Source organism: Lynx canadensis, chromosome A2 (genome assembly GCF_007474595.2).
Source record: "Lynx canadensis isolate LIC74 chromosome A2, mLynCan4.pri.v2, whole genome shotgun sequence".
Taxonomy (NCBI): domain Eukaryota; kingdom Metazoa; phylum Chordata; class Mammalia; order Carnivora; family Felidae; genus Lynx; species Lynx canadensis.
The window spans coordinates 54759-122177 of record NC_044304.2 but is presented as its reverse complement, the minus strand read 5'-3'; the positions used below and the strand labels follow the sequence as shown (position 1 = coordinate 122177).

The following is a 67419-nucleotide window of genomic DNA, read 5'->3' as shown; positions in this document are numbered from 1 at the left end:
CAGGCCCATGTTCTCGAAGTAGTGCGCCAGGAAGGCGATCGGCTCCTCGGGCCGCGCCTCCAGCACCTTCAGCAGAGCCGCGCGCAGCATCTCCGTCACGCCGACCTGCCGCAGGAAGTCCTCCTCACTCTCGGTCGCTGCCGCTGCCCGGGACACCGCCGGCCGGCCGCTGTCGGGGAAACTGGCCGCGGGAGCCACGGCCGGCCGCCGCTTCTCCACTGCCGCCATCTTCGCTGGGGGCAGCGGGACCGGAAGCGCCGCCGTATTCCACAGTGCGCTGGCGCCTCGGGACGGCCATCTTGGTTAAGGGCAGAGCCCGCCCGGATCCCGCTGGAAGACTCTGGCAAATAACTGGAGCAGTCCACTTCCCGCCCCCTTGGGTTTTAATTGGCACTTTCCCTCCGGGTTCCTCTTCACGTGGGTTGGACAGCTTTCCAGGCTTCGGTCCGGAACCTGAATTTTACCAGACTCCAAAATGGCTCTCTAGGAAAGGACATGGTTTCTGGCCTGAAGCCGGATTGTTTACCATCTTGGTAGTGGGCGAGTCCTTCATTAGCATGGTCCCCTAGCAACCGGTTTCCTTGGTTATCAGCGATGCCGGGCGGAGCGTGCGGGCGATTGTTCCAACTCCAGGACGGAGCGCCGCCCCTGCCCTGTTCTCTGATTTTCCGCTGAGTCTGTGCTCAGCCTGGCCTTCAGCCTAGTCCAATCTCCGTCTGAGTTTCAGGCTCACCCGGTGGGGCGAGGTCTCCTCTCCCCCGCCAACCACCCACCAGGATGAATTGGGGGATCTGCTCTGAGCTCCCACAGCTCCCTGAATGAGTGGACCAACCAAGGCCCCCATTTCCCCGTCCCATGCTGTTACCTTGCCTCACCACCAGAGGGCTCTCTCACACCACAGCCTCTGAAGCTCTGAACTCTCCGGTAGCTCCCCAGTGCCCGCAGGCGGAATCCTCAGCATCTACAGCCTTTCACCTGCTCATCTGATTTCCAGCTCTCCCCAACCCCACCCGACTGACTTAGCCCCCAAGCCACCCCAAGAGAGATAAAATTTCCTTTAACGAGCCACTTCTATGTCTTTGCTCACACTCCTCCCCATCCCCCCCCCCCCCCCCCCCCCCCCCCCCCCCCGCCCAATGCCTGTCCCCACTTGTTTTGAGGAATCCCAGTTATTCTCAAGTTTCAGTGTCCCACATCCAGGAGAAGCCACAAACAGTTGTGTTCTCCCACCCGGGCAGAATCCACGCCACGCTCCCTGTTGCGCCCTTTCCCCCAGCCCTGGCCAAGTGGGGGCGGCGTGCCTGTCCATCCCCACCTCTCAGGGGAGCCCCCCAGTGCAGAGGGTCGCTGGGGCTGGGTAGGAGATTCTGGCATCCCCGAAACACCACAGACACCACTGAGGTCAGACCACACGCCCTTTATTCCCTAGCTCTGGCCCATTGGGAGGTGGGGCCCCAGGGGTCCCACTGAGGGGAAACTCAGATGCTGGCCATCAAGTTAGCAGGTCATGGTCGGCTCTCAACCGTGTAGATCCAGAACCCTGCAGATGTCCTCTGTTTGCAACTGAGTGGAAGGCAAGGAAGGCCATTTCAGGCCAGTCCTCCTCAATCCAGTCTGCGTGGGGCAGGGGCCCAGAGGGTCTGCTGGGGGTTGGTGGTCAGCCAGCAGGCCTGCAGCGTCTCCACAGGCGATGGGTGAGGAACGCCAGGAAGAGCAGCCCCAGCACCAAGCTGCCCGGCCACAGGGCTGCGGATGTCGTTGGGGGACCTAGAGAAGGAAGTGTCGGGAGGTCTGAACACCTCTTGGCGGGTTTGGGGGAGAAGCTTAGTAGAATCTGCTAGGGGCCTCCACATTTACTGGGTTCCCTGAAACTTGGCAAAGGACTTCACGGTTTAGAATGTCTTTTGAAATGTCCAAAAGCTGCTAGACTATCCAAACGTTTTGGAGTGAATCTTTTGAAAGGCGCATAGGACCTTGTAGTTAGAAACGGGCTGTCCAGTGAGGTGACCGCCCCCCACGCCTGTGTTTGAAATACGGCATGTCTGAATGGGAAGTGAGGTCAGCGTAAAATCCACACCACGTCTTGAGGACTTAGTTTGAAACAAGGAGAAAAGAATGTAAGATGTCTCATTTATAGTTCTGAATGTGGCTACTAGAAAATTTGAAATGACCTAAGTGGCTGTATTCTATTCTATAGGCTGTTGTAGGCTATAAAGTTTAGAGTTTACAAAGTGCTGTGAAATCTACACAGTCCCTTAGATTTACAGTCCTCGCCCTGCCAGGCAAGTGTGATCTTACATTTGGGAAGCCCACTGGACAGTTTGGGCAATTGAAGCCGGGCGGGACCATTCCTTGTCTAAGGTCTTGATGCAAGGCTTTCCTCCCTCTGAGGCTCCCCCAGCCCCCTCCCTAGCCCCCAGAACTCACAGATTTCAGGGACCAGGTAGAGGCTGGCCATCTGTCCCCCTGGGTCCAGGCGACACTGAAACCAGCCTTCAGGGTTGCACCTGGCCCACAGCACGCTCAGCCGAGCCAGGGCCCCAGCCTCCTGCCTCTCGTAGGCTTCAAGACCCCCGGGGGCCTGGGTCCAGCTCGCTGACATACCGGGGCCACAGGCTGCCTCACACAGTAGCTCCAGACCCCCTGGTGCTGGTGACTGGTGGATCTCAGGGCGACAGGGCCTGGTGGAACTGTTCCCAGGCGGGGGCCCAGGACTCCCGGGGCTCTGGGTGGAGCTCAGCTCTGGGGTGGCCTTGGGGGAGGTCGTTACAGGGGGCTCCTGGGAGGTCAGCCTGTGCAGGACTGGAAAACAGGGGGGTTGTTTTTTCTCCTGCCCCAGGCCCCTTCTCCTGCCTGCCTCTCCATTTAGACCACAGGGTTCGACCCTGTGGCCCCATCCTGGGCCACTTGGGCAAATCGAAGGGTATCCCAGTGGGTAGGGGTGGGGCCAGGGCCTGTCTCGGTCCTCTCCCCACTCTGAGTAAGCATCTGAACCTCTGCACCTCAATTTCCTCAGTGGTAAAGGGGGTGAGAGCCACCCATCCTAGGGGTGCCATGGAGAGCAATCAGGGTGTGGGCTTGGTGAGTACTGGCTTTTATAAATTACAGGGCTAGTAGGTGGACAGAGGGGAGGTGCTCCCTGACAAAGTGAAGGGTGCCGGGGCTCTCTGCTCATCCCTTGTGCTGGAGATGGGAGGCTGAGCCCCAGGAGGGGTTTGTACATCTTACCAGAAAGCACCTTTCAGATCCAGTGGCCTCTCTGTGTGCTCTCCCACCACCCCTTCCCTGCACCCCGCCCCTTCCAATCGCCCCCCCCCCCCCCCGGGGAGCTCCCTTGATCTACCCCCACCCCGATGACCCCAAGTGCAGTAACATGAGTTTCAGGGTGCCCTGCTGGAGAAGGGATTTGTGCTTTTTTAATGAGAGCCTGCCAGGGGCTTCATGATGTGGGCAGGGCCCCTCCCACATTAGACACGTTGTTAAATTAATAATGTCTGATACGAACTGAGCACCTGCTGTGTTCTTAGCCCCAAGTTAAATGTTTTCATTTGTTCGTTCACTCAGCAAGTATTTACTGCGTACCTACCACGTGCCAGGCACCGTGATTTCATCTGTCCTTCCGTCTACCCATCCGCTCATTCGGAATGTATCTGTTGAATACTTACTATGTGTTGGGCACTGTTTTAGCCACTGGGGACGTAGCCGTGAATAAAACATATTCCTATCTGAGCGAAGCCAACAGTAGGGGAGACAGACAATGGGAAAAAAATGAAGAGAAAATCCGGGATGCCAGATATTGATAAAAAGTGTCAAAGAATACACAATAAGAGAAGTCACATGGCTCGTGTGTGTACACATACATGTGTAAGGGACAGTAACGGTGCTTTGACCCTTCAGACAGGTCAGGAAAAGCCTCACTGGGAAGGCAACCTGAGGAAAGTGAGTGATGGAGCAATGGACACAGCTGGGGGAAGAGCATTCCCAGTGGAGGCTGGAGCATGTGTAAAGGTCCTGAGGCAGGACTGCATCTGGCCTGTTGGAGGAGCAGCTGGGAGGCTCATGTGGCTGGAGCAGGGTGATGGAGGAAGAGGGGGGAGGTGACAGCAGGTCATTCAAGGCCCCGTGGATGAAGGAGCATTGGTTTTTTTTTTTTTTTTTTTTTTTTTACCCTGAGGGAGGTAGGAGCCCTGGAGGACTGTGGGCAAAGTAGGACAGGATCTCAGGGGGTCCGACACAGGGTAGGTGCTCAATAAATCTGTTGAATGACTGAATAGATGAGTAGGGAATGTCACTCTGGTGGCATTTGATAGCCCCACCTGCTGTGGGAATTGTGACTGGTCCACACCGGGACACAGCAGGTGAGGGGTGGAGCCAGGATTCCAGAAGAGCCCCTGGGCAGCACTCATCAAGGCACATAGGAGCTGGGTGACTTCACCTACTTCCTGGGGACACCGAGTGCAGGCTGTCCAGAACCCCGAAGACTCACCTGGGATGGGCTGGTGGTGGCTCAGCTCCAAGCCAGGCAGCTTCATGGTTGCCTGGCAGTGGAGGGTGGGTGGGGTGGGGGTCCCCAGGGGGGGCAACAGCCAGCGCTCTGTCACTCGGAACAGCAGGTCCTCACCTTGCTGGGGCTCCTCCTCCACATCCCGGCCCAGGGCCTGCACCCCCTCCAGTTCTCGGTCCCCCAGGAGCAGGGACAAGGAGAGGGCCTCGGGACTGACGGGCGTGACATTGTGGGCTGTGCAGGCTACCTCTCGGTCCTGCTTGGCCACCAGGGCTACTGGGGAGACAGTCAGCTGGGCTGGGAACGCTGCAGAATGGACAGAGGGTTGGGGCCAGGTGGGCTTAGCCCGCAGGTCAGCACTGGGCCCTGAGGAGGAGACTTGAGGGCAGGGCCAAGGGGTGAGTGGGGGCTGCTGGTGCATAGGGTGAGGGGAAGGCCCAGCGGCCACAGCTCGTGTGTCCAGAGTGCAAGATGCTGAAGAGGAGAGCAGAGCAGAAGGGGCGGGAGTCAGGAGGGGCGGGGTGGGGGGGTGAGGAGAGCAGAGCAGAAGGGGCGGGAGTCAGGAGGGGCGGGGTGGGGGGGTGAGGAGAGCAGAGCAGAAGGGGCGGGAGTCAGGAGGGGGGGGGGGGGGGGGGTGAGGAGAGCAGAGCAGAAGGGGCGGGAGTCAGGAGGGGCGGGGTGGGGGGGTGAGGAGAGCAGAGCAGAAGGGGCGGGAGTCAGGTGGGGGGGGAGAACAGAGCAGAGCAGAAGGGGCAGGAGTCAGGAGGGGCGGGGTGGGGGGGTGAGGAGAGCAGAGCAGAAGGGGCGGGAGTCAGGAGGGGCGGGGGGGGGGGGTGAGGAGAGCAGAGCAGAAGGGGCGGGAGTCAGGAGGGGCGGGGTGGGGGGTGAGGAGAGCAGAGCAGAAGGGGCGGGAGTCAGGAGGGGCGGGGTGGGGGGGTGAGGAGAGCAGAGCAGAAGGGGCGGGAGTCAGGAGGGGCGGGGTGGGGGGGTGAGGAGAGCAGAGCAGAAGGGGCGGGAGTCAGGTGGGGGGGGGAGAACAGAGCAGAGCAGAAGGGGCGGGAGTCAGGAGGGGCGGGGGGGGGGGGTGAGGAGAGCAGAGCAGAAGGGGCGGGAGTCAGGAGGGGCGGGGTGGGGGGGTGAGGAGAGCAGAGCAGAAGGGGCGGGAGTCAGGAGGGGCGGGGTGGGGGGGTGAGGAGAGCAGAGCAGAAGGGGCGGGAGTCAGGAGGGGCGGGGTGGGGGGGTGAGGAGAGCAGAGCAGAAGGGGCAGGAGTCAGGAGGGGCACTGGGCGGGGGTGAGGAGGGCGGGGAATGGGTTGCTGAGTGACGCAGGCTGAGCTGGGGCCGTCTTTGATCGGGGTGGGGGGCGGGCTGGGCAATCTGGGTGGGCGCCCAGGAAAACGCGGTATCGGACCGAGGCAGGGCAGGGCTGCTCTGCCGCGGAAAGTGCGAGGGCGGCAGGGGGGGTTGGGAGCTCACCGAACACCAGGAGCTGCACGGTCCGCTGGAAGGTCAGGTCCCCGCAGGAGCCCACGCACACGCGCGGGCCCGCCGCCGACAGGGAGGCGTTGTGCACGGTGAGGACGCTGCGGCCTGCGTCCGACCGCACGGCGCCCAGGCTGGTGTCCAGGCCGCGCCACTGCACCGAGGGCGCCCGGTGGCCGGCGCAGGCCAGCCGGCAGGTGAGCTGCCGCGACCCGCCCAAGGACACCGCCACCACCGGGTCTGGGGGCTCCACCTCCAGGGGCCCACCTGCGGGCAGACGGCGCTCTCAGCCCTGTCCCCCACCCCCACCCCAGCGGCGGACCCCCTTGTCCCCGCCTTAGGGTCCTCAGCGGCCTCCCCGCCGCCCTGCTCGAGTCCTCCCTGTGCCAGCCACCCCCCCCCCCGCCCCGGGCCCCAAACTCGCTCCCCTAACGGGGCCCCTTCCCTTGCTGACCGAGGCCTCGATGGAGGAGCCCCAGGAAGAAGGGGAGCAGGAGGCAGAGGCTCTGGTCCATGCCGGTCCGGCTCTCTCCCCCGCCCGACAGGACTGGCTTAAATAGTGGTGACCCGGCTGCTTCCCGCCGCCCCCTCCTCCAGCGAGTCCCTGGGGGTTTCCCGAGGGGGTTTCCCGTCCTGACCCCCGACCCTGGAGGCGACGCGGCGCTGCGAGGCAGAGGCCCGGGGCCAGAGATGGGGGGCGGGGGGACCTCGCGGCCGAAGTCAGAACAGACGGAGCGGGAGCGGGAAGGTATGAGCGCACTCCAGTTTGAGAGACCGGAAGATTGGAGGCTGGAGGCCAGAGAGGGGTGGCAGTTGAGGCCAACCGAATGGAAATCAGAACCCGGCCGGGGGGAGGCTGAGCGGGGGCGGGGGTGGAGCGTAGCCTCCTTACCTCCGGGAAGCGCAGAGATGGGTGGGTGGGAGGTGGCCTCCTGGCGCCAGAGTCTCTGGGGTGGGCTCCTGGGGGGGGGGGCGGTTTCTGGGGTGGGGCCTCCTGAAAGAGGGGTCCTTCAGGGTGAGGATTTTGGGGGTGGTGGGGGTCTCCTAGGGGTTATGTTCTCTGAGACGGGAGGGTCTCCTGGGGGTGATGGAGCTGAGACAGGTACCGCCGCCGCCGCCTCTGAGCTTGTCTGCCCTCAGGTAAGACAGCTCTGGCCCTTGGGAGTCTGGGACCTCCCTGCTGTGTTCCACACAGGTACTGAGATCCACGGGGAGGCCTGGGAAGGGACTCTGGCCAGGCTCCCCACTCACAGCTGTCATCAGTGAGTCCTGAGAAATCCGTCCACGGTTTCCTCTTGCCTCTCAGCCCGGCCTGGCTTCTTTGTCCTGTGTGGCCACGCATCACCAGCACCCAGAGCGACACCTCTCTGCGCACGGCGACTCACACCGCAAGGCTGCCTGTGGCATAAAGGGAAGAATCCTCACTTGCCGGGAGCCTTGCATGGTCGGGCAGCCTCAGGGCCTTGGCGTGGCTGTGCCCTCACCCTGTGCCATCTCTGCCCAAAGGTTGCCTCCTCAGAGTCTTTCCCAAGCGGCTTCAGTTTCCCCGGCAATGAGGTGTCCTGGGCCACTAGCCCTGCGCCTGTGTCCTCTCGGTGTCTCAATTGCCAGAGGCAGCAACCGAGGCACAAGAGCGGGGGCTGGTAGCACAGGGGGGAAACTGAGGCGTCTGTGTGGGCTGAGTCCTGTCTTCCTTGGTCCCATCCCCCTCGAGCCTTGTGCCGGGAAAGCGGCACAGGAAGATGGACTCCAAGGTGCGGCCCTCCCCAGGCCGGAGGTGCGGGCCTTTCTCGGGAAGCTGGGCTCTTAACCCGGGCAGGGGGCAGTGGGCCCGGTGAATGGGCCTCTTCCCAGCCCCTGACCCTGCTTCCTGCTTCCGCCCCTGCTGAGGCCTCTTGTAGGGTGTGACCCAGCTCTCTGGGTTGTGCCTCCCCACCCATCACCAGTGCTCCATGGTGCTCATTCCCAGCCCCAAACGCTCTACCTGTGTGGATGACAGACCCTCACGCTCAAGGACACTCACAGCTCTAATCACCGCTGGTGTGGGCTGATCAGATTAAGAGGGTTCTGGGCAGAGGTGAGGAGGAGCTGGAACCTGGGGTGGGAGGAGAGGAGAGAGGGGAGGAAGAGGGGGGAAGAGGGACGGGACAGGGCCTGGAGAGAGGGTCGAGGTGGACCCTGGGGAGGGGGGGGGAACTCTGGGAGCCCAGGACCAGCACTGGAGGGGACTGAACGGCATTTCGCGCCTGCATCTGGGATATCTGGTCGCATTGTTAGGAGACTGAGCCCATGGAGCCGCCTGGGTGGGGACTGAGGTCCTCCCCTACATCCCCCGCCCCCCCAACCTGAGCTTCCTGCAGATCCCCCCCTCCTTCCCGGCATTGTCCCCGCCCAGGATGAAGTCCTCAGTGGCCTTGGCAGGAAACCTCCTTCCCATGGAGGGTCCCAGCCTCCCCCCACCCAAGACTTGTCATCCTGGACTCTACCTTCCTATGACAGCAGTAGTTCTCTGGGGGGGGGGGGTGCTGGCTTCCTCAGAGGGTGTCCAGGGGAGACCACTTGCCCAGCCCCCCAGAGATGCCCATTCTCTTCAGGGACACCCTTCCCACCGGGGCTGGGCCAGCTCCACTCATTGGTGCTACTGGTCAGTTGGAGGCTCACAGCTCTTTCTTTGACGCGGGCTGGAGCCATGAGGGCAGGGTCTTCTGGGGTCCTTCATCTAGCTCTGGTGCTGGAGGACCCCAGACCTAGGACATGCCCCCCCTCCTGTGGTCACTCTCTGCTTCTGTGGGTCTCAGCGATGGTGGAGAAGGCTATGGAGGCTGTGAATGGTTCTTCAATACAGACCCGCACAGAAGGCTCTGGAGGGCTGGCAAAATTGCCCTGAAGTTGCCTGGCTGAGCTAACCAAGGGAGCATGGCAGGAGGGATGATCCCCAGGGCACCAAGGTTGGGCGCCAGAGCCCCAAGTAAATAATGAACACTGAATGCTCATGAAGGACAACACTGCATGAGTCTCTTTCTGTGAAGCTCAGTCCCAAACTGGTGGTGGCCAGGTAGCTGTCACAGGCAGGGCTGTTAGACCCGGGGGTCTACACCCTCCCTGACCCCTTGGGGCCTGTCTGAGGACCTGAGATTTAAGTTGTCATGAGCATCAAGGGGGCAGAGGCTTTGGGCTGTGATATCTGATTCAGACTGAACGGAGGCACCCAGTGCGGGGTGGGGTTGGGGTGGTCTGCAAAGGCCCCGCAGCTGGGCCCGGTGTCCCTGGGGACTGTGGCGGGTCCCCCCCACCAGGGGGACCTCAGGCTGGGGTAGCACTGAGGGAGTTGAATAGGCAAGGTTGGGGGTGCCCTGAGGATCCTTAGGCCCCGAGGAGCCAGAAGGCACATCTTGGTGACAGCTGATTTTGGGGTGCTGGCTCCATCACCCCGAGGCTGGGGGACCTGAGCAGGAGTTGGTGGGGCCAGGGCTCCCAGAACTGTAACCCCTGACCTCAGGCCCTGTTGCTAAGTCAGGCTATGCTGTCCTCTAGCAGCGGCTTCTTGCTGATGGGGGCCCCACCCGAAGGGCTGTGGGACACCTTGGGGACCCACCACCAAGCTTGTTGTGGGCACTGGGCTGCAGGGCAGGTGATTGTGCTGGGGGCAGGGGGAGGTCAAAAGGGTGACCAGGAGCTCGAGGAGAACAGAGGAGGTGCTGAAGGGGAAGGGTGGCCCAGGGTGATGCGCCAGTGAGAAGACAGCGAGCATCAGAGGTCAATGTGGGTGTCCCTGGAGGCAGGCAGGTAGACATGTGGGACGCAGGAGGGTCAAGGGTTTGTCCAGAGGGTTTGCCATGCTGGTCCTGACTTCGTCTGGGGCCCCGGGCCGCCATTTTGCTCAGCTCCATGCGGGACAGATGGGAGACAAAGCTGTAGTGGTGGTGGGGGGGGGCCCAGCCTCTTGCACAGGCCACCGATGCCGACAGTCATGTTCTGCACGACGCCTGGGGTCAGAACTGCAGGTGAGCCAGCGCCCCTCCCAGATGCCCCCCAGGGCAGGGGGCACAACAGGCCCAAAGTGACCCTAGGAGGTACGGGCAGACCAGGGTGGAGTTCTGGGGCCAGTCCTGTCAGTCTAACCAGAGATCTGCCCATCTGTCCGTGTGTCATCCACCACTGTCCATCCATCTATCTCTCCACTCCTTGACCGTCTGTCCATCGATCTGCCCACCGTCTGTGCATCTACCTGTGCACATGTCCGTCATGTGGACACCCGCTCATTTGTCCTGCCCCGACTGAGTGCCCTCACCATTCTCCCCTCGGGCTGACCGTGCCGACTACAGCAGTCACGGACTGGGGACCAGCTGTACCTGACGAGGCAGTCACTGCTGTGCCCCAGAAAGATGCAGTGCTGGTGACTCTTTGGCTTTTCTGTGAGGCGGTGGGCCATCCTTTCCCCATCCCCATCCGTGCCCATATCCATCCACGCAGATGTGGTGGTAAATTCACATCGTTCAGAAGGATTTGCCCGTGGGTCACCGGGTCCGTGGCTGGGTGATTCCAGCCACGTGCTACATCAGCCTGGCCCAGCAACCACCGGAGGGCGGGGCTGGCAAAGTGACAGCTTTGGGCCACACCGTGAACGGAGGCCAGGGCAGCACCGCCAGTGACTTGTCCCTACTGACCACCTGAAATATAATTCTGAATTAAAGTTTCAGCTTACAAGCAGATACTTGACTCAATTACTAGAAAACTTTTAAGTATGTTTGGAACAACTTGGCTTTGTGAATCTGCTTTTTCACCTGCAATTTTGTTAAATCTTATAGATGAAAAACATCCAATGAAAATTAAATGTAAAATGCACGTAAGTGGAAAATACAGAGTAAACTTTGAGGATTTAGTATGAAAAATGTCACACATCCTAATATTTATTATATGTCGAGGGACGCCTGGCTGGCTCAGTTGGTTAAGCGTCTGACTTCAGCTCAGATCACGATCTCACGGTCCGTGGGTTCGAGCCCCGCATCGGGCTCTGTGCGGACGGCTCAGAGCCTGGAGCCTGTTTCGGATTCTGTGTCTCCCTCTCTCTCTGACCCTCCCCTGTTCATGCTCTGTCTCTCTCTGCCTCAAAAATAAATGTTAAAATTTTTTTAAAATATTGATTACATATTGGAACAACTGTACTTTGAATATACTATATATAAAATACATTTTATCTTACATTCTATAAAACTCATTTTATTTTTGCTACCTTTTAATTTTTTATTTATCAAAATGTTTATTTTTGAGAGAGAGAGAGGGAGAGGGAGAATGCGAGTGGAGAAGGTGCAGAGAGAGAGGGAGACAGAGGATCCGAAGCAGGCTCCACGCTGACAGCAGAGGGCCTGATTCGAGGCTTGAACTCATGAACCGTGAGATCATAACCTGACCCGAAAGCTGACACTTAACTGACTGAACCACCCAGGTGCCCCTTAAAGTTTAAAAAAAAATGTATTTATTTTGGGGGCACCGGGCGGCTCAGTCAGTTAAGTGTCTGACTCTTGCTTTCGGCTCGGGTCATGATCTCCTGGTTCGTGGGCTGGAGCCCTGCACTGACATCGAGGAGGCTGCTTGGGATTCTCTCTTGCCCTCTCTCTGCCTTTCCCCTGCTCGAGTGTGCTCTCCCTCTTTCTCAAGAGAAATAAACTTAAATAAAAAAAGGCTTATTCATTTTTGAAAGAGAGAGAGTGAGCAGAGGAGGGGCAGAAAGAGAGGGACAGAGCATCAGAGGCAGGCTCCATGCTGACAGCAGAGAGCCTGATGCGGGGCTCAAAGTCATGAACTGTGAGATCATGACCTGAGCTTAAGGAAGTCGGATGCTTAACCAACTGAGCCACCCAGGTGCCCCTATGCTACTTTTTAGAAAGTTATGTATTGATTTATTGATTTATAGAGCATGAGCTGGGGAGGGGCAGAGGCAGAGGGAGAGAGAGACTCTTAAGCAGGATCTATGCCCAGCGGAGCCCGCCACACTTGGCCTCAAGAGATCATGACCTGATCTGAAATCAGAGTTGGAGGCTTAACCAACTAAGTTGCCCAGGCGCCCTAAGACTTTTTTTTTTAAGTAATCTTTCCACCAATGTGGGGCTCAAGCTCACAACCCTAGAACAAGAAGAGTCGCATGCTCCCCTGACTGAGCCAGCCAGATGCTATTTATGTCCCCTTTTCACTGTGTTTTTTTCAACATGGTTGCTGGAGCATTTAAGTGAGCTGTGTGTTCTAGTGGGCAGGGGGCTCTGTCCTCAGGCTGGGTTTGTGGCCTGTCTTGGGCACAGAATGGAAATGTCCTTTGGTTAGGTGGGTAGCTCCCCTCTCCTCCACCTAACTGCAGGCTAAGACCTGGGAACCCCTGGTGTTTTATCACACTAGGACAGTGGTTCTTACCCTGGTGATCCTGGGTGATATGTAGCAGAGGCAGGTGGTTGTCGGGGGTGGGGGTGGGGGTGCTCCTGGCATGGCGACGGGGGCTGCTACTGCTCAACCCCCCCCACGGGGCCCAGAGAACAATCGAGCCCCAATGCCAGCAGTGCTGGGAACTTCAGAGGTTGGGAAATGCTGGATGGGTGACGATGGTGGAGGGGTAGGGATTGAGGCCGGGATTAGGGTTAGGCTGAGGCCGGGGGTCACGGTCGGCGCTCACACCAGAGCCCTTCAGAGAAGGTCTCTTGCCCAGGAAGCTTCTTTCAGGCGTCTGCACCTGCGACATGAGTTAGGCCACGGACGGCACGGACGGGAGTCTAGCAGTTCTGTCTGAGTGATGAGGCGGGGCCAAGTTCAGAGCATGGAGGTGGTTCTGCGAGGAAGGTGGGAACTGAGGTTGCAGGACTGTGCCCGGGTGTCTGCGACAGGGGCCTGGGTGGACCGAGCTGGCTTTGGGGCTTCTGAGAAGGGAGGGGGTTCAGCGTCCAAGGCTAAGACTGGAGTCCCGGCCCGTCCATACGGGCTATGGGTGCCCAGTATGGTTAGGGTTGGCGTAGGGTTCCGGATCGGGCCGGCGCCGAGGGTCAGGGGTGGGCAGGGGCTCGGGCACTTTCGGCGCCGCCGTCCTCGGTGACGATCTTCTTAGCCAGCGGGACATCGCGAATCTTGTCGTCGGCAGCGGCGCCCCGGCCCCGCAGCACGTTCGCATCCAGCCTTCCGGCCCCGGTCCCGCCCACAAGTCCCGGCGGGCCCTGCGCTCGCCCCGCGGGGCCGAACTACAACTCCCGGCATGCCGCGGACCCCGGTCGGTGTTTCCCACAAAGCACCGCGCACAGCGCCTGCAGGGCTCCGAACCGCGGACCCGCGGGGGCAGGGGCGCGTGCTGTGGGCACCTGGCTGCTTGCGAGGTCGCGCGAGCAACTGCGGTGCTCGCCCCCCGCCCCCAGCCCTCTGGGGTGGGCACCGGCCCGACGTCTCGGTCGCGCGTCCGCGGGGCCAGTGTCGGGGAGGCAGCGAGAGGTCCTGAACCCGGGATCTGCGTGCGGAACCCGGGAGGCAGCAGGCGCTCGATAGATACGCGCGGCATGAGTGCACAGAGGGGCGTCTCTGGGACCGGAGTCCGAGGCCGCGGGGTTCCTGCTCTCTTCCCCGCGGGGCCGGGATCGCGGCTAGGGGCGCTGGGATCCCTCTGCGAGAAGGAGCCCTGTTGCTGGAGGCCGGGGGCTTATTGACCGCCCTGGGGCCAAGGTGCTGGGGAACTCGAGCGTGTCATCTAAAGGTTGGAGGATGTTTCCGGAGTCTGGCGAAATGGTGCCAGAGACCAGAGTCAGGCCGAAGGGTGGTTTGTCACGGGGGGCCTGATGTCAAAGTCTGAGAGCAGTTGCTAGGGATGAGGGTCACTCGATTCAACCAGTATTTATTGAATGCTTCCTAGATGCCAAGCATTGTTCTAGGTGCCAGGGTGACAACAGAAATCAAGGTGGCCAGACCCCTGCCCCAAGGAGCGTTCATTCTAATGGAAGGGGGAGGGGGCAGGAGAAACAGGGTAAAAAGCCTAACTCTGTGGCGCATGCTCATTCCTGTGGTGTCGCTATCCCGTCGTGGCTGATCAAACCACCATCATGACTACCCACATGGCATCAGCCAGCTCACGAAACTCCTGCACGCTGCACAGTCGTCTCTCGCAACTCCAGCCCAACACTGTGCAATGGGAAGAATGGTATACTGTGTTAGCTAGTGATAAATTCTGTGAGAAAAAACGAGTAAGGTGGAAGAGGGATCGGTAGAGTGGTAAGCTGGGTGGTCAGAGGAAGATGTTTGCAAGGAGAGGTCTGAGCAGAGACTTAGCAAGCATGTATGGGGGAAAGGGTGTACCGGGTGGAAGGTACAGTGAGTGCAAAGGCTCTGAGGCTGGAGCTGCCCGGTGTGTTCTAGAAAAGCAAAGAAGGCAGAGGGCTGCAGCAGAGGGATGGATGGAGCCAGAGAGGAGAGAAAGCACTTGGCCGGGCAGGAGTTTGTAGGCTCCAGGAGAGCCTGCCGGGACCCCTATCCAGCCCTCCAGTCCTCCCAATACAGCCCTTCCTTCCTCTGAACCTCAGTGTTTGCACCTGTAAAATGGAGACTTGGCAGACATGCAGCCGGGCACCCAGCAGAACACGAGAGCTCTGTCCCACGTGGAGAGCTGCCACTTTCCTGGAGGGAGAGCGGAGGGGAGCCTGGCTCCCCTGGTTCACTGTGTTCTTGTCTTGGGAGAACAAGTCTTCTTTGTTAGAGTCCGCTCGGAACAAAGGGGCAGGCAGCCACAGAGGCACGTGAGTCTGAGTCAGGGGGCTGACCTCAGGACAGAGGACAATTGCGAGTGCCCTGGGGGAGTGACAGATCAGGGCAACTGGGGAGCCAGAGCTGCAGCTAACGCTGGATGGGGCGGCCCATGAACACCTGGCCTGCCGCCACCCGTGTGCCAGGGACAGAGAACAGCAGGCCAGTCACTGACCCAGCCTCCTGGCGGTGCAGCCCCACTTTCAGCCTCCAGATGATTCCAGAAGGGAATGGTGGGGACTGAGACCCACAGCAGTGGTGATGTCACTGATAGCCCCCTTCACCCACAAGTCAAAGGTGTTTGCTCTGCACCTGCTCTGGACTCCTACCGCCTCTTCCTGTGCGGGCGCCTATGTGTGCGTGTGCTAGCATGTTGCGTAGAGGAGTGTGGGGGAGACTGGCGATAAACAACTAAAGAAATAAGACCCCCTCGTCTGGGTTAAGGTCAGATCCGTTCTTGAGGAGATTCAGGTCCAAAGAAGCCTTGGCTTCTTTTCTCTTACACCTGACCTCACCCCTCCTCTGCCCAGGGCCCTTCAGGGCTCCCACCTCCCTCAGGGTAAAAGCCCATGTCCACCACCTGCCCCCTCACCCCGTCCTCCTCTCTTCCCTCCCTCTCCTCCTCTCCTCCTTGCTATGCTGGTCCAGCCACAAGAGCTTCCTCGCTCTTCAACACAAAGGCCCAGCGATTCCCCAGGGCCTTGGCACAGGCTGTGCCCTCCGCCTGGAATGTTGGGAACGGCATTATCTGCAGTAGCCTCAAGGGGAAACCTCCTAGAAGCTCATCAGATAAAGTGTGCCGTCTTCGTGCAACGGGATATTACACCCAGCAATGAGAGTGAATGGTCTACAGTCGAACCCAGCAAGACGATGAATCGTACACACTAGGTCCGGGGAAAGAGGGCTCACGGGAACGCAGTGCACTACCATTTATGTAAAGCAAAAAAAGGGGGGGACAATATAGCCCTGCTTTTGAAGTCACCATGGTGGTTACAGGGTAGAGGGGAGGAGAGGAGTGCAAGGGGGCATGGTGGGGCTTCTGGAGGGCAGGAAGCATCCTGTCCAGGGATGTCAGTGCTGGCTATGTGGGCGGGCCTGATCTGTGGGGACAGATGCTGGTTGCAGCCCTCTGCCTCAGTCTCCCCTGCAGCATCCCTGGCTCCCACACCCTCAAGTGTCAGGAGCACCCTTCCCGCCCAGTCTTTGCAACAGAAGGTGCCCCTAGACATTCTGCAGTGTCCCCCGGGGGACCGACTGCCACAGGACTAAGGGTTTGGTCCTAAAGCACTCTAAATCTGTGCTGACCACACAGTGGCCATGTGTGGTCACCGAGCATCTGGACCGTGGCTGAGCATCTGAACCCCAAGCTGAGATGTGCTGTGGGCACAAGACACACTAGGTTCTGAAGCCTTAGCAGGAAAGAAGAATGTAAAATGTCTCAAGCACAACTTTTGTGTGCTGGAATGACATTTTGGTTATGCTGAGTTAAATAAAATGTATCATTTAAATGATCTTGTTTCTTTTTCTGACATGGCTGCTAGAAAATTCAAAATTGCACATGTGGTTTGCATTCTGTTTCTTGTGGGCTGTGTTGTTGCACCTGCACAGAGGCTGGTATGTAGTAGGTGCCCAATAAATGCAGCCTGTGCCCTCACGGCCAAACAAAGGCAAGGTTAGAAGTTTGGATTTGTTGATGGCACAGTGGGAGCCTGGGGAATGTTTTGTGAGCAGGACACAGGTACGGGGTGACTTTTTGACTTCAAAAGATCATTTCGTTCTTGTGCAGAAGACGGGTTGCAGGGGAAGAAGGGACGCGAGGGGACTTGGGGGCAGTGATACGTGATTGAAGAAGGATCTAATGGATTCAGGAAGAGATGGGCTGAGAGAGGGAAGAAGAGCCAGGGCCCTGGGTGGGACACCTGCTCCCGTTACTGTTATAAACAACATAAGCTCCATCCTGCATGTTGCGCAGACTTTTTCCTTTGGGGCTTCGAGAAACTAAGCCATGCTTGGAGGCCACCTGGCCAGAAGCCAGCTGGAGGTGGGCCCCCCAGTCCCACAGCCACAGATCCTGCAGCAACCCCGGGGAGCTGGGACGTGGGCCCCTCCCCGGGGGAGCCTCCGGATGAGCCCTCAGCCCTGGCCAACAGCAGCACTGCAGCCTGAGCAGAGGACCCAACTCTGTCTATGGACCGTCTTCAGAAGCTGTGAGGTAAGAAATGTGGGTGTTTTTGAGCCACTGTGTTGGGGGGGGGGATTTGTTATGTGGCCCAGAGAGCCAACAGCCTGGACCCGCGTAGCTGGCTGTCCACCGGAGAGTCCACACCTCACAGTTCCCAAACTGAGCTCTAGACCTTCTCCTAACCTGCCCCTCCCCTGCGTGTTCCCTCCTAGTAACAGGGAGCGTCCCCAACACCTCCGGTCCCCTCACCCCTACCTCAAATGTGCCACAAACCCTGTTGCTTGTAGTTTTAAAATAGATCCAGGACCCACCTGCTTCTTACCTCCTCCTCCACCACCGCCCACCAAGCCCCCCACCTCCCCACACCCGTCCGGGACCAGCCCCCTCCCCTGAGCCCCGCTCACGGTCTGTTTCCCCGCGGCCGCCAGAGGGCGCCGGTGAGCACCGGCTCGAGCAGGTGCCAGCTCTGCCCGCGGCCGTCGGGGGCTCTGCGGTGCCTCCCCCGGGACCCTGCAGGCCCGCTCCCTCTCTCCCCATCGCTCGTTCGGTTCCACTCCACACGGGCCTCCTCGCTGCTCCTGCCGGACGCCCGGTGCACTCGAGGCTCAGGCCCTTTGTACCCGCGGTGCCTCTGCCTGCTGTGTCTTCTCCCCAGACCGCCCCCTCCACCCCCAACCTCCTTCAAGTCTCTGCGTGAATGTCACCTTCTCAGCGACCACTTCATGTCAGACTGGAAACTCTCCACACCTCCAACCTCTCCTTACCCTTGGTTTTCTTTTTCGTTCTTTCTTTCTTTCTTTCTTTCTTTCTTTCTTTCTTTCTTTCTTTCATGTTTGTTTATTTTGGAGAGAGACAAAGACAGAGCTTGAGTGGGGGAGGGGCAGAGAGAGAGGGAGACACAGGATCCGAAGCAGCTCCAGGCTCTGAGCTGTCAGCACAGAGCCGGATGCGGGGCTCGAACTCACGCACCGTGAGATCACGACCTGAGCCCAAGTGGGCCGCCTAACCGGCGGAGCGCCCCCCGGGGCGCCCCAGCCTTGGTTTTGCTCCACGGCACTGCTTTGCCTTCTAAAGCAGTGTAACTCACTTGTTTGCCTCTTTCAACAAAAGGGTGAGGAAGGGAGTTTGTGTGTTTTGTGCACACGTCTTTTCCCAGCACCTGAACAGCGCCTGCGCGCGGTGGGCACACAGATGGGTAAAGGTCGGGTTAACCCTTATGCGCTCAGACCCTGCAGCCTCCTCCGAGGCACTGAGGCCCGCGGCCTCAGCCGCGGCCCCCACGCGGCACCGTGTTGCCAGGGCAGAGCCCTGTGCCCCATCCCGGTCCGGGCTTCCTTGTTTCAGTTTGCTGATCTGCTCTTTTCTGCCAGTGAATACATTGGACTAAAAACATGGCTCATGTGCATGGGCTTAGAATTAATTAGCTTCTCATTCACATGCTGTTACCTGGCAGTTGTGCGGGTTCTGAGCTGAAAGTGAGAGCTGGAGGAGCCGGGTGGTCACGGGTCGAGGCCGGGTGGGGTGCCTAAGCTCAGTCTGGTGATGTTGCTGGACCTTGAGGCCCCCAAAACCTCCCTTTCAGGCTCAGGCAATCGTTCCAGTCTGTTCCCACCCCACACTCGCTCTTGGCTCCTTCCTATGTCACAGTGGGGAAACTAAGGCAGCTGGGGCTGAGTCCCAGCTAGCACCTGGATGAAGGACTGTCCTCCGGCCGGCACGCCGGTTCTTTCTCTGCCTGGCCTAGGGTCCTTGAGGCTGACCCCAGCGGCCGTATCCTGCACTTCTGGCCAGCTTGGGTCAATCAGAGACTCTGCCAGGAGGGAGAGGAGGAGGTGGGGGTGTCTATCTCCCATCTCCATCCTCAGTGCCCAGTTCTGGTCACAGCTCTGGAGTTTGTGCTGCTTCTGGAAGGAAGCAATGGCTTGTGTGCTTTGGGGGCCCACAGGTTACTGAGGATGGGGCTGGCTATGGGCTGATTTGTTGGCCGAGTCTCCCCAGGTGAAGGGAGCCCAGGTAAGCACCCTGAGGTGGGAACTGGCTTGAGTGGCTTTAAGGACTGGGAGGTTGCTACTGTGGCCAGAGGAGAGGGGGCGAGGGCAGAACGGGCAAGACTGGGCCCCGTGGGGCCTCGAGTGCCAGGGAGGGCTGGCAGTGGACCCCCAGCACTCCCAGAAGGCTGAGCTGGGGTTGCAGTCTGGGAGAAGACCTGGACCCTTGAGCTAAAATCTGAGTCAGAGAGCCCTGGATTCAACTCCTGGCTCTGCTGATGTTACTCAGGGACCGGAGCTCTGAGCCTCAGTTTCCCTACCTGTAACCACAGGTGAGGTTTTAGCAGCTGCATTTCCGTCAGTGAGATGCTGAGATAAACAACACGAGGCACATGAAGTGCCTGAGCACATGGGAATTTTCTGGTGGCTTCACACAGACCATGCTATCCCTTTAATGTGTGGGGTCTGTAGTAATGTCTCTCTTCCATTTTTAAAAATAGTTTATTTATTTTGAGAGAGAGCACGTGTGCGTGCACACATATGCGGGGGTGGGGGAGGGGCAGAGAGCGAGGGAGACACAGAGTCTGAGGCAGGCTCCAGGCTCTGAGCTGTCAGCGCAGATCCCGACTCGGGGCTCGAATCCACAAACCGCGAGATCATGACCTGAGTCGAAGTCTGACACTCAACCGACTGAGCGCCCAGGCGCCCCTGTTTTCTAGCACATTTGACGCTTTCTTATATACTATGTGCTTATTTATTAGGTTATTGTCTGTTTCCTTTGTCCTCTCCTGAGAACACTACCTTCTTGTCTGGGTATTCCTGTTGTATCCCCACCAACCCAAACAGAACCTGTATGCAGTAGGTGCTCAATAGGTGCTTATTGGATGAAGGCGAGAAGGAAGGAAGAATGCAGGCAGGCTTCTTGGCCTAAAGTTGCAACCCCCAGGGTGGTAAACTCACTGTACGACTTTGGGCTGTGTCTCGGTTTCCCCAGCTGTAGAAATGGGGCCACACCGCCCATGACCTCACCAGTCCCTTCTGCTGCATGGCTGTAGGTGTTGTGTTTGTGGCTCTGGCTCCCTGGAGCCTTCTCTGGCCCCGGCTGCCCAGCTTGGCGGCTCCCCGGGGACATGCTCTGCTGACGCCGGATTCTTCCCTGGACCATCCAGCCACCGGGCCGACACTTGATCCTCTGGCCTCACTTCCAGGCCAACGTCCGCCGACCAGCCTGCTAGGGCCGGGGCCCCAAGACTCTGTGCTGCGGGACAAGGGACTGCCTGTGCCGTCCCCAGGGGGGTGTGGTGAGGCTGGGGCTCTGCCGACACCAGCACAGGCTGCAAGGACTGAGGACGGCACCTGACCTGCGGCCCGGAGCCGCTGCAGCTGAGGAGAAAACAGCAGGCGCGGGACCTGCCCGGCCCCTGTGCCTCGTGCAGCCACCTCCCCTGCTCACCATGGGGACCCTTGGCTGCAACCCTGCTCCACGGCTGACCACTGAGTGCCAGAGTGTTCAGACCGGCTCGAGGAAGTCCTGTGGGACGGCCGCCTCGGAGAACGGTACGCACCAACCGTGGGGGAGGGAGGCCATGGTGGTGGGATCTCGTCCTCTATTCTCCCCAGCTGTGCTGGGGCTTCTAGAATATTCTGGGAGCCACCTGGAGGGGGGAGGCTCTGATGACTCCCTGCTCCTCCCCAAACCTCAGTTTTCCTCCCAGCGGAATGGGTGTGAACATAGCATTTCTGTTGGCTCTTGTGCAGTCCTCCACCCAGCAAGGACTGAGCATTTTATGGGCCAGGCATCCTTGCAGGTGCTGATGCTACAGCAGTGACAGAGCAGCAAAGGTCTGTGGGGGAGACACACACAAGGCAAAACCAATAAGCAGAATTTATAGCATATTAGTGATAAGTGCCTTCGACAACGTAGAGCGGCAAGGAGAGAACGGGCGGGTGTGGAGGCTTGAGACCTGGACACTCTGCCCGGGCCACGGGCATCCTGGTTCTGACGCTGTGCATTCTCAGTGAGGGTCGAGGCCCCTGCCTCATTTATCTGTGTGTAGCAAGACAGCAGGAGTTAAGCTCCGTGGCCCTGACATTCTTGCTGAGGACACCAAGCACTGCAGTTGTGGTGGGGTGTCTCTGTCGGGGCCTCAGTTTCCCCAACGTGACAGTGTATCTCCGTGTCTGGGCCTCAGTTTCCCCAATGTGACAGTGTATCTCCGTGTCTGGGCCTCAGTTTCCCCAACATGACAGTGTATCTCTGTGTCTGGGCCTCAGTTTCCCCAACGTGACAGTGTATCTCCATGTCTGGGCCTCAGTTTCCCCAACGTGAGAGTGTATCTCCGTGTCTGGGCCTCAGTTCCCCAACGTGAGAGCGTATCCCTGTGTCTGGACCTCAGTTTCCCCAACGTGACAGTGTATCTCCGTGTCTGGGCCTCAGTTTCCCCAACGTGACAGTGTATCTCTGTCTGGGCCTCAGTTTCCCCTACGTGAGAGTGTATCCCCGTGTCTGGGCCTCAGTTTCCCCACGTGACAGTGTATCCCCGTGTCTGGGCCTCAGTTTCCCCAACATGACAGTGTATCCCTGTGTCTGGGCCTCAGTTTCCCCAACGTGAGAGTGTATCCTCGTGTCTGGGCCTCAGTTTCCCCTACGTGAGAGTGTATCTCCGTGTCTGGGCCTCAGTTTCCCCTACGTGAGAGTGTATCCCCGTGTCTGGGCCTCAGTTTCCCCACGTGACAGTGTATCCCCGTGTCTGGGCCTCAGTTTCCCCACGTGACAGTGTATCTCCATGTCTGGGCCTCAGTTTCCCCGATGTGAGAGTGTATCTCCGTGTCTGGGCCTCAGTTTCCCCACGTGACAGTGTATCTCTGTCTGGGCCTCAGTTTCCCCACGTGACAGTGTATCTCCGTGTCTGGGCCTCAGTTTCCCCGATGTGAGAGTGTATCCCCGTGTCTGGGCCTCAGTTTCCCCACGTGACAGTGTATCTCCGTGTCTGGGCCTCAGTTTCCCCACGTGACAGTGTATCTCCATGTCTGGGCCTCAGTTTCCCCGATGTGAGAGTGTATCTCCGTGTCTGGGCCTCAGTTTCCCCACGTGACAGTGTATCTCTGTCTGGGCCTCAGTTTCCCCAAGATGACAGTGTATCTCTGATTCTGGGCCTCAGTTTCCGCACGTGACAGTGTATCCCCGTGTCTGGGCCTCAGTTTCCCCACGTGACAGCGTATCTCTGTCTGGGCCTGCAGCCCCTCCTACCTTTGACTCAGATGTGACTCACAATGCCCCTCCCTCACTTTTCCCCCTCCAGTGGGGGCAGCCCCCCCACCTCCACGTGCCACGGAGGGTGGTTGGGAGCCCAGGCGGGGGCTCAGGGGCTGGGCCCCGGGTTCTCCCCCAAGTCTCAGGGTGTCCGGCCCCAGGCCCTCACCCGAGGGCTTCGGTCGCAGGCTCCGGACCGGGCCTGTACGTCCTGCCGTCCACCGTGGGCTACGTCAACCACGACTGCACCAGGGTGGTCAGCCCCGCCTACTCACTCTTCCGGAGGCCCCGCCCAGGTAAGGCCAGCAGGGGGTGCGGGGGGGGGCCTCCCAAGCCCCCTGTGTCCCCTCAGGCCCCCCGAGGGAGGCAGGCAGCTTGCTGGGGGAGCCTGGAGAAGCTGCGTCCTCGTAGGCAGAAGACGGCAGGGCGTGGTGCTTAGGGCCCGAGTGTGTCTTTGGGCCGCGGCAGACCCCTGGACTTTGGACCGGCGTCCTAACCGCTCTGTGCCCTCGTCTCCTTCTCTGTGAGGAGTGGTGCCACGCTCCTCACAGAGCTGTCCTCGGGGTTAAACATCCGTTACGAGTAGCTCCCACAGTCTGCGGATCTGGACAGTGCTCAGAAGTGGGTGCGGAGGGGTTTCTCTGTCGGCAAGACGAGGCCCCTCACAGGCAGCTGGGGAGAGGACAGGGTGACAATTCCTGCTGTTGGGCAGGCAGCGGGCCGCGGGGCTGGCCCCGTCAGCGGGGTCCTCGCCTCCACGTGGTGCACCCTTCTCCCGGCTGGACTGACGGCGTCAGGATGTGAGTGAACGTCACGGGCATCGGTGCTGTTAATGTGGGTGGCCCTGGCCCCAGCACGCCGTCCACGCCTATTAGCAGTGTCACCGTCACGTTCTAGCAAGACTGTGCCCTTCATATGAATGCCCACAAATTCCATCACCCCGTTTTCTAGAGCTGCTCCGAGGTCCCAAGTGCACCTGGGTGGGGAGGGCCCTGAATGAGGACTTTGATTCACCTGGACGAAGGCACGTGGGGAGGGGGCGGCTGACATCTTCAGAATCAGCAAAAACCCCAAACCAAACTGAAACCCAACTCAGGCAACTCCAGGGGGTCCCCAGGAAGGCAAAGGAGGGAATGAGCATCACATCTATCACCAGGAGGGGTTAAGAACTTCGCCTGTGGCCCAGGGCGACCTGGGTTCCCAGGTTCTGTCCTTGTCACAGGACACACTCTGGGGCAGAGGGACAGAGTGGGGAGTTGAGGGTGAGCGGTGGCCAGTGTAGACTTTGCTAATGCCCAGGGAAGACTTCTTGGAGGAGGAGGCCTATGGTCTGGGCTTGCAGGAGGAGGAGTTCCATGGAGCCCCAGGAGACAAGAGGCCCAGGAAGGACAGCCCAGGCAGAGGCCTTGATGAGGGGAGGGACGCCCTTCCTTTGTCAGCAAAGGTGCTCCCTGCGTGTGTGTGCCCCATGCACACAGAGCCGCTAGCCAGTGAGTGTGTGTCCCACACGCCACACACCGATGCGCGTGCATTTATGCCCGAATGGCTTGGAAGCGGCAGTGACAGCACTGGCCCCAGTGACTGGCCCCAGCAGGGAAGTGCCCTGTGCCAGGCTGCCCTCCATGGACCCTCTCAGCTTTCAATCTCCTCACTCACCCCGCCAGTGGGGAAACAGAGGCAGAGACAGGGAGATGGCCTGCCCACAGACAAAGCTCACGGAGGCCCTGCTGAGACCCCCGAGGTCCGACTCAAGGCCCCCTTAGGCATGCCGCATGACAAGCCCAAGCATGCAAAGGGCCCTCCTCAGAGCCTAGTTACTCCTACTGTGGCACAGTCCTGACCCACCCACCAGCTGGTTTCCTAGTCTGCGGCAGAAGAGAGGTCGAGGGGGGCACAGCTGTGATCACAAGGGCACTGATGTGCTCGTCAGACAAAGTCAAAGCAGGTACCCGGGGCCCCCAGGTCAGTGGTCTAAGGTCCCTGCTCTCCAAGATGGGGCTGGGGGTGGGGCCGACCAGGGGCACTGAGCGGGGTCGGTGGGGCCATCAGAGGTGCCATTAGGACCGGGGGCTCCTCTCCCCAGCGTCTCCACAGGACGTCAGCCCTGGGCCAGTCTACTTCTTGGACCCAAAAGTCACCCGGTTTGGCCGAAGCTGCACCCCTGCTTACTCCATGCAGGGCCGGGGCAAGTCTCGGGGTGAGTATCTGATCAATGCTTCCCCACAAGGACCCCACCCGTTCAGGCTCCCACCTCTGTCCTCTCCTTCTCCTCCCATCATCAGGTTCTTAGAACTTCAGTGTCTTTGGAATGACAAATCAAGGGACTCCGAGGAGGGGCTGGGGGCCCTGAGAGAACCTGAATGAGGAAGTGGGCCAGGGTGACAGTGACCCTGTGTACATATGGTGCCAAGAGGGCATCTGGGGCTCATCCGTGACATCAGGGGATGACAGGGCACAGTGGGGACTGTGGCAAATGTGGCAATTCCCTCCACAGACTCCAAAAAACTCACTTCCACCTTAAGTGCCGAATTTAATAACCTGATTCCAGTCTCCCATCCACCCTTTCCTCTTTTGACCTACCACCCATTTGCTCATCTACTCACTGATCAATCAGTTCATCTATCCATCCATTCACTCATCTATCTACTCACCAACCTATCCATGAACCCACTGCTCATCATCCAGTCCATCTGTTGATCCACTGATCCATCCATCCATCCAACTGTCCGTCCATCCTCCCACCGACCCACCCACCCACCCATCCATCCATCCATCCACCCACCCAGCCACCTGTCCATCCATCCATCCATCCATCCATCCATCCATCCATCCATCCAATTATCCTTCCGTCTGTCCATCCATCCATTCACCCACCAGCCACCCACCCTTCCTTCCATCCATCCGTCCAACCATCCTTCCATCCATCCATCCATCCATCCACCCATCCATTCATCCAACCATCCATCCATCCATCCACCCACCCACCTACCCTTCCTTCCATACATCCATCCACCCACCCTTCCTTCCATCCATCCGTCCAACCATCCTTCCATCCATCCATCCATCCATCCATCCATCCATCCACCCATCCATTCATCCAACCATCCATCCATCCATCCACCCACCCACCTACCCTTCCTTCCATACATCCATCCACCCACCCTTCCTTCCATCCATCCAACCATCCTTCCATCCATCCATTCACCCACCAGACAGCCACCCTTCCTTCCATCCATCTGTCCATCTGCCCGTCTGTCCATCCATCCATCCAACCATCCTTCCATCTGTCCATCCATCCACCCACCCTTCCTTCCATCCTTCCATCCATCCACCCACCCTTCCTTCCATCCGTCCATCCACCCATCCATCCAACCATCCTTCCATCCATCCATCCACCCACCCACCAGACAGCCACCTTTCCTTCCATCCATTCATCCATCCATCCATCCTTCTGTCCGTCTGTCCATCCATCCATCCAACCATGAGTCCGTCCATCCATCCATCCATCCATCCATCCATCCATTCACCCACCAGCCACTCACCCTTCCTTCCATCCAACCATCCATCCACCCATCTGTCCATCCTTCCATCCACCCATCTACTGATCCATCCACCATGATCTTTCCATTCACAATCCATCAACCCATTTATCATCCACCCAATCATCCATCCATCTACCCACCCACAAGTCAGCTCTTAATCCCTTTATCTATATATCCATGGATCCAATCATCTACTCATTCACTCCCCATTCAATCACTCACCTCCCATCCTTCTACTCACTCATCCAAACATGTATTAAGCTGAGGAGTTGAAGTAGATTTGACATGCCCTTGCTTTTTATGAGACCCCAGTCTGGTGATGGAGTTAGGCCTACATGGAGACCATCCCACCTCACTGTGCCCATGTCTGGAGGGGAAGACCCTGGAGGGCCCTTGGAAGGGCTGTGAGGGCCTGCCTAGGAGGAGGGAGTGGGGAAGGCTGCAGGAAGGAGGGGACTGTGGGGCTGTCTGGAAGGGTGAGGAGCAGCCCCTGGGGGGTGGGAATGGGAAAACGGAAGGTATGCGGGGCAGAGGGTTGAGCATGGGCAAAGGCCTGGAGGCTTGAAAGACAACAGGTAGTGTGTGTGTGTGTGGGGGGGGGAGGTCTGGGAAGCAGCAGAGACACCTTGGGGCTGCCTGACAAGTGCTGTGAGCTCCAGGATGCGTAGGGGCAGTGGGAGGCCATGCAAGGTCTTTGAGCAGGTGAGGACTCCTATCAACCCTCCTGCCCCATTCTCACAGGTCTGGAGGTGACACCAGGCCCAGGGGCCTACAGCCCAGAGAAGGTGGCCCCTGTGCACCAGCGGACACCCCCAGCTTTCACCCTGGGCTCCCGCCTGCGCCCACAGCTCCAGGACACCTCCACCCCTGCTCCTAACACCTATACCCTGCCCTCCCTCTGGGGTTCCCAGATATTCATTAAGCCCAGCAGCCCCAGCTACACAGTGGTGGGCCGCACGCCCCCCGCCCGTCCCCCTCAGGACCCTGCTGAGATCCCAGGCCCGGGCCAGTACGAGAGCCCCGACCCCAACACCTACCGTCAGCGCCAGCCCGCCTTCACCATGCTGGGCCGGCCCCGTGCCCCCCGGCCCCCAGAGGAGACTCCTGGCCCTGGCACCCACAGCCCTGAGCAGGTCACCATGACCAAAGCCCGGGCGCCAGCGTTCACCATGGGCATCCGCCACTCCAAACGCACTCCCACCATGGTTGTGGACACCATGCCCTGACACCTTTGGGATTAGGATTCCCAGCTGCCCCGGGACCAACCCAGTTTACCTGTGTTGTCACACGGGGTGTGGGCAGGCCCCTCCTGGGCCTGGCTGTGGAGAAGACACAACTTGCCTTCCTTTTTTTGAACTCTGAGGTCCTTCTAGGTCCCCTGCTTTCTTTGGTCCCTGGGGGCTATGACCCCGTGGCTCCGTGCAGGGCGAGCTTCCTTCCAGTGCCCCAGTTTCTTCCTCCCGGTCACAGCAGGTTAAGTCAGGCCACGCAGAGAAAGGGACAACTGCAGCCCTGCCCAGCGGCCGGCGGAGCTTTCTGTGTCCTGGAGCTCAGTGTCCACCCTGCTAGGGCCTGGGTCCCTGGCACAGTTCACGTTTCTGCTAAACTTGGGCTCTTCTCTGCTTCTCGTGGATGCACAGCCAGCTGCCTGCCCCTGGTCCCAGCCCCCAAATCAGGCCGGAAGCAGCCTGATCCCTCTCTCTAGCTGCTTGCCAATAAATCTCTGTGGCACCAGAGCTGTCAGAATCACACATGTGAGCTCATTTAACCCACTGTCCATGTCAAAGCAAAGAGACTTAACTGTGCCCTTGAGATCCAGACCCCCAATTCTAAAGCCCCCGGGGCCTGGATGGAACCACAGGAGGGACCCAGGGCTGGGTAAGGCCAGAGGCAGACCCGGGCTTTGAATGGGGGAAGTTAGGGAGGCTTCTTGGAAAAGAGGACATTGAAGCTGGGTTTTGAAAGATGTATAGGAGTTTAATATATTCTAATATCCATCATCAGTAGGTGCCTACCGTGTTTCAGATACTGATGAAGATCATCTAAGCTTCACAGCAATCGGGCGGCAGTTGATGTTCACTGAGAGAAAATGGGGCTTTGGAGAGATTGGACACTTGCCTGAGGACACACTATGAGCCCTCGTGTCCCCCTAATGCCAGGATCCGAATCCTGGCCATTGGGCTCTGTTCCTGCCATTCTTTGCTAGTGACAGGAAGGACACACAGGGGTGGTGTCATGTGACTGAGCCTCCTGTGTGAAAGCCCAGGCCTTATAAATCCTTGACCCAGAAAGACCCTAACCCAGGAGGCTGGGAGGGACAGACTGCCACCATGTCTCCCCAAGGAGGGGGCCCCGGGGCTGCACCTCAGGCTTGACACAGAGGGTCCTGACATGCGTGACCTCTGCTCTGTCCCTTTCTCCCAGTCCAGGGATGCCAATCTTGAACACACACCCCTTTAACTGACTAGGTGGACACACACCAGGACCCCTAACACACACACACACACACACCCCTCAGGGGAACCCAGGTGCCTTCCTCACACGCATGTTCAAACTTGCACTCAATATACACTCCCACACAGTCCCACATGTATGCAGACAATAGACACAAACACGTCCAGACGGGGGCTCCAGACCCAGACAAACGTCCCCCCCCCCCCCCCCCCCCCCCCCGGGTCCACCAGCAGACCCAGAGGCCACGCCCGCTCTATCGGGGCTCATCCCGACCCTGCACAAGAGCGTCCCCGTGTGAGACACACAGGCTTGGGGCAGCATCCCCGACCCCCACCCCAACGCCGGCCAATCGGCTGCGCGTCCCTCCTCCGCTTCGCCTCCTCCTCCACGAGCTCCGCGGCGACCGCCAGTCTGTGATCTCATTTCTCTGATTTATCGATCGGGCTCCAGACAGCCTCACCCCTCCTCCACCTGCGCGCGCGCCCCGGCCCCCTCCCATTGTTTCCCGGCAGTCAGCCCCACCCCAGCCGGGGGAGGGGAAGGAAGGTCTGTCAAGAGAGGCCAGGAGGCCTGGGGTGACCGTGGCATCCCTGATCCCCAGTACAGAAAGAATCACCCTTTCAGGCCTGGGTGGGGACAGAGAGGTTGGGGACCGAAGGGCGGGCCCGCCTGCGAGGCTGAGGCCCACGAGTTCAGCTGGGTCGCTGCGGGACAGAGCTCCCCAGAAATGGAGGAGGAGCCCGTGACCCTCCAGCCCCGCGTCCCCGGCTTACAGCCTTGGAAAGTGAAGCCCACGGGGAAGCGGCAGAAGGGGGGGCCTCGGCTTCGTCCCGAGTCCCCCCTCCCAGACCCAGCCGGCCCAATTCACACTTCCGAGTACGAGCGGCCGCTGCGTGCCCCTCTCTGGGTCTCAGCTTCCCCATCAGGACACAGGGCAGGGCGTGATTTTCAAGTACTTTGCAGCTGGAACAGAGGTTGGGGTCAGGGTTTGGGGCTTTCTCCTCTGACCGCGTCCCCACCCCTCCGCAGGCCTCAGTTTCCCCATCGGCCAAAACCGGGAGAAGACAGGTGATTTCCAAGTCTCTCCCACCTCGGTCCTTCTAGGAATTTGGACAACCACGCTGGGGTCGCTGTCCGGGTCTTGGGTTGGAAACATCGCTCCCTCGCTGGCTGGCGGATCCCAGGCAGGGTCCGTGCCCTCTGTGGGCCTCAGTTTCCCCAGCCTCCCCGCAGGCGCCGGGACGCCCAGGGCCCGGGTCCCAGGGGCGCAGCCCCCCGCGGCTGCGCGCTGGGCCGGGCGGATGACATCACCGGGCCGGGGGCGGGGAGGGAGCGGGAGGGAGCGGGAGGGAGCGGGACGGAGGGGAGGGCCTCCTCCGCGCCAGGCGCAGCGCCCGGTCGGGCTCGGTCGGGCGACCGCGGCCATGACGCAGGGTCCGGGCGGGCGCACGCCCCCCGCGCCCCCCGCGCCCCCGGAGCCCGAGGCGCCCACCACCTTCTGCGCGCTGCTGCCGCGCATGCCGCAGTGGAAGTTCGCTGCCCCCGCGGGCTTCCTGGGCCGGGGCCCCGCGGCAGCTCGGGCGGCCGGGGGCGCGGGGGCCGCCGACTCCCAGCCCGAGGCGGCCGGCCCGGCCAGCGTCCCTGCGCTGGCGGCCGCGGTCCTGGGCGCCTGCGAGCCGCGCTGCGCCGCGCCCTGTCCGCTGCCGGCGCTCAGCCGCTGCCGGGCCGCCGGGGGCAGGGGCCCGCGGGGCGCGCGGGGGGCGGCCGGGCTCGCGGACGCCAGCGCCGACGAGTGGATCCGCAAAGGGAGCTTCATCCACAAGCCGGCGCACGGCTGGCTGCACCCAGACGCCAGGGTCCTGGGGCCCGGGGTCTCCTACATCGTGCGGGTGAGTGCGCCGGCCGGGATCCCGCGGACCACACCTCCCCCGGACCCCAGCTGGGGGCGCCCCTCCCCCACTTCCCACTCTTGGACCCTCGGACCCCTCTGCCCCCTCGTCCCTCCTCTCCCTGCCACCCCGGACCCCCACCTCCAGCCGGCTCTGCGCCGGCCGCCCCCAACCGGGAGGCTCCGGGCTCGGTGTTCCCACGGCGTCACGTGGGGAGGGGCGGGGCGAGGGAGGCAGGTGGGTGGGGGACACGCATGCGCAGGGTGAACGCGCTCCCGCTCCGTTGGCGCCCGCTTGCGTAGGGTGAACGCGCTCCCTTTGGCGCCGGGAGGGGGGGGGGGGGTCTGCGGAGCGCGGTCGCGGGTGGTCGCGTCCTACCGCCGGAGCCCGTTCAAAGCTCTTTCTCGGACGGCGGAATCGGAACCTGCAGAGACCTTGGCCCGGGTGGGGGGCCCGGGGAAGGGGTATCCGGACCCGGCCGCGCCCAGCCAGACCGCAGTGGGACTAGGGGACTCGCGCTGCGGTGTAAAGAGAGGGGCCCTCTTTTATCCCGGTGCTTTACTGGGAACCTTGCAAACGCACGGAACAGCCCCTGTGTACCTGCACCTACGACGGTCAACATTTTCGCCTCTCCACTCAAAATACCTATCCTGGCGTGTAGTTTTCCACGAAGCAGAAGAAAGGAAGCGGCCGAGTGTGACGCTTGCTGTGAGATGTCCCGCACGCGTCTCCCTAGATAGCCGTCCTCCTGCACACGCACAGCTCATTGTTACGTCTGGGAAATTACCAGAGATCCCGAAGTGCCATCAAACTGGTAGTCATTCACACCCCGTCAGTTGGCCTTTGTCTGTCCATTCCCTTTACAACCGTGTCCAGCACCTCTCCCAGGACCGGGCTGAGTAGTGTCTCCCGCTAAATTCATGTCCGTGGGGACCCGCGAATGCAGCCTTGTTTAGGAATAGGGTCTTTGTAGAAGCAATCACGTTAAGATGAGGTCATCCTGGAGGGTGGCCCTAATGTAACGGTTGGTGTGTTTATGAGAAGAGGGCATAAGGACACAGACGCACAGGGAGAAGCCACGGAGGACGGAGGCAGAGGCTGGGGTGACGCAGCCACAGTCCTGGGGGCACCAAGGGTTGCGGCTCGCCACCGCCGGGAGCTGGAGGAGGCAGGAAGGACCCTCCCCTGGAGCCTGCAGACGGAGTGCGGCCCTGCCTCCACCTTGTTTTCAGACTTCTGGGCCTCCAGAACTGGGAGCATGTATGTTTCTGTTGTTGTAAGCGGCCCGGTTTGTGGTACTTTGATAGGGCCGGCCCCAGCAGAGGACTGTGCCCCTGATAGGGTGGACTTTCTGGATGTCCCAGACACTCCCTCCACGTGGGGTCCAGGTGTGCGACATCACATCCCAGGGGGGCCTGTTAGATGTGTAGAGCCTCGGGCCCAACGTGGAGTTGTTGAGACTGTGGACCGCCCCACATTCTGGATCTGTCTCTTTTCTCACGGCGTCTTTTAACTGGGTTCTTTGCCCTTTCCCTTCCTGAGTCCTGGCAGTGGGTCCACAGGCTTGACTGGATTCAGAAGTGGCTTTGTTAGCAAGAGTGTCTCGTGGGTAGTGCTGCGGACTTGACAGGGGAGCTGTGTCTGCCCACTGGCTGTGAGGGCAGGCGTGTAGGATGTTCAGAGTTCAGATGCTTGCGTTGTGGGGTGCGGGGTGTTGGGTTCTTCCAATGATCATGACATTTTTGTCAATGCAGCAGGTATTTAATGCATGCCCACCCTGCCAGGCACTGACAATCTGGTCGGAAATGGGGAAGATCTGGTGCCTGCCCTTACAAGGCTTAGATTCTAGAGGGAGACACTGACAGTAACTAACCAAGAGAACACATAAATGGAAGGTGCAGGCAGGTGCTAAATTACGATGCAGGAATGAAACTACCAGAGTGAGAGACTGGGTGGTCACCTCAGCAGGGGCATTAAGGAGAAGGCATCTCTCGGCAGATGACATTTAAACTGAGACCTGAAGCTGTGAGGCCCCAGACACGAAATGACTTGGGAAAGAGAGTTCCAGGCAGGGGCGAAGCAAGTGCAAAGGCCCAGTGGCAGGGAATGAGTTTGGCGTGTTTGGGTAACAGCAGGAGACCTACATGGAGCTTAGAGAAGGAGAGATAAGAGATTTGCTGGCAAGTTTGGCTGTAGATGGTTTTAAGCAGGGGTCGCAGGGTGGAGTTGGGGGTTTGAAAGGGTCTTTCTGGTGGCGCTATGGAAACGGGGTGGGAGTGGGGGCTGGAAGGGCAGCAGAGAGACCCAGGAGGGGGTGAGGGGAGAAGACCTGGACCCGGGCAACGTGAAGGTGGAGAGAGGTGGGGACAGGGTCTGTGTTGGAGATGCAGCCCAGAGGGGTCTCCGACTGACAGATGAAGGGCCCTGACCCCGGCCGGTCGGAGGGCCCCGTGGGGTCCGAAACAGCCTCGGCCCCCCGCCGTGTTTGCCTGGGAGCCTCTCTCCGCGCGCCTACGTCACAGAGCCAAGTAGCGCCTTTTGGTTTACAGAGCGGCACGAGGTTAAGGCAGGGGGCAGGCATCCCTCAGGTCACACCGGGATTGGCTGGTCTGAGCAGGACCCTTTCACACTAGGACCCTGGGACTGCAGAAGAGGATGTATGGTTCCCATTTTGTAAGTTGGGAAACTGAGGCGCAGCGCGGCAGAGCGTGTCCACAGATGCGGAGTGAAAATCCAGTACCAGACCTGGAACTAAGGTCCCTCCCACAGAGCCTGAACTCACCCGTCTGTCAGATACTAGGGCAGTTGACAGATTGACAACCCCAGAGACATCCCGTCCTGGGACCTACAGATGTGTCCCCTCACACAGCAGAGGGGACCTTGTCCGGGCCCCTGAGGCGGGGGTGACCCTGGGTGCCCTGGGGGCCCGGCGTCCTCACGAGAGGGAGGCAGAGAGCCGGGCGGACCCCGCGCTGCTGGCCGTGAGGATGAGGAGGGGCCGCGGGCCCAGGATGCGGCGCCTCTGGCAGATGGAGAAGGGGGACACGGGGCTCCCTGGGGCCCCGGGGGAACCGGCCCTGCCCACGCCCGGGTGTTAGCCAGGAGGCCCGGGTCCGACTCCTGACTCCAGAACTATAAGGGGATAAGTTTATGTTAAATTTGTAGTCTTTTATTGTAGCGGCAAGAAGAAGCTAGCATTTCAGCCGGCTCACCTCCCTGACGTCACAGAACCGTCACAAAAGCCTAGAAGGATCCCTGTTTGAGATGAGAAGGCCCAGCCCCGGAGAGCAGAGATGGGAACGTGGCATCTGAGTTCCAGGTGCACCGTGTTCAGTGCCGTGTGTAGATCGGGGGGATTACCCTCACAACTCTGAGGGTTCCCACCCATTTTATGCATCAGGAAGCCGAGGCACGGCGACGTCCAGGAACCTGCCAGGAGCGCCGTCCTGGTGAGGGTCCTGGCAGCTGCGATGCCTTCAGCTGTGTCCCCACACCCTGACTCAGGGCTTGGAGGTAAAAGATGTCGATTGTCGTATGTGAGAAGAGACCCCGGGTGGACGGCGCTGCGCTTACCTCAGCGGCTTGGTGACCTCATCATGGATTCGGGCTCTTCTCTTGCGTTGGGGTGAATGGTGTCCCCGTGTTCAGGTCAACCTGGAACCTCAGAACACGGTCTTGTTTGGAAGTAGGGTCTTTGCAGGTGTATGACCCGAGGATGAGGCCATGCTGGAGGAGGGTGGGCCCTGAATCGGTGACCGGTGTCCTTGCGAGCCGCGTGAGGGCCGGAGGAGGAGGCCACGCGAGGGAGGCGGAGATTGGGGTGACCTGGCTACACCAGGGGCTGGATAGCGGCAAGGACCCTCCCCGGAGCCCCCGGAGGGAAGCACTCTGCACCACTTGGATGTCAGGCCTCTGGTCTCCAGACTCTGAGGGCACGTGCTTCTGTTGTTTCAGGCCGCCCAGTCTGTGGTGCCCTGATACGGCCTCCCCAGGAGGCGAATACACCACCCTTGACGTGACTTCCCTCTCGGATTAGTTCCTTTCCTGGCTGCAGAGTAGTGGCTGTGGCTCCACCTGTCCCGTCAGCCTGCAGAAAAGACCCTCTTCCCGCGGGGCCTTTTTTGAATAAGGGGACCATTCCCAGAAATCCCTAGCCAGCTTCCCCTCATGTCTCTTTGGCCAGACTTGTGTCCTGTGACTTTCCCTAAACCGAGGTCATCGCTGCCCAAAGAACTTTCTGAGATGATGGAATGTTCTAGATCTGTGCTGTCCAGTATGGTAGCTCCACGTGACCCCGAGCCATTGAAATGTGGCCGGTGTGACTCACAAACTAAATTTTAATTTTACTTAACTTTAAATTCAACTGGTCCCACGAGGCACGTGCTCACTGTGCTGGGTGGCTCGTCTAGTTTCCTTTGGTCTTTGGACCTTGTCTGAAGAGGTAGGTATCTGAGCAGAAGTGAACCTGTGATGTGGACAAGCCAGAATTTGCACCAAGCTGCGGGGACTGCTAACCTTGTTTTCCTCCCACTCCTACAATTTTGACACTGCCGACCTCTCCATTCACTAGAATTTCCCCGATGAGACCTTTCTGCTTTTCGAGGTGCCCTCGCTCGTGTCCTTTCAGGAGCTCTTCCTGAATGCAGGTTTTTACAGCGTGTGCCCAACTCTGCCCGAGGTGCTGTGGGGCACAGAAAGACAGTGACCCTGCCCAGGCAGACTGACTCTGGGAGCGGAAGGGAGCTCGAGCCCGGACACATGTCAGTGAAGCGACTAGGACTCCGTGTCGCCCAGTCTTTCCTGAAGTGTGGTTCTCGTATCCCGGCAATACGCAAGGAACCATGGGAGGCTGACTGAGTAGAGCTGTCCTTTAGCCGCAAATGTAGCTTATTCCTTGAAGGAAAGGGGCAGAGTGTCTCCAGGGTGGACTAGCTCAGTGGCTCGACGACATCCCTAAAGACCTAGGTCTTTCCATCTGTTTGCACTGCCATCTTCAGCATGCTGGCTTAGCCGCCCTCGTGGTCACAAAACGGTAGCCACAGCACCAGGCATCACATGTGGATGCAGTCACATGTACTGGAAGAAAAGACCATTTCTTCCCTAGTTCTCTTTTTCAGAAACTCTCCACCATTCTTCCCCACCCCCTCCCTCATTTCCCCCAAATGGCAAAATCCATTCACAGTAAGGGAAATGGGATTACCTAAGTGGCTTAAACCAATTATGAGCAGTGTGAGGTGCCCAGACATCTGGGAACTTCTTGGGCTCCACCCTGAGCTGGAAACTCTGCGAGTGGGCCCAGCAATCGACGTTTCCAGGTGATTCCAACACCCGTTAATGTTTGGGAACAACCAGTTTAAGACAATTGCTTGCAATCCTGTTGGATTAACCACGACTTACTAATGCCTGGTATTTTGAAACCCTCCACCCTGAAATGAACTTGAGATACATATAACACCTACCCGCACATTCATTTCCCCTTAAAATTCACGTGATGTAATAAAGCAACAGTGAAAAGAGAAGCTCAAGGACAACGCTTGATGGTAACCTAGGGGGTGTTTCAGGATGCAAACACGTACGCTTCGTCCTGTAGGAGGAGCACCGTGATGGCAACAGGGTCCAGTGCCTTTTGAGACCCACCGTGCACGTGGCAGCCACAGACACCGTTGGAGGTGCTGTATGCAACTCGGCGTTCCAAAGTAGGGGGCACCTCTTGGTAAAGTCTGAGCTACACAGCATAAATAACGTGTCAATACGTGTGATGGTTTTGTTAATTCCGTGGGTATTAAAACCATACTGAAAAGTGAAACATGGAATCCCCACGCGACCCGGCAATCCCGCTTCTGGGAGTGCACCTCAAACAATTCAAACCAGGGACTCAAACGGGGATTTGCACCCCCGTGTTCGCAGCAGCACACTCCCCAACAGCCAAAGACCAAAAAAAAGTGGACACACCCCAAGTGTCCATCGGTGGATGAAGGATGAACACGACGTGGTCCGTCCACACCCCGGAGGATGACCCAGCCCCAGGAAGGGAGGACGTCCTGCCACCTGCCACCACGTGGACGGACCTGGAGGTCACTGTGTGCAGTGACAGGAGCCAGACACAGAAGGACACGTCCTGCGTGACCCCACTCACAGGGGGTCCCTAGAGGAGAGACCGAGAGTCGACGCTGGGAGCCAGGGGTGCGGCAGGGGGCTGGGAGTCAGTGCTTCACGGGACAGGGTCTCAGTCTGGGGAGACGGAAAGTTCTGGAGACGGGTGGCGGGGGCGGCTGCGCGACAGTGTGAGTGCGCTGGATGCCGTTGAGCTGTGCGCTTAGAGACGGTTACGATGAGGGGCGCCGGGCTGGCTTGGTGGAGCATGCGACTCTTGACCTTGGGGCTGTGAGATCGAGCCCCACATTGGGTGCGGAGATTACTTAAAAGTAAAATCTTTAAAGAAAAAGAAATGGTGAAGGTGGCAAATCTTATGTGTTTTCTACCACAGGAAGTGAACAGAAGTTGCCTCCCATGGCTTGGGTTATGATTGAGACGAGTTGAGATTGGAGGCACGGTGGTCGCGCAGGGTTTCCCACATACACGAGAGCCTGCAGCCCATTCTGAGGTCCCTGGGGACCTAGGGCGGTTGGCATCAAGGGGAGACTTCCCGTGTTAGGAGCAGGGCGCCCCCGCTTTCTGAAGAGCTCACACTGGTCGTCTTGCAGGCCGTCCCTGGGTCTGTGTCTGACTGGTGTTTGCTCACGATTGGGCTCAGGTTGTGCGTTCTGGGCGAGCAGCACAGACCTGTGTCTTCCCCACTGAGCAAAGCAGGAGGCAGGGACGGGTGCCAGTCCCGATACCGGTTCTGGAAACTTGGATCGCTTGGTGTACTGGTACGAATGGCGTTCCCCCAAATTCGTGTCTGCCAGAGCCTTAGAATGTGACTTTCTTTGGAAATAGGGTCTTTGCAGACGTAATCTAGTTTAGATGACAGGATGCCGTAAATCTACACGACCGGTGTCCTAAAAGGAGAGAAGTTGGACACAGACACACATGTGACGACAGGGGCAGAGACTGGAGTGTGCCTGGCAGCCGAGGACATCCGGCCACCCCCGTCAGAAGCTGGAGGACGCAAAGCGTCAGCTCCCCTGGAGCCCTCGGCTGCAGTGTGGCCCTGCCCACGCTTTGGGTTTCGATGTTTGGCCTCCAGAACTGAGAGAAAATAAATTCCTGTCGTCCTAAGCTGTCCGGATTGTGGTGCTTTGTTACAGTGGCCCCAGGACACGGACACACCGTCACACTGGTGAATTTATTTCCTTTGTAATTAGTGTCTGCGGGGATGTAGTGTGTGTATTTCTTTTTTTCAACGTTTATTTATTTTTTTTTTGGGACAGAGAGAGACAGAGCATGAACGGAGTAGGGGCAGAGAGAGGGAGACACAGAATCGGAAACAGGCTCCAGGCTCCGAGCCATCAGCCCAGAGCCCGACGCGGGGCTCGAACTCACGGACCGCGAGATCGTGACCTGGCTGAAGTCGGACGCTTAACCGACTGCGCCACCCAGGCGCCCCTGTGTATTTTTTTTTTTTAATCCGACCTTTAAAACTTAAGGGTGACAAGCATAAAGCGTGTGAGGGCGTGTCAAGCTCATCGTGTCTGCTTGGGCACCTGTAGTGCAGCAACACCAAAGCAGATGTGCCCGCGCGTCCCCCCAGGGGCCTGCAGCCTCCCCACCCCCACCAGCATAGTTTGGTTTTGTCTGTTCTAGAACCTTTCTGGGGAGGGGGGTTGAGAGGCTGTGCAAACAGCCTGGTTCCCAACACGCTCCCACTGATTTGTCGTAGCAGAAATCGACAGCTCTTGCCTGGATGGATGCGTCCCGTTCCGGTAATGATGTTTACTTCAGTGGCCGTTAGGAAAACACTGTTGCGCATCAAACCCGAGTCTGATGGTGCAAAAGGCGGTCTCCTCTCTTCCTCATATAAGCTAAAAAAAAAAAAAAAAAAAAAAAAAAAAAAAAAAAAAAAGAAAGATATAATTCAGTACCATAAAATGTGCCCGCTTAAATTGTACAGTTCAGATTTTTAGTACATTTATACAGTTGTGAAACCCTCACCATGATCTAATCCCAGGACATTCCTCACCCTGAAAGGAAGCCCTGTCCCCATTAGCATTCACCCTCACTCCCCTTCCCCTCCCCCGGCCCCCACAAGCCCCCCTCCCGTCCGTGGATGAGCCCGTTCTGGACGTTTCACACACGCGGACTCACACCTCGCGTGGCCTCTCGTGTCGGGTTCCCTCCCTGAGCGTCGTGTGTTCGGGGTCCGTCCGCGGGGCGGCGGGGGCGGGCGCCTCGCTCTTGCTCGCGGCCGAGGGACGTGCGCGTGCTCGGGGGACGCGTCGTGTCGATTTGTTCGTTGACGAAAATTTGAGTCATTTCCTGCCATTTCCTTGAAAAATAAACCCGGTTATGTTTATAATTGGAATTTATTTAAAATGAAATGTTAAGTGAACAATAGTATGTGCCGTGTGGCACGACTTGAGGAGGTAGACGAGGGTGGTGGGAGCTTGGCCCCGTCCCCTTCTGGGCCTCAGTTCCCCGACTGGTAAATCACCCCTTCCCTGTGGCGTCCTGGGGTGGGCTCTGGGCTGCCCTGACGCAGGGCCATTCAGGGGTGTCCTGACCTTCCGCATTAGTGTCCTGGGGCGGCTGCAACACATTAGCACAAACGAGGCAGCTTAAAACACAAGAGTGTTCTCTCCTGGTCCCGGGGCTCGGGGTCTGAGACCCAGCCGGGCAGGCTGGTTGCTTCTGAGGCCCGGAGGGAAGCACCTGTCCCGGCTCTCCCGGATTCTGGAGGTGCTGGCCTCTCGAATTCTCCACATTCCACCTCCAGCCTCACACACCTCCCTCTGCCTGTGTCTTACTGGGACACTTGTCTTGGATTTGGGGCCCATCCCATCCACAGGCTCCAGCGGTGAGCACGTGTGTCCACCTTCAGGGGGCCAGCCTCCAACACACCACGGCTGACGTTCGGTGAGTTTGTGCTTCTAGGACAGAGGTCACACTCGCTGGCAGACCCAAGGCTGAATTTGACCTCGGATCTTCTCCCACGGCCTTGTCTTTATGTTTGTTTTAATGTGTATTTATTTTTTGAGAGAAGGGGACACAGGACGAGTGGGGCAGGGGCAGAGAGAGAGGGAGACACAGAATCTGAAGCAGGCTCCAGGCTCTGAGCTGTGAGCACGGGCCTGACCCTGACCTCGAACTCACGACCTGTAAGATCATGACCTGGGCCGAAGTCAGAGGCTTAGCCCCCCAGGCACCCCTGAATTTTTACTTTTAAAGAGAAGGCAGTGGGAAGGGGCACCTGGGGGTTCAGTCGGTTAAGTGTCCGACTTCAGCTCAGCTCACGATCTCCCGGTCCGTGAGTTTGAGCCCCGCGTCGGGCTCTGTGCTCACAGCTCAGAGCCTGGCGCCTGCTCTGGCTCCAAAGTCTTGGATTTCTTGTCTCTTTAAAGAAGAGTCAGGTGTCTGGCAGCACTGGGCCCTCTGGCTATGGAATATGCAGTTTAGCCCAGTCCCCATTCCTTCCTGTTGTGCAGTGGGGAGACTCCAGAGCCTAAGGGCACGGGTTCAAACCCCGCATCTGCACCTACCAGCTTATGACTTTTACTGAGCCTCATTGGGCCTCTGTTTCCTGAGAGTGGCCATTCCACCTAACAGTGGTCATTCCAGCACGGGGACGTGAGTGCTGTCATTAAGAGAAGTAATGTGTGCAGCATGCTTGTGTGATAAGTGGGTTGTGATCCATCAGTGTGGGGGGGCTCACCTCTCTGCTGGCCTCGCCCGCCTGGCCCTGTAGGGATCTGTCCCAGGGCGGCCCCTTTGTATCCCCTCTTGTGTGAGTTCCCCCTTCCCTTCATCTAAGGAAGGGCCGGGGGCACACTGGAGGACTTCAGCCTCACGGCTAGGGAGGGCTGGCATGAATTAGGTGAGTCTAGGGAATTAGGTGGTATGGGAATCAGAACCTGGGCCTAGAACACCGAAACCCACCAAAGCTGTCCTCCCAGTGTGCAGATCTACTCCTCGGAGCAGGGACCATGGCAAATTCCCTTTGAGGTCCCCTGTGTGTAACACATGCCTGGCATATAGGCCGTGCCCATCCATCTGTCCATCTGTCCATCTGTCCATCGGTCTACCTGTTCATCCATCCATCCATCATCCATCATCCATCCAGCCAGCCAGCCAGCCAGCCGGCCATCTTCCCTTCCACCCATCCATTATCCATTTGTTCACTCATCCATCCATCTGTCCATCCGTCACCCTTACATGCATCCATCCACCATCCATCCATCACCCACCCATCCATCCATCCACCCATCCATCCATCCATCCATCCATCCACCCAAGAGAAGGTGAAACAGATCTGTTCACTTCCCTACTTAAAACTCTCCCATGCCTCCCCAGCTTGCCCAGCATGAAACCCAGACCTTCAGCATAGCCCCAGGGCTCTGCAGCCTTCTTGCCTAGATCCTGCTATCCTTCTTAGCTCTTTGTGCTCTGCTCTAGCTACACTGGAGTGAGCCTGCAGCCTCTTCAAACTTGTTCTCACGCGTGGGCCTTGTAGTTGCCATTCCCTCTGCCTGGGTCTTTGTTTGCCTTGCCCCTTGTCTTCTGGTCACTACCTCAGGTAGCAGTCGCTGTGTAGCAAATCATCCCACAGTCTAGTGTGGGACAACAAACGTTATTTTTTTGTGGTTTTGTGGGTCAGCTTGAGCCGATCTCTTCATTCCCATGGCAGTTGGCCAGTGTCAGCTGGGATGATAGGGATGGGGACGTGTCTGTTCTCACAGAGCAGGCTGGCCTAGCAGGATCTCAGGGACCTGGGACTAGTGAGGGGACAAGCTCCAGGGCACAAGGGCCTTTTAGGCCTTGGCTGCGTCACCTTTCCTGACGTGCCATTCGTGACATGTGTCATCTTTCCTGACATACAAGGGCCTGGATAGGGGGAGGGATAGAGGGAGGGATGGGGGTGGGTAGGGACGGGGAGGGGAGGAGGCAATGGGGTGAGGGACGGCTTGTGAGCATAGTTTCAGTCTGCCAACAGCATGCGGTTTCTCCCCTGGAAACAACCACTTTACCATGCTAGAATCTGCTAGAATTACTCATCTACTCGCACTGTGTATACTCGCATGTGTGCACATCTTCCCCCTTGACCCCTTGTCCGAGGGAATCGTGACTCACCATGACCTCTATTCTGCACCTTGTTCTTGCTGTTTAATAATATACCTTGGAGATAATTTCTTGTAAGTAAACAATTCTTGTCTCTTTTTACAAATGCATACTCTTGCATTTCAAGAACGATTTGTTTGGATTTAGCAAGCATACAGGGCCCCCAGTTAAATTTAAAGTTCCAACGAATACCAATAATTTTTGGCGTAAGTATGTCCCCTGCACTATTTGGGGCATACTTACACTAAGAAATATTCATCGTTTAGTGGGAATTCCAGTTGGCCTGCAGTCATGTATTGGATCGCACAAGCCCAAATGTGTTGTTTTAGGGTGTCTCTAATTTCTTGCTGATTTGTTCAGTTCTACAGGTCCCAGCAGCAAGGGGGTGCGTGTGCAAAAGCTCTCCCTGAGGGGAGACTGAGGCAGGAGACACGGAAGAGGGCCAGGTGTAGGGAGCCAGCCCCTGGTGCCCGCACCAGGGGGGGGGCCCAAGGGCAAAGGGAGTGGGTAAGCGCAGATCCATCGGGGCACCAAGCACCTGTCCACCTGTCTCCCTGTAGTCCTGTGCTCGGAGCCCCGTGGAGCGGGCAGAGCATGGGCCACCCCACACAGTGACTTGTGAACACACGGGCAGTCCCTGGGCTGATGTATCTGGGGGCTAAAGTCCTAAAAATGGAGTTTCAAGGTCAAAATGTATGGGCATCTATGATTTTTAAAACATTGAGGTAAAATTGACAAAATTAACATTTTATTTTATTTAAACAATTTTTAATGTTTATTTCTGAGAGGGAGAGTACAAGTGGGGGAGGGGCAGAGAGAGAGGAAGACACAGAATCTGAAGCAGGCTCCGGACTCTGAGCCTTCAGCACAGAGGCCGTCATGGGGCTCGGACTCACAAACCGCGAGATCATGGCCTGAGCTGAAGTCGGACGCTTAACTGTCTGAGCCACCCAGGCACCCCGACCATTAACCATGTTAAAGTGTACAAAGTTTAATAGTATTTAGTACATTCGCAAGGTTGTGCAACCATCACCATTATCTGGTTCCAGGACATTCCGTCACCCTAGAAGAAACCTGTCCTCATTAGCCATCATCCCCTCCCCTCCCCTAACTGCTGGCACCTGCCAACCCTCTCTGTGTCTGTGGATTTACTTGTCTGGACGTTGCACAGACAGGGAATCACAGGACAGGTGCTGCTGCCACGTGGCCCTCAAGATGCTGTGCCAGATGCCCCCCAGCACACAGGCACTAGCTGGAAAGAGGCTTGTGGCCCTAGTCTGGTCCCCGCTCCCCCTCCCTTGGCTGTGGTCGAAGCAGTCTGGGAGCTCTGCTGACTGTTTCTACCTCCTCTGTCCCTCTGCATTGTCTCTTGGAGGGTCTGAACTACCTTTCCGTGGACATGGTGGCCTAGGCAGGAGTTAGCAAACTTTCCCTGTAAAGGGCCAGACAGTCAATGCGCTGGGTTTCACAGGCCAGATGGTTTCCTCCCAGTCTGCTTGCAGGCCCTGTGCTGGGTTCTGGGGCTACAGTAGTGACAGGAGCATCACCATCCTGGTCTTCCTGGGCTCACACTCTAATGGAACAGGAAGGGAGAACAAGCAGCTGATGGTTAAGCCAAAGCGAGACTGAGCCTGGAGGGTCAACTTGCTTAGCATCAGGGAAGGGGGTCCTCTCTGAGGAGGTGACACTGAGCCTGGAGACGGGGAAGGAACCAGTGCACACGAAGATGGGGAAAGGGAGCAGCAGGGGGCGCAGCAGGTGCAAAGGCCCTGAGGCAGCAAAGCTGGACGTTGCTGAGGACGGGGCTGGAGACGAGGGTGAAGAGCTCGCTGCAGGGAGGGCTTGGATTCACTTGTCACCCGACCCAGGCTCTGCTGGGCTCGTGCTTAGGGCCTGCCTGCTAATTGCTTCTTCTCTCTTCTCTTAGTACATGGGCTGCATCGAAGTCCTCCGCTCCATGCGCTCTCTGGATTTTAACACTCGCACCCAGGTGACCAGGTGAGCCTTTGAGACCGGCTGCTGTGGGGCCAGGGCCTCGGGGCAGCTGAGGGAGGGCTGATGTGAGGCTTTGGAGAGGTGGCAGTAGCCGCTCAGACAGTCTGCGCAGCGACATTCCCTCCTGCCTCACAGCTTGGAGAACAGTGTGGCGGGACTGAGAATGGCCTTGTGGCGGGGCATAAGCTGAGTTCCAGCTCTGTCCTGCCGTCCAGTTGTCTCTGCTCCCCAGACCCCGGATTCTAATAGAAATGACACCTGCCGCCTTGCCGTGTGCGAATTCCACAGGCGTGCTGGACCCGCGGGTGCTGGCTGGTGTCCGGCTAGGGCTCAGGTCAGGCCTGGAAGGGGCTAGGAGCTGGTTCTGGGTGGCACCTCCGTTGTCCCTGCTTTTTTTGGTGCAAAGCACATCGATCTCGTGATGCTCTGAGCTGCCAGGAATGAGTCATGAAGAGGCTTAGGGATCCACGTCCATTTTGTTTTTTAATGTTTTATTTATTTATTTATTTATTTATTTATTTATTTATTTAGAGAGACAGAGACAGAGCGTGGGCGGGGGAGGGGCAGGGCTGCCAGCTGTCAGCACAGAGCCCCACGTGGGGCTCGAACGCATGGACCCCTGTGAGATCATGACCTGAGCCCGGCCACCCAGGCGTCCCAGGATGGATGTCTTTTTGCATGTGAAAACAGGCCATTCACTGTAGACATAAAAACACTCTACTGAGTTGTAATTCACACATCAAACAATTCACGCACTTAAAGTCCACAACTCGATGTGTTTTGGTTTCTTCACAGAGGTGTGCCTGTTCTGGACGTTTCCCAGACGCGGACTCACACCCCGTGTGGCCTCTCGTGTCTGGTTCCTTCCCTGAGCGTCGTGTGTCCAGGGTCTGCCCGCTGGGCGGCGGGTGCGGGTGCCTCTCGCGCCTGCTCCGGGCTGAGTGATGTGCGCGTGCGGGGTGGACACGTTCGTCTGTGGACGTGCGCGTGGGCGGTGGATGTACCTGAGTGACACGTGCGTGCACGGTGGTCGCTTTTCTCTGTGGATGTGCGCATGCGCGGTGGACACACCTGAGTGATGTGCGCGTGCGCGATGGACACGTTCCTCTGTGGACCTTTGCCTACGTGGTGGACGCATTGTTTGTCAACCTGTCAATGGACACTTGGGTGGCTTCGACCTTTTGGTGATTGTTGTGACTCGTGCTGCTGTGAACGCGCGTGCACAGGTTTTGTGTGCACGTGTGTTTTCATGTCTCCTGGGACGGGAGGTGGGGTGTCGGGCTGTGTGGTGTCTCCACATCTCGCTGTTTGAGCAGCAAGACCTTTCCCGCCGCGCCTTTTCGCCTTCGCGCCTGCCGGGTGTGAGGGCCCCGGCCACTTGGGGCCCAGCACGGTCCCTCTGACCTTCAGGGCCCGTGAAGTCCCAGTCCTCCCCGGGGCTAGCGGTTTCACAGAGGTCTGTGTCTTAGTCTGGCGAGCCCAGAGCAGAGGTCACGCTCTCATGCCACAGCTGGGGATCTTGGCTGGCCTGTGGCCGCATGACACTTGGGGTCCAGGCTGAGGCCCTATGTCGTTGGCTCCCCTGAATCTCACCCCTGTGGTTTGGAGTTGGGCCATGGCCCAGGGATGTGTTGATCACTGAGAAGGAAGCCCCAGAGGGCAAGAGCTGAGGTCGGTATGTGCCTGGGTATCTGCCGGGTACAAACGGGTTGGGGGCTGAGAGCCCCCGGTCCGTGGCTCTGTTCCTCCCTCCTCTCTCCAGGTACCCGCTTCCCTCCCTCCTGTGAGCCCCTTCCCAGCTCAGGATCCAAGTACCTTCTCTGCCTATGGCTTCTGCCCCCCACACTCCCTGAGCTCCTACCCCCTCCCCAAGCCCCCCTCCGAGTTCACTAAGCCTCCTCCTACAACCCCCCACACAGGGAAGCCATCAACCGGCTCCATGAGGCAGTGCCTGGCATCCGGGGCTCCTGGAAGAAGAAGGTGGGTGACGGGCTTGTGGTCCTGGTGGGTGTGGTTGGAGCGGGGGGGGGGGGCGCCGTGGCCTTCCTGGACCTTGCCCCAGCTGGAGCCCCTCTGCTGCCCCAGCTTTCCCAGTGCCTGGGCTCCCCACTCTGCAGGCCCAGCACTGCCCCTTGCCCTGTCCCCAGGCCCCGAACAAGGCGCTAGCCTCCATCCTGGGCAAGACCAACCTGCGCTTCGCTGGCATGAGCATCGCTGTGAGCATCTCCACCGACGGCCTCAACCTGTCCGTGCCTGCCACGCGCCAGGTGAGTGCCGCCACCCGTGTCCTCAGCCCCCAGCAGCCCCCCCGTGCAGGGCAGGTCCAGGGTCCCGTGGGCAAAGCTGGAGAGATGGCAGGTGTGGGGCTGTGTGTGAACATGTTCACCTGGAGATGTGCCGAGGCCCCGCCTGAGCCAGGAGCCGAGCTGCCCTCATGGCACTCACAGTTGGCACGAGTGCGGGGGTGGGGTGCAGGGAGGCTGCTGAACCCCCACAGTGCCCAGGACACCCCCGCCGAGATGGCCCCCCCCCCCCCCCATTGTCAGCAGTGCTGAGGGTGAGAGCCCTGGCCGGGAATCTTCTAGTGGAAACAATCCAGCAAAATAATATTGCACAGATAAGGGAATAATTACAAATTCTAAAAAGCATTGTGAGGCCAGGCAAGGGGGTGCTGTAGGTGTGCACAGGGCACTGTAACCTAGCAGGGGTGTCACGAAGGGCTTCCTGGAGGCGGTGATGCTGGCTCCAAGGGAGGAGGTGAGGAGAGATGTCCCAGGCATAGGTCACCCTGTGGGGAGACAGAGCTGGAGAGGTCAGTGAGGTTCGTGGTGGGGAGTTAGGACTTGTCCAGACAGCACTGTGAGCCTGGGAAGAGCGGTGATGTGGGGGCACCGCGGAGGGAGCCCAAGCAGGGCATCTGTGGAGCACCTGGTGAGGCGGCCACTGCTCCCTGGGCCCTGAAGGAACATGAACACTGAGGACAGCAATGGGAGGTGGCAAATGGATGCAAATGAGCACGCGAATGAACACGGAAACAGGCCTGCAAGTGTGCACCAAAAACAAGCATGCAAATGAGCAAGCAAATGCAAATGCGCATGCAAATGAGCAGGCAAATGAGCACACAGATGACGATGCCCGGGCGCTGGTGCCAGAACAGAGCCTCTGGCTCTTCCCTCCTGTGTCTCCTCCAAGCCTCCATGGCTGCATTGGCTGTGCCAGATTAGTGCGCCGTCCGCGGTGTGTGTCTGGGCGGACGCGCGGGCCAGAGCACCAGGCGTGAGGGAGCAAAGATGGGCTTGAGTGTGTGTGACTGCATGTGTGAGCATCTGTGTGTAGGAGGGCACAGTTGGGCCGTGTGTCTGTGCACAGCTGCGGGCATTTCTGTGCGTCTGTGCACATCTGTGGGCTGTCCGTGTGTCTGTGCACGTCTGCGGGCATGTCCGTGCGTCTGTGTCTGGGTGTCAGAAGTATGCACGTGTGAGGGTGGTGGGCGTTCCCCATCCAGCTGCTCTCCTGGTCACCCTGGTACCCATTCTGACTCCAGCCCTTTCCTGGTCGCTTCTCTGTGGCCCTGGCCTGGTGAGCCTGCCCCCTTCCCCGGCCCCAGGACTGTGGCCCCCCATGACTGTGTCTCTCTCCCGCCAGGTCATTGCCAACCACCACATGCAGTCTATCTCCTTTGCGTCGGGAGGTGACACGGTAAGGCCAGGGACTGGGGGGGTAGACTTCTGGTCCTGTCTGTCCCCTACGGCCCCATGCCCATCCACCCCTGCCCCCTTACCAGGCCGGGGTGGCCCCGGCAGGTCCAGCCCTCCCACTTGTCCTCTCTCTCCCCCAGGACATGACTGATTATGTGGCCTACGTAGCCAAGGATCCCATCAACCAGAGAGGTGAGGTCCCAGTGGGGGCGGGCGGGGGCCCTGTGGGCTGCTGTGCCAGGGGGCCGAGGCTACGCTGATGCTACGTGACCGTGACCCTCTGCAGCCTGCCACATCCTGGAGTGCTGTGAGGGCCTCGCCCAGAGCATCATCAGCACCGTGGGCCAAGCCTTCGAGCTGCGCTTCAAACAGTACCTGCACAGCCCCCCCAGGGTGGTCCTGCCCCCGGAAAGGTACCAGGCCACGTCCTCCACGTCTTCCCAGAGACATCGTGCCACCTGACCAAGGCCAGACGCGCAGTCCCTGCGCTCACCATCTCCACCCCGGGTGTGGGCCTTCGCTTTGTCCCTCCTTCCCTCTCCGCTCCCAGTGGGCACGCGGCTCCACTGCCCGGTCGCCACACCCTCCTCTGTAAAAGCCGGGTGAAAACAGCCCGCGCCCGGGCTGAGGTGAGGATTAGGGGAGCCAGTCAGCGGCTGTGGTCATCACCAGCCTGGACGGGTGTGGCCAACGCTTCTGCAAAAGGGCCAGTCGGTGTGTTCAGCTTCCTGGGCCAGAACACCTGCCTCAGCCATTGTAGCAAGAGCGGCTGGGGACCATACGTGAAAGGATCAAAGGGCTGCCTGCCAGCAAAAGTGTATTTAAAGGCGCTAAATTCGGAATTTCATGTAATTTTCACGTGTCACCAAATATCGTTCTTTGGATGTTCTCCTAATCGCTTAAAAGTTTTGTGGTTTAAAAGAGTAGGAAGCATTCTTGGCTCCTAGGCTGCGGCGCATGCAGGCGGGGGCCAGACTTGCTGAGCCCCGCTTTTAGCTACTTAGTAGCTCACTGGGTGGAAACTTGCCAGACTAAGTGACGGACAGGTGAACGTGTTAGACGTACAAACGTGCTCGCGTTAAGGAATAGGGAGCGTCTGCAGGAGTACGTGCTGCCGTGCGCTTCTCCTCCGTTCAGCCCCTCACCAGCATGCCTGCGCCACACGGGCTCACGTGTCCATCGTGTCCGCTCGCGGGGCCCTCTCTGCTGCCTGCACCCTCGTGCCTGATAAACACTGATAACAGCCTCCCCCGTCTGGCTGTCAGGAACCGCAGTCGCCTGATCAATTTCTACAGGGGCCCTTGCAGGGCCAGATGGAGCTGAGGGCACTCCCATCCTGCCAGACCGGCACCCTGTGTGTGCTGCCTGGTGGGGGTGGGGTGGGCAGAGGTGGGCGCAAGGGAGTGGAGACCAGCTGTAGTTTCTAGAAGGCACTGGAAAGAGTGTGAGGTCCCATCTTACAGAGGAGGAAAGCGCACTGGCCCAGAGCAGGAAGGGGCTCAGCTCAGCCCGGCCCACCGAGCAAAGCTCCAGCCACGCAGCCTTGGCGTCCTGGCAGGAGCTCCCTCTCTCTCTGCCCCTGAGACCTGAGGTCCCTGCCTGTGCTCCTTCTTGCTGTCTGTCCCCAGGCTGACCAGGCCCGAGGAGTCGGCCTGGGGGGACGAGGAGGAAACAGAACACAATTACTACAACAGCATCCCAGGGAAGGAGCCGCCCCTGGGTGGGCTGGTGGACTCCAGGCTCGCCCTAACTCAACCCTGTGCCGTCGGCGCCCTCGGCCAGGTCAGCCTCTGTGGCCCTCATGGGGGAGGGATGGTGGGAGGTCATCTCTAGGCACTGGCTCCTTGGGCCTGACCCTGGCTTCTCCTTCTGCTCCCCTTCTCCTTGACCCTAGGGGAGGGTATCTCATGCTTCCCTGCCCCTCCTTTCCCTCCTTCCTGCCCCAAATTGCACAGATGGGTCTGGCCCTACTCCAGATGTGACTCCCACCCTCAGATAACTGATTAGAGAATTCTATTGGCAGTTTAATCAGGGCCACGAGACGAGACAGGTTTCCAGGGGAGGTAATGAGAATGTACAACAGGGAGACTGACTTTGTGGTCGGAGGACTTCCACAGGGAAGCAGTGTTTGGGCTGGGCCCTGACGGGTGAATAGGAGTTGCCCGGGAGAGCAGTGCGGGGAAGGGCACCCAGGTGAAGGGAACGGCATGCAGCAGCCAGGGCCTGGGGGCAGGGTTGGCAGGGTGCAGAGCTTCCCTCTTAGCATGTGACTCAGGTCTCCAGCCGTGCAGGAGGGCAGGGTGTTGGATGGTGGGGTGTTGGGCTGGGAAGGTCCAGCCCTCCGGGAGGGCGGGGTGCTGGGCTGGGAAGGGGCTTGCATGTGGCAGAAGGACCCCTCACTCTCTTTTTCAGGGCGTATCGCCTGCTCGAAGGGACACCCGCAGTCTGCCGTGGGACCTGGGCCCCTCAGGTAACAGCAGACGCCCTGGAGGCTCAGGGAGGCCCCCGCCCTCCCCCCCCAGTTCCTCTCTTCTGCCCCACTTCACTTTCACCCGTGAGATGTTGTGTGCCCCCCACACTCTTAGTTGGTTTGTCTTTCTTCTGTACAGACTAGGTTCATTGCATTTTGGGAGGGACACAGCATTCGCGTGGTTCAAAATGCCAGAGCACAGAAAGGCCTTCAGTGAGAAGTCATGGTGTCACCTGGCCCCGTCTGCCTATCCACCTCCCCAGTCAGGCCACCACTGTCAGTACCAGTTTCCGTTATCTTTCCAGTATTTTCCACGGACGTTCAAGCGCATTCCAATCCATGTACTATGTCTTTCGCTCCCGCCTAGCTTTTCCCATGTAGCAATCCACCCTGAAGTTCCTTCCGCATCAGCACGCGCCCCGTGCCCGTTCTTGTTCGCACTGCCCGCAACCCCCCCGCGCAGAGGGTCTCTTTTATCTCGCCTGCACTTGACTCACGGACACTCGGGTAGACTCCAGGTGCTTGCTGTGGCGTCTGCGGTGTGACGAAGGGCCACGGATGTTCGTCATTCCGCTGGTTCTGGTCTCCACACGGTCCGGTCCCCTGAGGGCCGCTCCTTGTTCTCTTGTGATGGAAATCACGCGTGTCCCCACCGCCCGGCACTTCAGGCTTTGGCTTTCACGAATCGACTGGGTGTTCGGCCCACGAGCACTTTGCCCTGCTACACAGAATGCGAAGTGACGTAAGGCTGGCACCCCCTTGGCCCTCCGCTCCCAGTCAGGGCGCTCAGCCCCCCGGCTCCTCTGTGTCTCCTCTCGGGCTCGGTAAGAACAGGCACCCGCAGACATGGTGACTCTCCAGGCGTGCTGTGGGCGTCTTGGTCGCTTTGAGGTTCTGCAGCGTCAGCCTCCTGGAGCTGGCTTGCCTACGTAGCCCCTACTGGTGGGCACCGAGGGTCCCCCCCCCACACACGGTGTGCAGCCCCGTGTTTCTCCTGTGGGTGCCGAGCCGTGAGGCTGCTGACATCAGAGCCTGTTAGTCACGTTACTGGAGGCCGCTAAGCTGCTCTCTGAAGCGAGGGTGCCCGTCGGTTCGCCCACCAGCCTGCTGTAGTCGCCTGTCCCCTCACAGCCTAACATCTGTGCTGGGCTTTTTTTTTTAGATCTTCCCAGATAATCTGGGCACTTCGCTGCCAAGCATCAGAACCCTCGTCGACTGCCAGCATCCAGTGGTTAAAGAACCAGGTGCCAAGCTATAACGTGGCCCTTGTGTGCTGTTTGTCTGGGACAGGGGCTGCTCACCTATGACTTCCAGGGTTCATAGGCACTTCCCAGCCCTGAGCCTTTGCACACACTGTTAAGGCTTCTTTTTACACCTTTCCCAATTCTCTAGCCAAGAACTCCTTCCAATACATCGATGCCCCAGCTCCTGTGTCTGGGGATTCTCTCTGTCCGGATTCTACAACCTGAGTTTCTTCCCTCTTCCCTGGCCCTGGCCATGAAAGGCTGGGAGAATCCTTGCCTCCTCCAGGCAGACTGGGAAGCCTGCACTGAAACCCCTCTGCCCCCATCAGCCATCCAGGCCTGGCACATGGTCAGCACTCATATTGAATCATATCTGTTTGCCAGACGCTGTTCTACAGTTTTGGTCCTCACCCCGCTTATGAAGGAGACTCCTATTCTCCCTGTTTTACAGAGGAAGAGAGTTAGGCACAGAGAGGGTGGCGAACTTTCCCCTGTCCACAGAGGGCAGGTGGAGCTGGCCTGGGAGCCCAATGCCCATGAGGTTAAGGATGTAGTTGGCATACCATGGGGATTGCAAACAGTAGGGCCCTTGGGCTGGATTTGGCCACGCAGTGTGCCAAAATCATTATTTCTCTGCCAAGGATTAAAAGTGGTGACGTCTGGAAATGAAGAGACCGTTCTGAGAAAAATACGCACAAATGCCCTTTGAACCTGGGAAAAGCTCAGCCTTGCTCAAAATAAGAGAAATGGGAAGTAAGGTCCCCCAGATGCCATTTACCTGGGAACCTGTCAGACCAGCAAAAACCCAACACCCTGGGAGGGGTGAGGGCAGGGGAATGAGGCAGAGGCAAAGTGGTCAGGATCCAGCAGAACCTGAATGGGGCACTGAGTGGACCCAAGTGAGAAATCCCTCCAAGGACAATTTTTACTGTGGTTGTGGCTTTTGAACCATGCAAATGCGTTACACACTTACAATTAAGCTTGAAAAGAAAGGAAATCCTACAATAGGACAGAAACAGAAACACGTGACCTATGTGTCATGTGGATAGCGTAATTACAGGGGGCACAGTTCGTTGTTAGTAATTTTTACATGGGGACATTTAACAGAAACATGGGGGTTTCTGCCGCCGTCCTGCCTAGTGGCAGCGGCCCCGCCCCGAGAGTGGCCCTCTGGTGCCCCACAGCCCCTGGTTGGACATTTATGGGTTTTCACTCCAGATGGCTTTGCAAGAGGGTGTGAAGTTTCCATCCGGCCGGGAGGCGGGCTTGGGCGGGGCTCCCCCAGCTGCCCCCTCCACTCCTCCTACCCTCCCCAGGCCCACCAGGGGATGGCTACGTGCAGGCTGACGCACGGGGCCCCAGAGACTATGAGGACCACCTGTACGTCAACACGCAGGGCCTGGATGCCCCAGAGCCACTGCAGCCGGAGGACAGCCCCAAGAAGGACCTGTTCGACATGCGTATGTAAGGGCAGGCCAGCCTGAGGGGGGAGGCCACGCCCCTAGCAACCTGTAGTCTGATGGGGGAGGCCCAGCCCTCTCCAGGTGGGACTTTGCAAAGTGGTGAGGGTGGGGTGGGAAGTGTTTCCTACAGGACTCCCTAGTGTGATAGGGGAGGCTCTGGTGGCCTCCCCCCACCCCCCTCCCCGGGGCTCTTGGGTCTGTTGGGAGTAAGCCAGCCTCCTCTCTATAGGGGTCCCTAGTCTGAGGGGAGGGGCCTAGTTCATGCCTGGAAAGAGTGGCTAGTATGATGGGGGAGGCTCAGGCCCCTCTTCTCCATGATACTCCTTAGTCTCTTGGGGGCGGGGGTAGCTCCTTACCTCTGGGTCTCCCAGTCTGACAAGGGGATTTTAGCTCCCTCCTCAGGTGACTCTGTGGCTCAAGGCAGTAGGCCCAAGCCCCTTCCACTGGGAATCCCAGCCTGGTGGGGGAGGGAACCTTGAGGGGACCCCAGTCTAATGAGGGAGGCCGAACCACATATTGATGGAGTGAACACTTGATTCCTTTCTTCCCTCTGTGATGCCCCAGCCTGAGGGGGTGGTCAGTCTAACGGGGGAAGTTTGCGATCCAAACAGCGTCATTATCTGCAACCACGCCAATGTCGTGGTCATCCACAGGCATGGTCATCTCCCTTCCTCGGGACGCCTCCCTAGTGGGCGTGCCCCAGGAAGCCGGCTGGAAATTTCTTCCTTCACAAAGTCTGCCAAGCCCGCTTCCCCACCATCTGACAAGTGGAGAGTGTGCATGTGAGCGGGGGGGGGGGCAGAGAGAGAGGGAGGCAGAGAATCCTAAGCAGGTTCCGTGCCGTCACCCAGGCCCCCCAACTGGATTTCTTATCGCAATAGGACATGGGCTGATAGTGCCCACTGTGCGGCAGTTGCCAGACTAAAGGCGTGGCCCCCGCTGCCTCCCCACAGCAGTCCTCACCCGGGAAAGGAGCTGCTCCAGTGTGGGGGCTTCTGAGGCCGGTGGTCCCCCGGGGGGATCAGGCGGCCCAGCAACTCTGGCCAGGCTTCCATTGAAAATTCTGGGTCCGTCTCTGATTCGTGCGGTCACACGTCCTGGTGGCTGGAGGCTGGGTTGGCTGCGCCCAGACCATGGAAGGAGTCAGGGAGGAGGGATTCCCAAGGGCGAGAAAGTGGAAGGCATGTGGGAGTGCGGGGGTCAGCGCTGGGATTCTGCCTTCCAGGGTGTCTGATCTATACTGCTCCACAGCTCCACATCCAACTTTACAGTGAGGAGACAGGCTCAGAGAGGGCGAGTGGCTTGTCCAGTGTCACACTGGTGCTTGCTGGAAGCCTCAGAAAACCCCTGCAGATCATAGGAAGCTTTTCTGTGAACGTCTGTAAGAGAAAGGGATGCCTGCCGCCTGCCACCGAGATGCAGTGTCGTATTAGAGGGGCTGGCGATGTCACCAGGCAATTAGTGAAACAGGCATAAACATTGGAGAGGAAGAAACGCTGACCTCATTTGCATAGATTTAACCAAATCCGTGAAAATATACTGCATAACTAATAGAACCCATTAGAGGGGCAGGAAGGTGACTGGTGACCAGGTTGGCACCACACAGAGCACACACACACCCACTCAGCGCACGGCCAGTGACGTACTGTGGCCTTAGGGCAAGGTCTGAGGCACCCTAGGTGCTCAATGTTGCTCAGGTCCTGGGTGGGGGGTAACCACCTGGAGCTTTTTCCTCCCAGCCCAGGCCACCCCCCTCCGCTTTCCAGCAGGAGGCAGCTGCCAACCCCGCCTCCTGCACTTCATCTTCGCCTCCAGGACCCTTCGAGGACGCTCTGAAGCTGCACGAGTGCTCTGCGGGGGCGGGGGCGGCGGTAGCGCCCCTTCCCTTGGAGGACCAGTGGCCCAGCCCCCCCACCCGCCGGGCCCCCATCGCCCCCACGGAGGAGCAGCTGCGGCAGGAGCCCTGGTACCATGGCCAGATGAGCCGAAGGGCCGCAGAGAAGCTGCTTCGAGCCGACGGGGACTTCCTGGTGCGCGACAGCGTCACCAATCCCGGGCAGTACGTCCTCACAGGCATGCACGCGGGGCAGCCCAAGCACCTGCTACTTGTGGACCCTGAGGGCGTGGTAAGGTGGCGCGCGGGGGCCGGAGGCGGGGCCTGAGAGCGGAGGGGCGGGGGCGCAGGGGCGGGGGCGCAGGGGGCGGGGCCGGGGCCGGGGCCGCAGGGGCCGGGGCCGGGGCCGCAGGGGCCGGGGCCGGGGCCGCAGGGGCCGGGGCCGGGGCCGCAGGGGCCGGGGCCGGGGCAGGGAGCATGGCCCGATGGACGGCCTTAGCACCTTTAGATTTAACAAAGTAGTTTGAGGGTTACAAAGCAGATTCTGTTTCCGTTTACCACGTAACTTAGAATTACAAAGTATTTTCCCGTTTAAGAAGAATTTTAGGGTTTACAAGGGAGTTCCCAGTCTATACGGCGTTTTAGGGGTTACAAAACCTTTTCTAGCCTCGAGGCCTTTCAGGGGTTACAAAGTGCTGTATTTGATTATAAGATGCGCTTTTGCCCCTACAGTCTGTCATCACTATGCGTCTTTTTTTTTTTTTTTTGATATATTTATTTATTTTATTTTTTATTTTTTAAAATTTACATCCAAGTTAGTTAGCATTTAGTATGACAATGATTTCAGGAGTAGATTCCTTGGTGCCCCTTACCCATTTAGCTCATCCCCCCTCCCATACCTCCTCCTGTAACTCTCAGTTTGTTCTCCATATTTATGGGTCTCTTGTTTTGTCCCCCCACCCCGTTTTTACATTATCTTTGTCTCATGTCATCACTGTGTGTCTTACAAAGAATGATGTCTTTGAGTGTTTTTTTTTTTAAATAATGTATTTCAAGCCTCATAAACATGTCAATTTGCAAGAGTTCTAGGGTCTACAAGTTAGTAAATTTCTTCATGATGCACACTTTCCTTTCATCTATTTATTAACAATTTCTTAATGTTTATTTATTTTTGAGAGAGAGACAGACTGCAAGCCAGGGAGGGGCAGTGAGAGAGGGAGACACAGAATCTGAAGCAGGCTCCAGGCTCTGAGCTGTCAGCACAGAGCCCGACCCAGGGCTCAAACTCACAAACTGCGAGATCATGAGCTGAGCCGAAGCCGGTCGCCCAGGCGCCCCAAAGTTTATTTATTTTTGAGAAGCAGGGGAGAGAGAACAATTGGGGGGTGGGGGGAAGCACAGAGAGAGGGAGACAGAGAATCCCAAGCAGGTTCCAGGCTCCGAACTGTCAGCATAGACTCCAATGTGGGGCTCGAACCCATGGACCACGAGAACATGACCTGAGCCAAAGTCAGATGCTTAACCAACTGAGCCCCCAGCCACCCCTCTCTCATTTTTTTTGAAGAGACTAAGCTTAGTTCCTTTTTCAAATTCAAGTTTTATTTTTTGACATCAAGTATTTACTGAAATTCTAGTTAGTTCACATGTATAGTAAAATTGGCTTCAGGAGTGTAATTCAGTGATTCATAACACATACAACATCCAGTGCTCATCACAATAAATGCCCTCCTTAGTGCCCATCACCCGTCTAGCCCACGCCCACTCACCTCCCTCTCTCAGCCCTCCGTTTGTTCTCTATCATTGAGTCTCTTGTGGTTTGCTTCCCTCTACCCCCCCCCCACCCCCTTTCCCTACGTTCATCTGTTTTGACGTCTTTGAATCCTGCGTGGTTTTTAACCATCAGCTGTGTCTTTGAACTGCATCAAAGACACATCTGCAAAGACACTTTCTCCAAATAAGTTCCTGTCCACGGCTTCCAGGGTTTGGGACACGGACATGACTTTTTGGGGACCACCAAAAAGGGGTCTGTTGGGGACCACAGAACCCTGGTGGTTTTGGGGCCCGTGTGCATACCTTGCTCTGGAATCTTGAGTCTGATTCTGTGGTTGAAGTCCTGGAAGCTCCTGACGCGGCAGCTCTCAGACTGGAGCGTGCATCGGACCCATGGGGCGGGCTCCTGAGGTTGCAGATTCCCAGTCAGCAGGCCTCTCCAGCTCCCGGTGCTGCTGACGCTGAGGCCTCTGGCCCCACAGGTGCGGACGAAGGATGTGCTCTTTGAGAGCATCAGCCATCTGATCGACTACCACCTGCAGAATGGGCAACCCATCGTGGCGGCCGAAAGCGAGCTGCATCTGCGCGGCGTGGTCAAACGCGAGCCCTGAGCCAGGTGCGCAGTGGGCCCCACGGATCCCAGCTTCTCCCGTTCGCCAGCTTCTCTCATTTTAGAAACTAAGAAAATTCACAGAGCACACAGTTCACCCATTTAAAGTGTGCCACTCAGTGTTTTGTTTTGTTTTGTTTTTTAGCATGTTTAGAGATGTGCAACCATCCTCTACCTAATTCCAGAACATTCTACCACCCCAAAAGGTACCCTGTCACCATCACCCCTCCCCCAGTCCCCGGCCCCCACGAGCTCCCTTCCCATCCGTGGATGAGCCTGTTCTGGACGTTTCACACACGTGGACTCACACTCCGTGTGGCCTCTCGTGTCTGGTTCCCTCCCTGAGCGTCGTGCGTTCGGGGTGCGCCCACGGGCAGCAGGTGTGGACGTCTCGCTTCGCAGCCGAGGGACGTGCGCATGCGCGGGGCATGCGGTCATCTGTGGACGTGCGCGTGCGCGGTGGGCACGTGTTTATCCACTCACTGTCAGTGGACCTTTGGGTGTTTCCACTTTTTGGCTATCACGAGGAAGACCACTCAGAACACATACGTCCAGGTTTTTGCGTGGACTATGTTCATGGCTCTTGGGCATATACCCAGGAGTGGAATTGCTGAGTTGCTATGGTAACTCCGTGTTTAAGGGGGGGGGGCACTATTCTGGAGGAGGGGCTAGCGTAGCCTGGGTCCGATGGGTGTTTCAGGAGAGGTGCGCGAGATGAAAAGGTGCACCCTTGGGCTTTTGCTTTTGGTGTTGGGGAGGGACAGGCAGGTCTGGGTCTGGGTGGTTCCAGGACCTTTTGGTGAGAGACTGGGGCCTCTGGGGGAGGTGGGGGGTGGTTTAGGCAGGACATGCGCGTGAGCTGCGGGTGCGGGGGGGGGGGTGGTGGTGGTGGCATGAACTGTCTTGGGGAGGAGGGAGAGGCAGGACCTGGGATTTGGAAGCCAGGAGCTGGGGGCTCAGCTGGGGAGGGAGGGGCTGCAAAGGAAGAGGGTTGTGGAATTTCCCCAAGGGCTCAGCAGAGAGGAGCTTCTGGCCAGGTTGGGCTGCTCTCCTGTCCCCAAGACCACGGTCCCCTTCCCGCCTCCTCCCCCACCCAACCCTAACCCCACCCAGGCCTCAGGCTGCAGGCACAGAAGGGGTTTCCAGTCTAGGGAAGGGCTTCTGGGGCTGGGGGTGGGCCCATGGGACACCCGAAAGGATCAGCAGGTCGGGGGCTGTGTGTTTGCACGTTTGCTTCCCTTCCCCAAGGTGTTTGTGACCCGAGAAACAATGCTGATGGCAGTAATAATAGCTATGCTCCCACCTCCCGAAACTCCACAGGCTTCCCCCGTGGTTCTGAACTGGCACTGTCGTTAGCATTGTCGTTTTGCAGAAGAAATAGCACAGGGAGGTTAGAGCACTACCCTAGGTCACACTGTAAGAACGTGGGGAGCTTCACCCCGGTCCCTCAGCCTGGAGGCCCTCACCGGGCCCTGTCACCGAGGTTCAGGGTCCCGGACGCCGGAACCTGGGTCTCTGGTTGCCGTCTCAGCTGACCCTTGACCTCTCCTTCTCTTTCTTTCCCCAGGTGATGGTTCTCAGCTCCCAGCTCCTGTCCTGCTCCGCAGATGCCCCTGTTGTGGCCTTACGGGCTCCTCAGCCTCTCCCTCCGGACCCTGGTCAGGCTGGAACCGCCACTGTCTCTCCTTCCCCCGCATAGGCCTCTCTCCAGCCGTCCCTGGGCGGGGTCAACAAGGCCAAGAAATGGGGGCCCACGACCCCTTTATCCTGCTGACGCCCTGCCTGCCTCCACCCTCTGCCTGGAGTGAGGGTGTCCATACCAAAGACAGAACCTTTTCTCACCTCTAAAGAAAACACATTAAAGACAAGCAGTCCTCCATCTCCAAGCCCTGGCCAGGGCCCCCGATGGGTTAAGGAGGCCCACCTCTTTTCCCAGATGGACTTCAGCTTCTCTCCCTGGAAAGAGGGATTCCTGTCCTTGACTGGTTCAGTTTTTCCACCTGAAAAATCAGTGCACAGTTGTCTTTTATGGGGAAGAATTGAGATGCTTTGGGTCCTCAGGCCGGGGCACCTGCTGATGTTGAAGGGGCGGGTAGCCTTGGGGCCCAGCTGGGATGGGGGGCATCCAGGCAAGGCCAGCACAACCGGCTCGGGGGTGGGGGGCGGTGGGTGGTTGTGGGACTCTGCCCTCCCGGCTGCCAACCTGCATGGACATTTGGGATCTGCTGGTAACACGACCCTGAGGAAATGAACCCACCTGCACATTGAGAGGCCCTCTGGCTGGAAGGCTGAGGCCAGTGTCCCAGGGGCAGAGCCAAGGCCCACGGTGTGGCCTTTCGGGGCTGGAGGATGTGGGGACTGGAGGGGGGGATGGGGAAGAGGGCGCTGGGCCTGTGGGGCAGTGGTCTGCTGTCCGAGAACCCCTGGCATCTCCCTCACACCTGTTTTTACCCCGAGATAAAGCTTCCCCAACACCCCCGTCTTCCCCTTGGAAACATCTGTATTTCCTGAATGCTGCAAACCTCTTTCAAGATGCCCCTGCATGTCTGGCAAAAAGTTCTTTTCCCTCCAAACTGCTCCTGACTTCCCCCCGAATGTGGCCTGACTTCTCTCAGACCACCCCTGTCACCGACAGAGCCCCTGCACACAGCTGTTGCTCTGCAGACCTTGCCTCACATGATTTCTGGGCTCTCCTTCCCAGAGACCGCCATCTCTCACGGAACCCCTCCTCTGGCCCTCCTGGAGAGGCCGCCCTGCCAGGGCCACACCCCTGCCCAGGGTCTGGATCTCTGGGGAGACTGAGAGATCCGATGAGATTTCTCTGCAGTCAGCAGGCCACACCCCCTGCCCTGGGGGAGCCTGGTGAGGGCGAGGGGAGCAGCCCACACCCTGCTCTGTCTGTAACCGGGGGGAAAGCCGTCAAAAAACAGAGCCCGAGGAGACAGACGCCGTGCCTCTTACTTTAGAGACACGGAGGCAGAGAGCCACCGGTGTGAGCACCCAACCCACGTCCACCCATCGATCCAGCCATCTATTGGGCATTCCATTCACTGGTCCATCCACCCCTCCCCCCATCCTGACACCCTTTAGTAAGCCTGCATTCTCCTCTTACCTGCCTGGACCTCTGGTGGATTAACAAGGGTGCAGCAGGACCGAGACTGGTCCTTGTGGTCTGTCCTTGTGGAGTGAACAGCCAAGTGACATTAATCAGCAAATCACTGCTAAGCGTGTAATGACAACAGTGAAAAGGAAAGAGTCCTGAACTTAGTGATCTGTGGGAATGACACAGGGGCTGCGATCTGGAGGATGAGAGCCCCAGATGAGGAGGACAGAGTTCTAGGCAGAAGGAATGGCATGTGCAAAGGCCCTGTGGTGCGTGTGGCTCCCAGCACATTTAGGGACCAGAAGGATGACCTGTGTGTGACTACAGGTGGAGCGGAGGACACAGCTTGTTCGAGGCCTCACCGCCGGGGGGTAGCAGAGCTGGGGTTCGCACCCCATCACCTCCTCGTCCTGCTCTCTGCGCTGGAAAAGCCAGGTCTGGGGTGCACACACAGTGACGAGAGCTGTGAGCCTAGCTTCAGCTGGGTCCCCCACACGTCTCTTGTGCCATTCTACCTTCAGTTATTCAACAGATGCTCCTTGCGCCAGCCTCACCCTCAGGGAGTCTTGGGGTGGGAGGCAGCCACCGTGTCAACTCAGACTGGTTGCTTCCCTTCCCCGAACTGCGTACCCTGTGGAATTGGGCTGCCCCGTGTGCCTCAGCTTCCTTACCTGGAAACTGGGCGTGGTGGCCCTCCCCCACAGAGAGCTAACCTCTGCCTTGTTGGGTCGGGGTCTCTCCTGGGAGCTTGCAGACGGGCCTTCCTTTTCCAGGGGAGGAGACAGAGCTCAGAGGAGCAGCTGTTGCCACAGCTGTGTGGGTACAAGGTGGCCCTCTGGACTGGAGCTTCCTTCTTTGAGGCCCCTCCCTGTGCTTCTCCCAAGACCTGTCTGCGGTGGCGGTGGGGGGCGGCCTATGACTCAGGCTAGCTCCTGGGAAGCACCCTGTCCCTCCTCCTTCCCATGAGGCTAGCTCCCTGGGGGGTGGGAGTGGAAGACCAAGGCCATCCATCATGCAGTGGCATGACTCAGGTCAGGGGTGGGGGTGCTGGCCAATATCGCCTGGTCCCCCTCCCCAGCTTGGACTGGAAGCCTGCACCTCCCCATTTCTGATCCCAGGAAGGCTGCAGCTTGGGGTGTGGGGGAGTCCCGGGGGGTCTGCCACGCCGGTCAGCCACAGGGCTCTGCAGAGGGGGTAGGTTTTGTCGGCTGGGAGAGGTTCTTCTGTACGGACCGCAAGCCTCACTAACCAGCAGGAAGGGCCAGCCTCCTGGCCCCCGCCCCTCCCAAGGCAGGTGTTTGGGACCTGTCCCCAGGTACCTTTTCTGTCTGGGGCTCAGTTTCCCCAGCCCCCAAAGGTGATGGGGTGGAGGCACAGGGGTGTGGCTTCGGCTGAGCTAGCAGTGGTGGGGTTCAGGTTCTGGGGTTCCCTTCGAGGTCCGGCCAGGCCTCCCACAGCTGAGCCCCTTTTCTCACCAGGAGCAACGTCCAAGAAGTGAAGGCTGGCGCTCACATCAGTGCTCTAGGCCCTGTTGTGAGCACTTTGCCTGTCAGCACCTGTCTGTCCTTGCTCTGTGGCTGTGGTGCAGGGACAGCTGTTATGCTGGTGGACAGCCGAGGAGATAGAGGCAGAGAGGTCTGGACACTTCAGGAAGTGTTGGCCTCAGGATTCGAACCCCAGATGAGCATCCCCAGTTGCTTAGCACAGGAACCGGCACAGAATAAACTCATTGCCTCCTCCCTCAACCCGACTGGGAGTAGACCTGCCCCAGCTGGGTAGGGGTGAGGGCGGAGTGAAGCCCCCAGCACGCAGCGTGGCTTGTCGGCAGAAGACCTGAGATGGTCACTCCACCTTAGTGGGCACCACTGTCCCTGTCTGTGCAACGGAGAAGGGCGGCCCATGGCCTCTGAGGTCCTCCCTCCTGCCTGCTTCCAGAAAGAGGGCACTTCCAGGAGTCATCCCTCTTACTGTGGTGCTAGTTCATCCATTTGTCTGCCGGGTAGTTATTAAAGACCCCAGTGTCTTGGCGACAAGGCAGGGACAAGGCTGCCACACCCCTTCCTCCCTGCAGTTCCAGGCTGGCAGGGGCAACGGATGTCAAACAAGTATGCGCTCCAGGGCATTCTTCATGGTAGCTCAAGCTGCGGTTCAGTGGGCTCTGCCGGGCCGTGATGCTGGCCCAGCCCAGGCTGGCAGGCAGGGCAGGCTTCCTGGAGGCAGTGGTGAAATGACGCATTCATTGGCATCTGCCTCCCCTGTCAGACTCTGTGGTCGTGCCAGTGTTGCCCACAGCACAAAGAGGGGCCTTAATATTTGCTGAGAGAGAGCAAAGCTGAGACAGACCTTTGGGGGGGGGGGGGAGTCATGGGCCCTGCTGAGCCTTGCTTTTCTCATCTGGACAATGGAACTCCAAAGCCCACCTCACTCCAAGGTCAGGTGGAGGCATTGGAGGGGCAGGAGTTCTGTCCGGCTCCCACCTGCCCCCCTGCACCCCCTTCTGCTGTTGAACCAGTGGTCACTCCAGACCAGCCCCAGCCGAAGCTGGGGCCACGGTGGGGCTTGGGGACACTCTTGGAACACAGGAGGCTCTGGGACAATCGTAATTTAATAAAGCCCAGGCTTTGGATCAGTCCTGGCCATACATTATCGTGCTGTCTCCTCACCCAAGACGGGTAGGCCTTAGGTTTCAGAAGGGGGCATCGAGGCTGGGAGGGAGGGCCAGGAATGAGGAAGCAGAGGTTGAGGGGAGCAGATCACAAGTCGGGAGGGGCTGGGATCCAGCAGACCTTGTGTGCTCAGGAGCTGCCAGGCCTGGGGCCCTGTCCTGGTCTCACCCCTCCTCTGTCTCTCCGTCTGTGAACAGCATGTCGGTGCTGTCCCCTCTTCCCCTGGGTCACGGTTTCCTGTTATGCGTGTGTCACAGGAACTACCGAACCCGTAACACTTCATCGGTGTCTGTCTTCTGGCATCCCTCGCACTGGGACGCATCGGAAAGCTGGACATTGTGCCCATGCATCACAGTCGCGTCCCCAGCACCCAGACTGCTGCCCGCCCGGCGTCCACCAGCTGCTCAATAAACATTTGTTCTCGAAATGAAGGCCGCTTCTTGCACGGCTGCAAGGAGGAGCGCGTCTCAGCGGCCATGTCCTTATTTCCAGAAGGAAACCCTCACTTCCCCTGCACAGACCCACCGGGTTCTGGTGAATCCTTGGGGGCCGGCGGGGACACCTTCAGCGGCACTTTTTTTTTTTTAATGTTTATTCATTTTTGAGAGAGAGAGAGAGAGCGCGAGCACGAGTGGGGGAGGGGCAGAGAGCGAGAGGGAGACACAGAATCCGAAGCAGCCTCCAGGTTCCCAGCGGTCAGCCCAGAGCCCGACGCGGGGCTGGAACCCACCAACCGTGAGATCATGACCCGAGCGGAAGTCGCAGGCTCAACCGACTGCGCCCCCCCAGGCGCCCCAATTGTTGCCACTACTGTACTCAACGCGTGAGACGGGAAGGGCCTGTCTCTGGAGCCCCGGCCCACGGCTGGTGCGGGTCTGTGTCCCGCCCAGGTGAGCTGAGGCAGGGGCTTGGGGCCTCCGGGGGCCCTACAGCGCGGATCCGCAGGCACAAGAGCTACGACTGGCCTTCGACGAGGCGCAACCACCTGCTTGCCTCCCATCGACCCCCACCAGGCCCCTGGGGCCTGGGTCTGGGGGCGGGGCGGGGGCCCCTAGGGCCTGGGGGCGGGGCGGGGGCTGCGCGTGCGGCTGTACTAGGAGGAATACGGCGGCGCGGCGGCCGGGCTGGGCGGTTTCCCGCCGCCGCCGCCGGTGAATGAGTCCCTGCTGCGCTGCCGCCGCCGCCCGAGCTGGAGCTGCGACCGCGTCCCCCCGCGGGCCCCGACCCCTTCGCGCTGCGACTCCGGCGTGCCCGCGGGACAGCCTCCAGCCTCGGGTCACCACCCCGGGGCAGGTGAGTGTGGGGACCCCGCCACGGTCCGCGGGGGTCTGCTAGGACCCCCGCCCCCACCCCAAGCTGAGTCTGGCGGGGGGGGGGGGCGGGGAGACACGCGGGAGGGGTCAGCTCGCTGCGCCTTCAGTCCTCCGACTGACCTCCTCTCCCTGCCCAGACCCTGGTGCCTGGACCCTCAGTCCTGGGCAAAGCCACAGGTGGGTGGGAGCTTGGCGGGGGGTGGGAGGGGGGACGGGGGGGCGGAGCGGGGACATCCTGGGGATCCGCGCATACCAGGGGTGCCTTCCCTTTGGACTGAGCACAGACCCTTTAGCAAGCGCTTTGAGATCCTCAAGACGGGGTGGGGGCGGGAGAGGGGTCGCTGTCCCCTGGGAACGTCGCCCCCACCTCCCTCGCTTCGCCTTGGTTCTGGGAAGTTAAGCTCGATCTCCCTGGGGAGGGAGGACGGGGGAGAGGTGATGCGCTCTGAGTGATCCTGCGCAACCCCCCTTGGCCGGGACCTGCCCCTGTGGCTCCCCTACACAGGCGTCGGGAGCCCCTGTTCCCTTCTCCCAGGGCCTGGGATGCAGCTCCTGACCCCGCTTGTCCTCTCAGACTCTGCAGAGCTCTTCCTGGCCTCCCCTCTGCCCGCCCCCATGAAGAAAACCAACGTGTGGTTCCTGGCGCGTCTCCGGGGGTCCGGAGAAAACGCCAGCCCTGGGAGTGAGGCAGGGGACAGGGGATCCAAGGGACCCCTGTACAGCAATGTGCTCACACCCGACAAGATCCCTGACTTCTTCATACCCCCCAAGCTGCCCGCTGGCCCCACAGATCCCGAGGCGCAGGCAGAGCTGGGCCCCGCCACCTCCGATCAGAGCCTGGCCTCGGGGACACCCCGCCGAGCCCCCCGGAGTCCCCGGCTGTCTGCCAAGCTGCCGGCTGAGAGCAAGAGCCTGCTGAAGGCAGCCACCCGGCACGTGATCCAGATTGAGAGTGCGGAGGACTGGCCAGCGGAGGAGGCTGCCACCAACGCAGACCCCCAGGCCCAGGGCGCCATGTCCCTGCCCTCTGTGCCCAAAGCCCAGACGTCCTATGGCTTTGCCACACTGGCGGAGAGCCCCCACACGCGGCGCAAGGAGTCCCTGTTCCACAGCGAGCATGGAGCCCTGGCTCAGGTGGGGTCCCCAGGTGCCGGGCGCCGTCGGGGGGCCCCCAAGGCCAATGGGGGAGATGGGATGCCCAGGGAGGCTGGTGGGGCCCTCATGAGCCCCAGTCGCTACTTCAGCGGTGGGGAGAGTGATACTGGGTCCTCGGCCGAGTCCTCCCCATTCGGGTCCCCTCTGCTCTCTCGCTCTGTGTCACTGCTGAAAGGCTTTGCCCAGGACAGCCAGGCCAAAGTGAGCCAGCTCAAGCACTCGGCGGGCCGCCACGGCTCTCTGTCTGCTGAGGACAGTGCACCAGACGCGAGCCCGGGGGCTCGGCGCCGTTTGACCCGCAGGGCCACCCCGGAGCCGGGCCCTGAGACTGGCCAGGCGCCCCGGGCGGAGCACGCCGTCCGGATGGGCCCTCGGGGCAGCGTCAGGCTGCTGGCAGAGTATGAGGCGGCCCAGGCCCGCCTGCGGGTGCGCCTGCTGGCTGCCGAGGGCCTCTATGACCGCCTGTGTGACGCCCGGAGCATCAACTGCTGTGTGGGCCTGTGCCTGGTCCCCGGCAAGCTGCAGAAGCAGCGCAGCACCATCATCAAGAACAGCCGCCACCCCGTCTTCAACGAGGACTTCTTTTTCGACGGCCTGGGGCCGGCCAGTGTCCGGAAGCTGGCCCTCCGGATCAAGGTGGTCAACAAGGGTGGCAGCCTCAAGCGGGACACGCTGCTCGGGGAGAAGGAGCTGCCCCTGGCCTCCCTGCTGCCTTTCCTGTAAAGGCCCCTCCCTGCCTCCCTGCGGAGGGTAGGGTGCGGGGGGGAGGGGGGGGAAGACCCCACCCCACCCCACCCCACCCCACCCCACCCCACCCCACCCCACCTGGGTCCCCATGGGCGGGAGGCCGCGTGGCCAGGCCGGTGGGGGGCGGGGGCTGCGGTGTGGCGTGTTCAAGCTCAGACTGGGGCTGCAGTCGATGCCGGGGGTGGCCAGGATACTATTTTTCACGGATTCATTTTTTTTTTTGGAAGAGGAAGAGAGGGGGCTGCCAGCAAAGAGAAAGGGACACTTGGCAGGGCTGAGCGTCCCCCCTCCCGACCCCCCCGTGCCCCAAGTTCTGCGCGGCCTTACCCCTTCAAGAGTTCTGGAAAGGGGTTCTCAGGGTGGGGTGTGGGGGGCCGGAACCTGTTCCTGGAGGCAGCTGGTGTGGATCACAGGCCTAGAGGTGACCAGTCCTGAGGCTGAGGCCCCTCTTTCCCTTGGTCGTATGGGAGTTCTCCCGGCCCGGCCCATGAGACACCCCCTCCCCCGCCAGAGAGCAGTAGCAGGCCTGGGATCTGCCAACAGCACCCACAGGGCCCCAGAGCCAGAGCCCGCCGGGGAGCAGGGTGCCACGTGCGGTCTGAGAGCCACGACCTGGCAAAAGACAGGCAGAGAAGGGGGCCCGGACGCAGAGGAAGCCCCAGCAGGGGTGGTGGAAAGCAGACAGCTCTCCTGTGTGCTGTCTTCCTCCAGCGCCTTCCCTGGCCCGGCTCACCTCACCTGAGACCCTGCTGGGACATCCGGAGCCTGCTTCCCCAGGAGGGGCTGCTCAGAACAGACCCCGAGAGCAGCCTCCCTGCCCCCCGACCCCCTCCTCCCTGCCCCTCTGGGGCTGGGAGCTGCCACCCTGCCGGCCTCCTGCGCAGCACCCTTGGCAGCTGGACACCGGGGACTGATGGCTGGATTTTACTCCACGTGGTAAATGATTGTGGTTAGCGTGGGTGGGACGGAGGGATGAAGCTGGCAGGCCAGGAGTACCCTGCTTGTGCCCCTTCATGCCGCTAGGCCGCTGCATGGATTTAAGTGTTGTGTCAGTACGTGGGTCCTTGAATGATGTTTGCAGACAGTTTCTGGCCTAACAGGACAGAAACAGTATGGTTTGAAGCAGGGGCCTCTCCTAGCCCACCTGGTGGGCACCCTTGGACCAGGGCAGACCAGGATGGGGGCACCCCTCCCCATCCAAACACTGTCTCTCCTAAGTAGGTTCCCAAATCCCACTGGGGAAGGGGCGGAGGACCCTTCCCCCATAGCCTGGGAAAGCACTTGGTCCCCTTTGCACTTTGGGGAGAATTTGGGGCCCTTGGAGCTGAGGTCCCTTGCTGTGCCCCCTTGCCCCTACCTCTGTCCTAGGCCTGCTCCTTCATGCTCCCTGCTGCTAGTGTCAGAGGGGCTCCCCTTTACTCTGGAACCTGGGGACCACCCAGCACCAGGCTTGTGGGCTGGAACAGGCAGACAGAGGACCCTGCATTGAGTCAGATGCTTGGGGCTTCCACTATCTCCCTTCCCTCTGACCCCGACCTCTCATCCCTGCTTTCCGTCTGTGGGGGCGGGGTGTTTTATACACCCCTGCACTATTCGATATCTTTGTGTTCCGTGTCGACTGTGGGTAAATCTTCAAGACGCCCTCCCCCAAGTGTGTTTGTTTATAAATGCTGTTTTTAGTGCAATAAAGGTGTTTCGGGAGTGCGGGGGTGGAGATCTGCTTGTTTAGTAACGAGAGGAATTTTGCCTTGAGTTCCAGGGAGGGTCGGTGGAGTTTTCTCAGCCCTTTGGATCCTCTGGGACTGTCTCCTGCTTGTGGGGGAGGCGGGAATGCCGCAGAGCAATGGCCCTGGGGATCCCCAGGCCCTCTCGCAGTCACAGCAGGTCAGTGAGCAGGGTCCTGTTTTCGTCCCCCATCTGCACACGTGACATCCCACCTCACAGGCCAGGCTGGGGACCTTCAGTAAGCTGCCTGTGGCAGCCCAGCTAATGAGAGCCAGGACGGGAACCCACTGTGGCCACCAGAAGGATGCCCGGGCCTGCCACTTCCAGGCTATGGAGCAAACTGGACTGAGGTGTCATC

At 59.2% G+C, this 67419-nt stretch overlaps 5 protein-coding genes across 6 annotated transcripts in view; 3 read left to right on the top strand and 2 right to left on the bottom strand.

Moving 5' to 3' along the window:
- The window catches only part of TPGS1 (tubulin polyglutamylase complex subunit 1), a 6994-nt gene extending 6739 nt beyond the window's left edge, over positions 1–255 (bottom strand). The window contains exon 1 of the mRNA XM_030297489.1: positions 1–255. This exon is cut by the window's left edge and continues 110 nt beyond it. Coding sequence (XP_030153349.1) covers positions 1–228 — 228 coding nt within the window. The 5' untranslated portion in view covers positions 229–255.
- Positions 256–1419: 1164 nt separating this feature from the next.
- On the bottom strand, positions 1420–6543 carry MADCAM1 (mucosal vascular addressin cell adhesion molecule 1). The gene is made up of 5 exons (XM_030297474.1): positions 6441–6543; positions 5981–6253; positions 4487–4810; positions 2428–2802; positions 1420–1767 (listed from the first exon to the last, which is right to left on the bottom strand). Exons 1-5 carry the CDS (start codon positions 6499–6501, stop codon positions 1658–1660), a joined length of 1143 nt encoding a protein of 380 aa, XP_030153334.1. The 5' UTR covers positions 6502–6543; the 3' UTR covers positions 1420–1657.
- Positions 6544–20370: 13827 nt separating this feature from the next.
- Positions 20371–27065, top strand: ODF3L2 (outer dense fiber of sperm tails 3 like 2). The gene is made up of 4 exons (XM_030293932.1): positions 20371–20473; positions 22358–22465; positions 24253–24366; positions 26453–27065. The coding sequence occupies exons 1-4, from the start codon at positions 20371–20373 to the stop codon at positions 26935–26937; spliced, it is 810 nt and encodes a 269-aa protein (XP_030149792.1). The 3' UTR covers positions 26938–27065.
- A 2524-nt stretch (positions 27066–29589) lies between these two features.
- On the top strand, positions 29590–58887 carry SHC2 (SHC adaptor protein 2). Of its 2 annotated transcripts, XR_003965030.1 has the most exons (14): positions 29590–30054; positions 43196–43266; positions 45183–45243; positions 45411–45530; positions 46909–46962; positions 47102–47153; positions 47248–47374; positions 48590–48743; positions 49374–49431; positions 51992–52135; positions 53954–54264; positions 56225–56358; positions 56498–56558; positions 57920–58887. XR_003965030.1 is itself a non-coding variant. In XM_030297455.1 (13 exons), exons 1-12 carry the CDS (start codon positions 29590–29592, stop codon positions 56351–56353), a joined length of 1746 nt encoding a protein of 581 aa, XP_030153315.1. In that variant the 3' UTR covers positions 56354–56358; positions 57920–58887. The 2 variants fall into 2 exon arrangements, 1 of the variants encoding a protein (XP_030153315.1); XM_030297455.1 differs by lacking the exon at positions 56498–56558.
- Positions 58888–64020: 5133 nt separating this feature from the next.
- Positions 64021–65312, top strand: C2CD4C (C2 calcium dependent domain containing 4C). Its single transcript, XM_030293922.1, has one exon. The coding sequence runs from the start codon at positions 64050–64052 to the stop codon at positions 65310–65312; it is 1263 nt and encodes a 420-aa protein (XP_030149782.1). The 5' UTR covers positions 64021–64049.
- The last annotated feature ends 2107 nt before the right edge of the window (positions 65313–67419 follow it).

Coding starts and splice junctions, on each gene's coding strand:
- ODF3L2 (XM_030293932.1), top strand. CDS start 20,371: ATGGGGACCCTTGGCTGCAACCCTGCTCCACGGCTGACCACTGAGTGC. Junction 22,466..24,252: donor CTTCCGGAGGCCCCGCCCAG/GTAAGGCCAGCA, acceptor TCCTCTCCCCAG/CGTCTCCACAGGACGTCAGC. Junction 24,367..26,452: donor GGGCCGGGGCAAGTCTCGGG/GTGAGTATCTGA, acceptor CCATTCTCACAG/GTCTGGAGGTGACACCAGGC.
- MADCAM1 (XM_030297474.1), bottom strand. CDS start 6,501: ATGGACCAGAGCCTCTGCCTCCTGCTCCCCTTCTTCCTGGGGCTCCTC. Junction 4,811..5,980: donor CGTGCAGCTCCTGGTGTTCG/GTGAGCTCCCAA, acceptor TCCATTCTGCAG/CGTTCCCAGCCCAGCTGACT. Junction 2,803..4,486: donor CCACCACCAGCCCATCCCAG/GTGAGTCTTCGG, acceptor CCTGTTTTCCAG/TCCTGCACAGGCTGACCTCC.
- SHC2 (XM_030297455.1), top strand. CDS start 29,590: ATGACGCAGGGTCCGGGCGGGCGCACGCCCCCCGCGCCCCCCGCGCCC. Junction 47,154..47,247: donor GGATCCCATCAACCAGAGAG/GTGAGGTCCCAG, acceptor GACCCTCTGCAG/CCTGCCACATCCTGGAGTGC. Junction 49,432..51,991: donor GTGGGACCTGGGCCCCTCAG/GTAACAGCAGAC, acceptor TACCCTCCCCAG/GCCCACCAGGGGATGGCTAC.
- C2CD4C (XM_030293922.1), top strand. CDS start 64,050: ATGAAGAAAACCAACGTGTGGTTCCTGGCGCGTCTCCGGGGGTCCGGA.